Here is a 69,477-nt window from a genome sequence, read left to right as displayed (position 1 = left end):
TGGAGGAGCTGGGGATGGTTAGTGGGAAACAGAGGAGGCTGAGGGGAGACCTCCTGGCTCTCTACAGCTCCCTGCAAGGAGGTTGTGGAGAGGTTGGTGCTGGGCTCTGCTCCCAGGTCAGTAGTGACAGAACAAGAGGGAATGGCCTCAAGCTGCCCCTGGGGAGGTTCAGACTGGACATTAGGAAACCTTTTTTTCAGGCAAGAGTGGTCAGGGCTTGGAATGTGCTGCCCAGGGAGGTGGTGGAGTCCCCAAGCCTGGCTGTGTCTGCAAGTGGTTTGGCTGTGGTGCTTGGGGCTGTGGTTTAGGGGTGAGCCTTGCAGAGTAGGACTCTGCATTGGACTTGGTGGCCCTGAGGGTCTCTTCCAACCCGAATGTTTCTGTGATTCTGTGAAAACAATATTTGGGGGACCACAGCCATAGGTACTCCTTGAGGGCAAGAATTTGGAGCAGATCAGCACTCCCACCCAAATCAGTGTCACCTGAAAACTTAGTGAGGGTGCACTCAACCCCTTCATTCAGATCCCTGATAAAGATATTAAACAAGACTGGACTATCAGTCTAGGCTGGGGACTGAGCTGTTGGAGAGCAGGGAAGGCCAAAAGGACCTGGGGGTCCTGGTGGATGGAAGGTTGACCATGAGCCAGCACTGTGCTCTGGTGGCCAAGAAGGCCAAGGCCATTCTGGGGTGGATTAGAAGTGCTGTGGTTAGTAGGTCCAGAGAGCTTCTCCTGCCCCTCTACTGTGCCCTGATGAGGCCACATCTAGAATATTGTGTCCAGTTCTGGGCCCCTCAGGTCAAGAAGGACCTCAGGCAAATGCTTGAAAGATTCCAGCACAGAGCCACAAAAATGCTGAAGGGAGTGGAAGATCTTCCTCATGAGGAGAGCCTGAGGGAGCTGAGGGCTCTGTAGCTCAGAGAGGAGGAGACTGAGAAGTGACCTCCTTGCTGTTGCTAAAGATGTGCAGGGTGAGTGCCCAGAGGCTGGAGCCAGGCTCTGCTGGGGGATGCCCAATGCCAGCACAAGGGGCAGTGGTGGAAGCTGAGGCAGAGGAAGTGCCATGGAAACAGGAGGGAAAATGTTTAGGCTATCACTTTGCCTTGTGTATCAGAGGCTGGTCTCTGCAGGCACTTCCCAAGTCCAGCCCTATTTCAATTCATTTTAAGTCAATTGCACGTTTTGAGGCTCGTCAGTTGTTTTTACAACCTCAGCCCCAAGGGGTTTTGTCTTTTTCCCTTTAAGTTTACAACCTCCCTTAAGTTTACTTTTTCAGGGATAAATATGCCAAGCTTTAAGCATGTCTTTATGTCCTGTTTGTTGTGATGACACACCGAGTGTGATGACTTGGGAGAAGCAGCCAGTCATGTGAGACTTTACCTCTTTGTAAAGGACTGCTCACTGGGTATTTGAAGCCAAGGAGTGATGCCATGCCTCCTAACTGGCGTGCTCAGACACCAGCACAGAAGGGCAACAAAGCTGGGGAGGGGATTGGAACACAAGCCCTATGAGGAGAGGCTGAGGGAGCTGGGGTTGCTTAGCCTGGAGAAGAGGAGGCTGAGGGGAGACCTTCTTGCTCTCTACAACTACCTGAAGGGAGGTTGTAGCCAGATGGGGGTTGGTCTCTTCTCCCAGGCAACCAGCACCAGAACAAGAAGACACAGTCTCAAGCAGCACCAGGGGAGGTTCAGGCTGGATGTTAGGAAGAAGTTCTTCACAGAGAGCTTGGCCCTTGGGATGTGCTGCCCAGGGAGGTGGCGGAGTCACCATCACTGGAGGGGTTTAAGAAGAGACTCAATGAGGCACTTGGAGCCATGGTTTAGTTGATGAGATGGTGTTGGGTGATAGGTTGGACTTGATGATCTCAAGGTCTTTTCCAACCTGGTTAATTCTATTCTATTCTATTCTATTCTATTCTATTCTATTTCTATTTCTATTTCTAATTCTATTCTATTCTTTTTATTATTATTATTTGTTAGCACAGAGATCTGAGGGTCTCCTTCAAAAGGAGAAGTCATTCATTTGTTTGCTTTTGTTGGTGGGGTTTGTTTGTTTTACTGAGTGTATTGCAGTTCTTAGAATGATTCCTTTGGCAGAGATCAGTAAGCAAAGTTGCAGCAAGCTAAAAAATGAAGTGTGCATATATACAGTGATAGGACTGGGGGGAATGGAGCAAAACTAGAAGTGGGTAGATTCAGGTTGGATGTCAGGAAGAAGTTCTTCCCCATGAGGGTGATGAGAGACTGGCACAGGTTGCCCAGGGAGGTGGTGGAAGCCTCATCCCTGGAGGTTTTGAAGGCCAGGCTGGATGTGGCTGTGAGCAACCTGCTGCAGTGTGAGGTGTCCCTGCCCATGGCAGGGGGTTGGAACTGGCTGAGCCTTGAGGTCCCTTCCAACCCTGACAGTTCTGTGGTTCTGTGATTCTCTATGCACAAAATCCAGAATGCACTGACCTTACCCCAAAAAAAGGCATGTTGGATTCAGCTGGATTCAGTTCCCTGTGCTGTTCAACAAAACTGTTTACCTGAGCCTGTGAAAGGTCAAGGAAGCTTCTGTTACTCTCCCCAGCAATCTGCTTCTAATATACACTGGAAAATTACAACATTTCCATCAGGCTAATCCAGCTCTGCCTCCCTACTGCTAAGGACAATCTGTTCCAAATGAGAGAAAATATCACAGCATTGTACTAAAACTGCAGACTGGAAAACAAGTACAGAATACAGAATTAACCAGGTTGGAAGAGACCTTTGAGATCATCCAGTCCAACCTAGCACCCTACACCATCTCATCAACTAAACCATGGCACCAAGTGCCTCATCCAGGCTCTTTTTAAACACCTCCAGAGATGGTGACTCCACCACCTCCCTGGGCAGCACATCCCAATGGCCAATCTCTCCCTCTGGCAAGAATTTCTTCCTACCATCCAGCCTGAACCTCCCCTGGTTCAGCTTGAGTGCTTTGTTTTGGGTTTTTTTAACAGTGAAAAGTGTTCTATTCTAAACTGTATCACTGAGTATTGGTAGTGTAGTCAGCATTGTGGATTTCAGTATTTGTTCTGTAGGTTTCAATACATATTGCACAGAATCACAGAAAACATCCAGTTGGAAGGGATCTCAAAGTTCATCCATCCAACCTTCAACCCAGTTTGGGGTCAGTCCTGAAGCATGTCCCTAAGCCCCAGCTCCACAGGCTGCTTAAACACCTCCAGGGATGGTGACTCCAGCACTGCCCTGGGCAGAGCAATCCAATGGCTGAGAGCCCTCTCTGGGAAGAAATATTTCCTAGCATCCAGCCTGAACTTCCTCTGGTGCATCTTGAAACCATTTCCTCTGGTCCTGTTGCTTGACACCAAGGAGAAGAGGCTGCCCCCTCCTCGCTCTAACCTCCCTTCAGGGAGCTGTAGCTAGCAGTGAGGTCTCCTCTCAGCCTCCTCTTCTCCAGACTGACCAACCCCAGCTCCCTCAGATGCTGCTTGCAGGCCAGGTGCTCCAGGCCCTTCTCCAGCCTCGTTGCCCTACCCTGGACCTGTACCAGCCCCTCAATGTCCTTCTTGTAGTGAGAGGCCCAGAACTGAACACAGTACTTGAGCTGTGGCCTCAGCAGTGCTGAGCACAGCGGCTGATCACCTCCCAGTTCCTGCTGGCCACCCTGTTTCTCATCCAAGCCAGGATGCCATTGGCTTTCTTGGCCACCTGGGCAAACTGAGTTGTGCCACAGAATTGTTGTGGGTGCAGCACTGAGGCCTTGAGGGTGTAGTTTGCTCTTACTAACATCCAGGGATTAAGACAGTACTCTGCAATTATCTCCTCCCTAGCTCCCTGTGGCATTACATATCAGACTGTATTGGAGTGCAGCACTCAGCATGAACGTGAGCAGCAGAATCTAATACTTAGAGCACAGCCATCCCTGGAACAGCTTGTGCCCAATTTGTTGTTTTGCTATCAGACTGAGAACTGCCATGGTGTACCTCTTGCCATGCACTTCTCTTTCCAGCAAATGAGCTGCTTGAATTCATGGATTTAAAACCTGAGAGCAATGTCTTGGGAGTCTCATACAATCACAGAATGTGAGGGGCTGGAAGGGACCTCCAAAGCTCATCCAATCCAACCCCCTCTCCCAGAGCAGCATCACCTAGAGCAGATCACACAGCAACACATCCAGGCAGGTCTGGAATATCTCCAGAGAGAGAGACTCCACAACCCTCCTGGGCAGCCTGTTCCAACCTAGTCTGACTCACCCATACCACAAGGCACAGAAGCTTGCTCACAACATCCTTTGTCATGGTGCAATTTCTGCCTGAGCTGTGATACCTTCTAGGAATATTGCTAGCCCTGATGTAACATTGATCTGGGTGTAATGGAGAGCACACTGCATCCTGCCTGAGCTGACATTCACAAGGGTGAACTCACCATTGACTAGGGGAATAATCAGGGAGTTGCAGCACCTCTGCTACAAGGACAGGCTGAGGGAGCTGGGGGTGCTCAGCCTGGAGAAGAGGAGGCTCTGGAGAGACCTAATAGCAGCCTGAAGGGGACATCTCAACATCTTCCTTGAATTGAGGAGCCCAGAACTGGACACAGGACTCAAGGTGTGGCCTAACCAGTGCTGAGCACAGGGCACAATGACTTCCCTGCTCCTGCTGGCCACGCTGTTCCTGATGCAGGCCAGGATGCCATTGGCCCTCTGGGCCAAGACTGATCAAGTTTAACAAACCTCCTTTTACCTTATGCACATTTTTATACAAAATACAACTGACTTTGTGTGCATTTAAGGTTTTTTTGCTGCTTCATGTAGCTCTAGCAATGTATGGCCAATACAGCATGGGTAGCAATATGGGCCAATCCTTAGTTATTAGCTAGAGACTAGAAAACAAAATCCTGTCTATTCTCAGTTCCCTTATGGAATTCTCAGTGCTCAACTTGTAATTGATTGCCTGAGCAACTTGTTTTGCATTCCTGTGTGGACTAGCCTGGGTGATGCTGCTCTGGCAGGGGGGTTGGACTGGATGATCTCTGGAGGTCCCTTCCAGCCTCTAACATTCTGTGATGATTGGGGGGCTGCCAGGTTATTTTGTCCTGTTTCAGACCTACTGTCAACAGAACAAAAGAAGCCTTAATACCCATCCTGGTAGGTGACACACACCTGAGCAGAAAAACCTAAGATCCTCTAAACATGAATATTGCTTAAATCCCAGAAAATCCAGAACTTGGACAAAGAAAAATGTGCCATTTCCTGCCATGAATTTTCTGAGGTGGTTTTTAATCAGAGGCTGGGTGGAAGGAGGACAGCAGAGCAGAGCTTGCTTGCCCAGGGAGGGAGAAGTGTTGCTCCAAAAACTAAGCAGCTCCCATGCCAGCCCCAGGCAGCAAGCTGCTCTGGTGCAGGTTTTCTCACTCATATCCCTGGCTCCTCTGCTACCTGACCTTGGACTTGCTTGCAGCAGGTGGAAGCAGGGCTTCACAAGGACAGGGGAACTCTGCAGGAAATTTGACACCTTCCTAGCCCCCCAGCAAGGTCAATTGCCAGGCAGAGAGCAGCTTCAGCCTGCAGCCCCCCAGCAGGTCAGCTGGCCTCGTGTCTCACTAGCAGTGGGATTTCAGAGACTCATAGAATCAGCCAGGCTGGAAAATACCTCAGAGATCATCAAGAACAACCTATGACCTAATCCCTAACACCTCCTGACAACTCAACCATGGCTCCAACTGCCACAGCCAAACCTTTTTTGAACACCTCCAGGGATGGTGACTCCACCACCTCCCTGGGCAGCACATCCCAATGGCCAATTACTCTTCCTGGGAAGAACTTTCTCCTCACCTCCAGCCTAAACCTCCCCTGGCACAGCTTGAGACTGTGTCCTCTTGTTCTGGTGCTGCTTGCCTGGGAGAAGAGACCAACCCCCACCTGGCTACAACCTCCCTTCAGGGAGTTGTAGAGAGCAATAAGGTCTCCCCTGAGCCTCCTCTTCTGCAGGCTAAGCAACCCCAGCTCCCTCAGCCTCTCCTCACAGGGCTGTGCTCCAGACCCCTCCCCAGCTTTGTTGCCCTTCTCTGGACACATTCTCAATGTCCTTCTTAAATTGAGAAGCCCAGAACTGGACACAGGACTCAAGGTTCAGAGCATGATTCTTCTTCTCTTTGCAAGCCTTCATAACCCCAAAGAAAGCCTGAAACACCATCTGGCAGGCAAGTGTTGTGCTGGCAGAAGGCACACTCTCTGCTGAGCTCTGTCTCATGCATGCACTTGCAGCCTCTGTGGCTTGCTTGTTGCTTTGCAGATTTACCAAAGAATGATCAGAATCAGGTCAGGCAAGTGGCCTTACAACATATGTTGTGAGGCTGCTAAGAGCTGTCCTTGCTGAAAGGTGATTGTTTCTTGACTGATATATCCAGTTCCTTCTCCTTCCAAAATGGAGAATGTGAAACTAGAGAGCAGCCTGTACAGTCCCCAGGGTGTGTCTGCAGCCTGCTAGTGGTCACACAGAACACAGGAGTAGCTGTGAGCCAGTGGGATCCTGGGCTGCAGCAAGGAAAGTGTGGCCAGCAGGTCTAGGGAGGTTCTTCTCACCCTCTGCTCTGCCCTGCTGAGACCACAGCTGCAATCCTGTGTCCAGTTTTGGGCTTCCCAGTTCAAGAGAGACAGAGACCTGCTGGATAGTCCAACAGAGAGCCAGGAGGATGCTTAGGGGATTTGAGCATCTCCCCTGTGAAGAGGGACTGAGAGTCCTGGAGCTGTTTAGTCTGGAGAAGAGAAGGCTGAGAGGGGATCTGATCAATGTCTATCAATATCTGAGGGGTGGAGGGCAAGTGGAGGGAGCCAAGATCTCTTCAGTGGTGCACAGGAGTAAGCCAAGGAGCAATGGAGACAAACAGAGAAGGTTTCAGCTCAAGATGAGGAGAAACTTCTTTGCAGTGAGGGTGCCAGAGCCCCGGAGCAGGCTGCCCAGAGAGGTTGTGGAGTCTCCTTCTCTGGGGATATTCATGACCTGCCTGGATGTGTTCCTGTGTGATCTGCTCTAGGTGCTCTGGCAGGGGGAGGTGGACTGGGTGAGCTTTTGAGGTCACTTCCAGCCCCTAACACTCTGTGACTCTGTGATCACACTACAAGATTAAAACACATTCAGAATTTCTCCATCCCAGCAGCACGGCGAGTCCAGAATAAACTGTTTCTTTTTTTGGTGGTGGTGGTGGTTGAACAGGTTTTATGACAAGATATGAAAGAAAACTTTTTGATGACCTTAAGTCTCCCCACCTGAAATACTGGGTTCCATTTGTGTGGTTTGGCAACCTGGCATCAAAGGCACGGAAAGAGGGAAGGATTCGCGACAGCGTCGATCTGCAGACCCTGATGAACGTAAGTAGGAAGCAAAAAATCATCCACAGAAAGCTAAACTGAAATTGCTGCCTGGGAGCCTTGCATTGACAGAATCTGGGCCAGAACAATCCTCACCATCAATAGAGCCTGGGGGTGAGGTGTTAGAAAGCAGCCCTGAGGAAAAGGACCTGGAGGTGCTGATGGGTGAGAAGCTGGGCATGAGCAGGCAGCGTGAGCTTGCAGCACAGAAGGCCAGTGGCAGCCTGGGCTGCATCCAAAGCAGCACTGCCAGCAGAGACAGAGAGGTGATTCTGACACTTTGCTCTGCTCTGGGGAGACCTCACCTGGAGTATTGTGTACTCAATACAGGAAGGACATGGAGCTGATGGAGCAGGTCCAGAGGAGGGCCACAAAAATGATCAGGGGGGTTGAGCCCCTCTGCTACAAGGAGAGGCTGAGGGAGCTGGGGGTGTTCAGCTTGGACAAGAGAAGGCTCTGGGGAGACCTAATAGCAACCTGCCAATACCTGAAGGGGGCTACAAGAAGGATGGAGGGAAACTGTTTGCAAAGGCCTGCAGGGACAGGACCAGGGGCAATGGCTTCAAACTAGAGCAGAGCAGATTGAGATTGGATGTGAGGAACAAGTTCTTTACCATGAGGGTGGTGGAACACTGGAACAGGTTGCCCAGGGAGGCAGTTGAGTCTCATTCCCTGGAGATATTCAAGGTGAGGCTGGACAGGGCTCTGGGCAACCTGATCTAGTGGGGGATGTCCCTGCTGACTGTGGGGAGGTCAGACTGGATGACCTTTGGAGGTCCTTTCTGGCCTGGACCATTCTATGATGCTATGATTTCATGTGCACAGCTCTCCAGGGTCATCCAAACAGTCTTACTCAGGATTTATACCACTTGTCTCTGTGCACCAATATCCACTCAAGCACAGACAGCAGTGTGCTGGGTTTGCATTTATATGACTGAGGAAGGGTTAACTGAAGCAACAGATGGCTGAGTTAAAAAGTTATTGTAACCTCACTGTAAACTCACAGAATCACAGAAATATTCAGGCTGGAAAAGAGCCTCAGGGTTACCAAGGCCAACCCAGAGCCCTACTCTACAAGGCTCAACCCTAAACCATAGCCCCAAGCACCACAGCCAAACCACCTGCAAATACAGCCAGGCTTGGGGACTCCACCACCTCCCTGGGCAGCACATTCCAATGCCTGAATGTCTGTTTCATTGCTGCAGGGGAGAAGATGAGAATTATTTGATGTTTTGAAGAGTTTAATATCAGTTTCAGGGAAAATCATTTTCCTGAATATTTAATTAAGAGGTTAAACTGTTTGTGGCATTTTTCTTCATGATATAATAATCTTTCATGTTCACTAGTCTGCATATAAGGATAATTGGTGAGGAGATACACAGTATACCAAGAACTGGTAGGATGTTAGGAAGAAGTTCTTCACCATGAGGGTGGTGAGGCACTGGAACAAGTTGCCCATGGTGTAAGCCTCATCCCTGGAGGTTTTCAAGGCCAGGCTGGATGTGGCTCTGGGCAGTCTGCTATAGTGTGAGGTATGATAATCCTTGAGGTCCCTTCCAGCCCTAACAATTCTGTGATTCTAAGAATTCCAGTTCTGTGAACCATCTTGATATTCAAATTGTTTAGACTGAGAGGGATCTGATCAATGTCTCTCAATAGCTGAGGGCTGGGGGTCAAGTGGAGGGGGCCAAGCTCTTGTGGGTGGTGCACAGCAATAAGCCAAGGAACAATGGAGACAAACTTGACCAGAGAAGGTTTCAGCTCAACATGAGGAGAAACTTCTCTGCAGTGAGGGTGGCAGAGCCCTGGAGCAGGCTGCCCAGAGAGGTTGTGGAGTCTCCTTCTGTGGAGCCTTTCCAACCCCACCTGGATGCATTCCTGTGTGGACTGCCCTGGGTGATGCTGCTCTGGCAGGGGGTTGGACTGGATGAGCTCTGGAGGTCCCTTCCAACCTCTAATGTTCTGTGATTCTGTGAAATGTGACAGTGGAATGCTTGGTATAGTCATGCTCTCAGTTCCTGTATACTACACTTTCATGTTTCTCTGTGGTTTATATGTGCATAAATGAACTTTAGCAAAATAGTCATGATTTAGAGTTGAACTCCATGCAGGTTTAATTTGTTGGGATTTGGTTTTTGTTTTCTCTTCTTTTTTCTTCTCATTTATCTTTTCTCTTTCTTCTCTCCTCTCCTCTCTGAACCTCTCCTCTCCGAACCTCTCCGAACCTCTCTTCTCCTCTCCTCTCCTCTGCTCTCTGAACCTCTTCTCTCCTCTCTGAACCTCCCCTCTCTGAACCTCCCTTCCCTTCCCTTCCCTTCCCTTCCCTTCCCTTCCCTTCCCTTCCCTTCCCTTCCCTTCCCTTCCCTTCCCTTCCCTTCCCTTCCCTTCCCTTCCCTTCCCTTCCCTTCCCTTCCCTTCCCTTCCCTTCCCTTCCCTTCCCTTCCCTTCCCTTCCCTTCCCTTCCCTTCCCTTCCCTTCCCTTCCCTTCCCTTCCCTTCCCTTCCCTTCCCTTCCCTTCCCTTCCCTTCCCTTCCCTTCCCTTCCCTTCCCTTCCCTTCCCGTCCCTTCCCTTCCCTTCCCTTCCCTTCCCTTCCCTTCCCTTCCCTTCCCTTCCCTCCCCTCTTCTCTTTTCTCCTCTTCTCTCTTCTCTTCTCTTCTCTTCTCTTCTCTTCTCTTCTCTTCTCTTCTCTTCTCTTCTCTTCTCTTCTCTTCTCTTCTCTTCTAGGAGATGAATAAGTACCGGTCATGGTGTAGTCTTCTCTTTGGTTATGACTGGGTTGGAATTCCACTGGTCTATACCCAGGTACTGAGCTTTTATCCTTTACAAAATTCAAAATACAATTGCCATTAAAAGGGAGCTTGGTGTAAAACATCCATAAACTCAACTGGAGTTTCCAGAGGGACTGGACCAGAGTTTCCAACACTTGTTGACTCCCATGGGAGCAGGGAGGTCCTGGTTAACTAAGTCACATTTAATGTGGAGAAGTTTTGAAGGCCTTGCATAAGCTGGGAGAGGAGTGGGAAACACTCAAATGTTTCTCTTTTCCCTGTGTCTTCTTCCTGCCATAATTATTCCTATTTGCAAGATTTCCCTATACATTTGCAAATTACATAGCAAAAGGTGGGCAGCAAGTTCTGCATGGGACAGCAATGTGCCCTGGGGACCACGAAGGCCAAGGGGGTCCTGGGGGGCATGCAGAGGAGTGTGTCCAGCAGATCCAGGAGGTTCTCCTCCCCCTCTACTCTGCCCTAGTCAGGCCCCACCTGGAATATTGCATCCAGTTCTAGGCTCCCCAGTTCAATAGGGACAGGGATCTACTGGAGAGAGTCCAAGGGAGGGCTGCAAGGATGCTGAAGGGACTGCAGCACTGCCTGGTGAGGAGAGGCTGAGAGCCCTGGGGCTGTTTAGTCTGGAGAGGAGAAAACTGAGAGGAGATTTGACCAATGTTTATCAATATCTGAGGGCTGGGGGTCAGGAAGGAAGAGACAGGGACAGGCTCTGCTCACTCATGCCCTGGGATAGGACAAGAGGCAATGGATGGAAAATCCAGCACAGGAGGTTCCACCTCAACATGAGAAGGAACTTCCTTACTGTAAGGGTGACAGAGCACTGGAGCAGGCTGCCCAGAGGGGTTGTGGAGTCTCCTTCTCTGGAGCCTTTCCAGCCCTGTCTGGATGTGTTCCTGTGTGACCTGTGCTGGATTCTATGCTCCTGCTCTGGCAGGGGGCTTGGACTCTGAGATCTTCAGAGGTCCCTTCCAACCCAACATCCTGTGAGCCTGTGAAAGGGCTTTGAGCAAGTGTTCCCTTCTGCATAAGACCATGTTATGGCATGATTTCAACAAAGCTTTGTTCTTTGCAGGTCGTTACTCTTGCAGTCTATACTTTTTTCTTTGCCTGCCTGATCGGGCGCCAGTTCTTGGACACTGACCAAGGGTATCAGGGACATGACTTGGATATTTACATTCCAATCTTCACACTGCTACAGTTCTTCTTCTATGCAGGATGGCTGAAGGTAAGCGAGCTTTCTGGGAAGGTCACAGGGGAATCCTCTCTGGGTGAAGATGTCAGAGCTGAAGTCAAGGTGTCAGATTTGTGGCACATGGTAAAATCACCAAGGTGGGGTACTGGTTGACACAGCTGAGCATGAGCCAGCAGTGTGCCCAGCTGGCCAAGAAGGCTAATGGCATCCTGGCCTGCATCAGGAACAGTGTGGCCAGCAGGAGCAGGGAAGTCATTGTGCCCTGTGCTCAGCACTGAGTCCTGTGTCCAGTTCTGTGCTCCTCAATTTAGGAAGGACATTGAGACACTCAAACATGTCCAGAGAAGGGCAACCAGGCTGGGGAGGGGTCTGGAGCACAGCCCTGTGAGGAGAGGCTGAGGGAGCTGGGGGTGTTTAGCCTGCAGAAGAGGAGGCTCAGGGGAGACCTTGCTCTCTCCAACTCCCTGAAGGGAGGCTGTAGCCAGGTGGGGGTTGGTCTCTTCTCCCAGGCACCCAGCACCAGAACAAGAGGACACAGTCTCAAGCTGTGCAGGGGGAAATTTAGGCTGGAGGTGAGGATAAAGTTCTTCCCAGAAAGAGTAATTGGCCACTGGAATGTGCTGCCCAGGGAGAGGTGGTGGAGTCACCATCCCTGGAGGTGTTCAAGAGGGGATTGGATGTGGCACTTGGAGCCATGATTTAGTTGTCAGGAGGTACTGGTGGATAGTTTGGACTTGATGATCTCTGAGGTCTTTTCCAACCTTATTGATTCTGTGATTCTAATGGAGCTACACCGAAAGTGAAGTCAGCTCCAAGAGTCCTGTGGTTGTAAAGAGGCATCACACAATGCATTTATAATTCCACCTGACAAACCTTACAGTAAGAAATGTCCAGGAACCTGGAAGAGTTTGAGTAGGGCCAGTGCAGCCACAGTTCCCAGAGGGAGCATTGCTCCAGCAAAGTCAGGTACAGGACTTGGGCTATAAAATGATAGATGGAAGATATAAACAAACCCTTTCTCCCACTCAGCTGTGTGATGGGAATATATGGCTGCAGACCTGGCATGGGCTGAAAGACACTGAATCATAGCTTCTTCTTATGATCAAACCCAGCCTTTAGTACTGGCCATTAACTTAATCAGATGTAAGCAATTAAGCCATCTCCAGTTCCAGAGGGCCATCAAAGAGTGACAGCCAGCACTGGCTGCAACCCCAATGCATGAAAATGTTCATTAAAATAAAGAGTTATAGAGGGAATTGGATACTATCCATCAGCCTCCTGGTGCCAGCTAAGGTAACATATCATCATTGATCTCATAGTTGAGTAATTAAGCCACAACCCTCCTGGTAGTTCTCTCCTCTACAGTGATTGTCAAGGCAGATTAACTGGGGGAAAAAAGTTTCAAATAAAAAGGAAATTAGTACATGAGGCTCCACATAGGATCATAGAGTTGTTGGAAGGGACCTCAAGGATCAGCCAGTTCCAACCCCCCTGCCATGGGCAGGGACACCTCACACTACAGCAGGTTGCTCACAGCCACATCCAGCCTGGCTGCAAACACCTCCAGGGATGAGGCTTCCACCACCTCCCTGGGCAACCTGTGCCAGGCTCTCACCACCCTCATGGGGAACAACTTCTTCCTAACATCCAATCTCAATCTACCCATTTCTAGTTTTGCTCCATTCCCCCCAGTCCTATCCCTCCCTGACACCCTCAAAAGTCCCTCCCCAGCTTTCTTGTAGCCTCCTTCAGACACTGGAAGGCCACAATTAGGTCTCCTTGCAGCCTTCTCTTCTCCAGCCTGCACAACCCCAACTCCCTCAGTCTGTCCTCACAGCAGAGCAGCTCCAGCCCTCTGCTCATCCTCATGGTCCTTCTTTGGACACCTTCCAGCACCTCCAGATCCTTCCTGTAATAGAGGCTCCAGAACTGGACACAGTGCTCCAGGTGGGGTCTCACCAGAGTGCAACAGAAGGGGAGAATCACCTCCCACCTGCATTAAGATTTCCTTTGGGGCTTTTTAATCATGGCTGGAAACTTAGAGGTAACTTTTCTCTTAGAACATAAATTGCATGAAACTGGCCAGTTTTAGAGCCTCCTTCCTACAGCCAGCTCCAGAGGGTAGAGTGGGGAAGGCATCACACCAAGGATCACAGGGGAAAGTAAGATGCCTGCAGTCCTGTGTCTTAGGACATTGGCAGATGGGGAGGAGGAAGGGACCAGATTGGAGCAGAAAGGGAGAGAGAAGGGAAGCCAATGTGGTGGAGGGAGCATGCTGCTCCTGCAGAAATAAGAGGCTTTATCTCTAGGCAATGCCTTCCAGGGCAGGTAACAGAAGTGGCAATGAGTGAGGACTGCCTGAAGGAAGCACTTCGCAGACTCACAGGATGTCAGGGGTTGGAAGGGACCCAAAAAGATCATCAAGTCCAAACCCCACTGCCAGAGCAGGTCCATACAATCTAGCTCAGGTCACAGAGGAACACTTCCAGACAGGCCTTGAAAGTCTCCAGAGAAGGAGACTCCACAACCTCTCTGGGTTACGGTTACCAAACCCTGAGCTGCTTCTCTCCACCGCCCAGCTACTGCCCTTGGGCGGGGAGTGGTTTGTCCTTCATCAGCAACCAAGGCTCTTAGTAGCCTCTCTTTCAGGGCCTCCAGCCAACTCCTGGCTGCAGCAGGATGCCATAACAAGTGAAAAATCTTCTGCATAGGGAAATGAAAGGGGAGAAGAAGCGGGTTTTAAAAAGTACATTAAATATCGACAGGGCTCCTTCGGGCTGGAGCTTGGTCTGAACCCACACTGACTGCCCTCAAGTCAGGATATTTCTGTCTTGAAGATTACAGCCAGCTTCCTGCTGAGTGTGTTGGGCTTTGGCTGCCAGGCTTGCAGAAAGGACCTTGAGCTGCTGAATTCCAGTAACTTGGCAACTCTTCAGACATGATGGCTAAGCTGAGCTCATGCCTTGGCCTCGGGCCTGCTTTGTTACACCTACACTCCAGGGGCAAAGTTTCACATCCCATGAGACACTTCTGAATGCTGGCTTTCTTCAGAGGGATAGATAAACCATCCAAATACAGGTTGGAGTTGTTCTGCACTACATTTCATTCTGGAGAATAAAGTTGTGTCTCATGCCAGGACCAGGTCAGGCAAGCGAAAGACCACCACTGATGTTCCATCTGTTGCAGTGTTGGGTGACAGGTTGGACTGGATGATCTTGAAGGTCTTTTCCAACCTGGTTAATTCCATTCCATTCCATTCCATTCCATTCCATTCCATTCCATTCCATTCCATTCCATTCTATTCTATTCTATTCCATTCCATTCCATTCCATTCCATTCCATTCATTCTATTCCATTTTCACCTCATGAGAGAGGTTTTGCAGTGGGGTTTCCAGATGCCAACCCCCAGGTCTACACTGAGCTGATCCTGTGTCTTCCCTGGAGAGCCACAACAGAGTCTGCACTCTGTCTCATTCCCTGTTGCAGCACTTCTGTAGCTCTAGCCAAAATCTGATGCCTCAAAACAGGTCAGCAAGTGAGAGCAGAAGTGTCACAGGATGTTAGGGGATGGAAGGAACCTCTGGAGATCATCAAGTCCAAGCCCCCTGCCAGAGCAAGACCATAGAATCCAGCACAGGTCACACAGGAACACATCCAGACAGGGCTGTCCTTTGTCTCCTTTTTATTCCTCATTTCCATTCCTTCATTTTTGTCAGGTTAGTCTGCTCAGTAGCTCATCTGCTGACTTCCACTGCTGGCCTGGGAAGTGGTGGCTGAGGAGAGCCACCAAAGTGCTTAGCCACTGGCACAGCCTAGAGGCACATAGGATTATATAGTGAGGGAATGACTGCTTCACTACTGTGAGCTACAGAGATCATAGCTGGCTGTCTCTGGGTGGCTTTCCATTTGTTCATTCCTTTGCAGGGGGCAGGACTGGATGAGGTTATGGGCAGCCAAAAAGGTTTCCTTTCCCAGCCTAGTTCCCAGACAACAGTGCCTCTCCACAAATGTGCCTGAGCTCACTGTTAGTTGGCTCCTCCACAGGATGGGCTTTCTGCCTGCAGTTTCAATCACTTCATGTACAGAAATCCAGACCAGCAGGCTGACTGAAACCACAGCCTCAGATGCTGTGCCTTAGCTTTGGCTAGCACGATGCATGGTGCCCACTTGAGCCAAGTCCTTTGATGGGCTGCTTTTCTGAAAGGTTTCAGAGGGATGCCACCAGAATCACCCCCAGTAAAGAAGCAGGGGCTGAGGGCTGTGTTAGACAGATGAGCTGTGCTCCCTCCAGGAGAACCCAGCTGCAGACCTCGGGAATCCTGACCACTGGGGCTGGTGGAGTATCAGAGAACACAGCAACAGAGCCTGTTTTTGCTAGACCATTCACAGGCTCACAGGATCTTAGGGTGGGAAGGGATCTTTGAAGATCTTTGAGTCCAACCCCCCTGCCAGAGCAGGACCATGAAATCCAGCACAGGTCACACAGGAACACATCCACACAGGGCTGGAAAGTCTCCAGGGAAGGAGACTCCACAACCTCTCTGGGCAGCCTGTTCCAGTGCTCTGGCACCCTCACAGTCAAGAAGGTCTTCTTCATGTTGAGGTGGAACCATGGCACCAAATGCCTCAGCCAGGCTCTTTTGAAACACCTCCAGTGATGGTGACTCCACCACCTCCCTGGGCAGCACATCCCAATGGCCAATCTCTCTTGCTGGGAAGAATTTCTTCCTCACCTCCAGCCTACACCTCCCCTGGCACAGCTTGAGACTGTGTCCTCTTGTTCTGGTGCTGCTTGCCTGGGAGAAGAGACCAACCCCCTCCTGGCTACAATCTCCCTTCAGGTAGTTGTAGAGAGCAAGAAGGTCTCCCCTGAGCCTCCTCTTCTCCAGGCTAAGCAACCCCAGCTCCCTCAGCCTCTCCTCCCAGGGCTGTGCTGCAGACCCCTCCCCAGGAGCTCAAGCTATGATTGCAAATGACAGGCAGGGAGAGAAAGATAAAAATGCAATCCTATTTGTCTCTGCAGCAGCAGTCCTGACACAGCATGCCAACCTCTATTCTGCCTCTCGTTTTCCTCTCAGGTGGCTGAACAACTTATTAACCCATTTGGAGAAGACGATGACGATTTTGAAACCAACTGGTGCATCGACAGGAATTTACAGGTTGCTGTTGTGATGTCTACTTCTAGCTTTGCTCTGCTACATTTCTTCCTTATTTCTTGCACTGAGCTACAAATGGTGGGCAATAGATGTCAATGAAACAAATTCTTGCCCTGAAGGAGCACCTATGGCTGTGATCCCCCAAATATTGTTTTCACAGAACCACAGAAACCTTCAGGTTGGAAAAGAGCCTCAGGGTCACCAAGGCCAACCCAGAGCCCTGCTCTGCAAGGCTCACCCCTAAACCACAGCCCCAAGCACCACAGCCAAACCCCCTGCAAACACAGCCAGGCTTGGGGACTCCACCACCTCCCTGCCCAGCACATTCCAAGCCCTCACCACTCTTGCCCTGAAAAAAGCTTTCCTAATGTCCAGTCTGAACCTCCCCAGGGGCAGCTTGAGGCCATTCCCTCTTGTTCCGTCACTAATGACCTGGGAGCAGAGCCCAGCACCAACCTCTCCACAACCTCCTTGCAGGGAGCTGTAGAGAGCCAGGAGGTCTCCCCTCAGCCTCCTCTCTTTCCCACTAACCATCCCCAGCTCCTTCAGTTGCTCTTCATCAGATTTCTTCTCCAGGCCCTTCCCAGCTTCCTTGCCCTCCTCTGCCCTGGCTCCAGCACCTCCACATCTCTCTTGTCCTGAGGTGCCCAAAACTGGACCCAGCACTGGAGGTGTGGCCTGCCCAGAGCTGAGTGCCAGGGGACAATCCCCTCCCTGCTCCTGCTGGACACAGCATTGCTGATCCCAGTCAGGATGCCTTTGGCTTTCTTGGCCCCCTGGGCACACTGCTGGCTCCTATTCCATTGCTAATGCATATTGATTTTGGTATTTATGATGCCTGGCTAAACATGCAAACAGCTGACCTCAACCCACTGCCTGAAGGGGGCCGGCAGGAAAGCTGGTGAGAGGATTTTGGGTTTGTCAGGGAGTGATGGGACTGGGGGGGATGGATCTAAGCTAGAGGAAGGGAGATTTAGATTAGATGTTAGGAAGAAGTTGTTCCCCATGAGGGTGGTGAGAGCCTGGCACAGGCTGCCCAGGGAGGTGGTGGAAGCCTCCTGCCTGGAGGTGTTTGCAGCCAGGCTGGATGTGGCTGTGAGCAACCTGCTGTAGTGTGAGGTGTCCCTGCCCATGGCAGGGGGGGTTGGAACTGGCTGATCCTTGAGGTCCCTTCCAACCCTGAGAATTCCATGACTCTATGATCTAATACACTGCCCTATGTTTAAAGTGGCATGCTTTATACCCCATAACACCTAAGGTCTCGCTCCTGGCGGTGGATGACATGCACATGAACTTGCCCAGGATGGAGAAGGATATTTACTGGAACGACTCCGCCGCCCGGCCGCCCTACACGAAAGCAGCTGCTGATTACTGCATTCCTTCATTCCTTGGATCAACTATTGAAATGGGGTGAGTGGCAGCAAGGCTCCTTAATGCCATCAGGAAGGTCCCCACCGCTACAGGCCACGTTTACTGATGGGCAGTCAGCTCAGAGCTGTGGGCTGTGACAGTCCTGTGAGTGGGGAAGCTGCCGATGGGGAATTACGACAGCAGGGAATGTGTACATCATGGGCTTTGTACTGCTGCCCTAGGGGAGGTTTAGGTTGCTGCCCAGGGAGGTGGTGCAGTCCCTGTCCCTGGAGGTGTTCAGAAAAGGATTGGATATGGCACTTGGAGCCATGGTTTAGTTGCCAGGAGGTATTAGGTAATTGGTTGGACCTGATGATCTCTGAGGTCTTTTCCAACCTTATTGGTTCTATGACATGAGAAAAACCTTTGAAGCCAAAAGGGTTGTCAAGGCCTGACCCAGGCTGCCCAGGGAGGTGGCTGAATCCCCACCCTGGGTGTATTTAAAAGCCCATCTAGACAGGGTGTAGTAGTGGCCCTGGTAGAGTTAGATAATGGTTAGATTTCATGGGACAAGGAACCATGGATACAAACTTCAACAGAGAAAGTTTCACCTCAACATGAGGAGAAACTTCTTCACTGTGAGGGTGACAGAGCCCTGGAGCAGGCTGCCCAGAGAGGTTGTGGAGTCTCCTTCTCTGGAGCCTTTGCAGCCCTGTCTGGATGTGTTCCTGTGTGGACTACCTGGGAGATCCTGCTTTAGCAGGGGGCCTGGACTCAGTGATCTCTTGAGGTCCTTTCTAGCCTCTAATATATGCAATACTGTGATCTCGAAGGTCTTTTCCAACCACTGTGACTCTGTGGTTCTGTTGTATGTGGTTATGAGTAGCACTTCCATTTAAACTTTCCAATCCTTCCCAGTCCTTTGTGTGAGCAGTTTTCTTTTACCCCTTTTGGAAGAGGTAGAAGAGCAACCTGTCTTGCTCTAAACCAAGCCTGGAGAAGAGGAGGCTCAGGGGAGACCTTATTGCTGTCCACAACTACATGAAGGGAGAGTGTAGCCAGGTGGGGGTTGGTCTCTTCTCCCAGACAAGCAGCACCAGAACAAGAGGACACAGTCTCAAGCTGTGCCATGGGAGGTTTAGGCTGGAGGTGAGAAGAAAGTTCTTCCTAGCAAGAGAGATTGGCCATTGGAATGTGCTGCCCAGGGAGGTGGTGGAGTCACTGTCCCTGGAGGTGTTTAAAAAGGGATTGGATGTGGCACTTGAAACCATGGTTTAGTTAGTCAGGAGGTGTTGGGTGACAGGTTGGACTTGATGATCTCTGAGGTCTTCTCCAACCTTTTTGATCCTTTGATTCTAAGGCAGTCTTCCCGCTGAGCCGGGGACTGACGTGCGTGCAGACAGGTCAGCGACACCGACTCACCCGGCTTTGTTTGGCAGGCTGGCTGACACCGCCTTCCTCTACGGGGAAGAGTGGCCCTGGGGAGAGGACAAGCACCGAAGACAACTTTCCGTGCTGAGGAGAGTGAAGCGGTTTCTGAGCGTCCACGAGGGCCCTCCGTCGCCGGCCCGCCCGCGCTACAGCCGGCAGACCAGCGAGAACTCCGTGTTCTTCCCGGCGGACGAGAAGGGCCACATCAGGCGGCTGCAGGAGATGCACACCAGAGGCAGACACTCCTCCTCCAGCTTCAAGAGGAAACACGAAGGAGCGGACAGAAGCAAGAGGCTGCACAGCAGCAGAGATCTGGGACCCATCACGGAGGCCTCGCGGAGCGAGGCGCAGCTCAGCGACAGCGACGTCTCGTCCGAGACCAGCAAGCCGGTTCCGGAGGTCATCGTCTCCGAGGCTGAGGAGGAGGCCTCTGACCTGCTGGGCAAACCCGAGCTGCAAACGGAACGCAGCGCCAGCATGCCGGAGGAGGCGCTGCAGCGGAGCCTGGCGGAGGCAAACGTGGCTCTCCTGGACCATCCTCTTTTCACCCCAGAACTCATCACCTACTTCCCCGATCCTGAGGTGCATCAGTCGCTGCCCTCTGTGATAGGGGAGCCCAGGCACGAGCCCCACGGCGGCAACATCGCCGGCTTCGTGACGGATCACGAGAGAAACCTCCAGCGATGGAGCCTGCCAAGCTTCCACAGCCACAGCACAGGCCCGAACACCGCCCCTCCCTCAGCAGACCCTGGCACACCTGCGCGACAACAGGACTTGAGAGATGGAAAGGATGTTGCTTCTGGTGATGCTCCAGAGACCTTTGAGCTGCAGCACCTCTGGGAAACGCTGGGGAGCAGGGAAACAGCCATAGTAGAATTTTCTAATGAGAAAAAAGAAAGGAAACTTTGACTGTGCTTCCCCTGTGCTTGACTGAGCTCCTTGGAAGTGCTTCTCACCCAGAGCTGCTGGAAGGGCAGAAGGGCAGATGTGATGCTCAGGCACGTCCTGAGCAAGATCCAGCAGAGGAATCTGAGCACTTCAGTAGGAGGCATTGTGGTGACATGCTTTAAGCCAGTCACTGGCTTGAAACCTGTGACCCTGTGGGGGAAAACTAAGAGCCTCACGAGTAGATGCAAACAGCCCTGGTACACAGCAGTGAGCTAAGTAGGCTCACCTAGAGGAAACACTAAGGTAATCAGAAGAGCAGAGGTGGCTCTGTCCACTTTGGATCTACCCTAAACACTGCTACCTTTGGCCACTCCTTCAGGTTAAGATCCATGATACCCTTGTAAGGCCCACCAATAGCTTTGATGCCTACTCAAGTGGCCAGAAGGCTCAAATCCTTCCCTCAGCCTGGAGAGGTTCAGCCCACCACCACTCCCTGCCTGGAGGAGCACTTGAAAAGGAAGGCTTCTTGCTTGTGTATGGCAAGAGCCTGCCCCACTGGTGCTGAGCCTATGCCACTACAAAGTGCAAGAATAAAAGGGTTAAATGTTTAACTTCATGAACCAAAAATGGAAGAGTCAAAACTGATGATGAGCTGGGCATGGGAGTGTTCAGCCTTGGTCTCTGCTCCTTGGAGCATGTACATGGTTTACCTAGGGACACCTCACACTAGATAAGATTTCTAACTCTGCAAGCTCATGTTTGAGGAAGTTTCACATAAATATGAGGAAAAGTTTTTTTCACTGTGAGGGTCCCAATTAGGTCTCCTTGGAGCCTTCTCCAGACTGCACAACCCCAACTCCCTCAGGCTGTCCTCAGAGCAGAGCAGCTCCAGCCCTCTGCTCATCCTCGTGGCCCTTCTCTGGACACCTTCCAGCACCTCCAGACCCTTCCTGTAATAGAGGCTCCAGAACTGGACACAGTGCTCCAGGTGGGGTCTCAGCAGAGTGGAGCAGAGGGGAAGAATCACCTCCCTCACCCTGCTGGCCACACTTCTCTTGCTGCAGGCTCTGCTTGGCTCTCTGGGCTGCAAGTGCTCACTGCTGGCTCCTGTTGAGCTTCTCCTGCCCCAGCACCCCAAGTCCTTTTCCTCCTGGCTGCTCTCAAGCCAGTCCCTGCCCAGCCTATGTCAGTACCTGGGACTGCCCTGACCCAGCTGCAGGACCTTGCACTTGGTCTTGTTGAATGTTTGTTCATCTTGGTTTACAACCAAACAAATTACAATGTTTAGACAGATAGGTGCCTTGCTTTGAGCTGAAACAGCTCTGGACTGGGGACAGAATGAATTTACTCCCCAGGAGTAAATAAACCTTCACAGAACTGGAGGTTACACAGAAATACTATTTACAAAAGTAAACCAAACACAAAATGGACCAAGGCAAAAGGATATCCACACACACTCAGAATCAGCCCTGGCTTAGCCCCCACCCTGGCTAAGCCCCAAACTAGGCCTCAGCTAAGCCTCTGCTAGTCCTCAATGCTTCCAACCAGCTCATCATCTTTCCCCAGGTGGAGTTCCACTGATTCCAGCTGGTCACTGATGTAGAGAGCAACACTTCCTCCCCTCCTGTCCTTCCTAAAGTGCTTGTACCCATCCATCCCTACATTCCAGTCATGGGAATCATCCCACCAAGTGTCAGTGATAGCCACTGTGTCATAGCATCCTAGCAGCACAGTGCCCTTCATTCACCCTGTTTGTTGCCCAAGCTGCATGCATTTGCACAGAGGCACTTCAGCTGGGCTGGCCATGCCACCCTCTTAGGTGAATCCCCCTGGATTGCCTTGAGGTGCCCCAGGGCTTTGTCCTTGGCTTGCCTCAGGGCAACAAGTGGAGAGCCCTTGCCTAGCATCCATCCCTCTGCCTCTGGTGAGCTGCCCTGGTGTTTGTCACAGGCAGGCATGAAATGAACAGAAGGTCTGCTCCTTACATAGGGAGATGTAGGATATGGAAGGGAATAACAAATTCCAATATCCTGTGTCCTCCCCTTGGGATCCTCTAGTGCCCTGGAGGAATTTCTCTCTGTGGCAGGACAGTTAATCCCTACCCTGCAAGCTTAGGCTAGCTCAGTCACTCTGTTCTTCAAGAGTGATATGGACAAAGGGGGAAGACTGAGGGGGGATTTGATAAATGTTTATAAATATCTGGGGGCTGCATGTCAGGAGGGGACAGGCTCTGCTCAGTTGCACCCTGGGATAGGACAAGGGGCAGGGGATGGAAACTACAGCACAGGAGGACACTGCAGTGCAGTCAAAATTCAGTGGAGGCGAGCTGGGGGCTCTAGAGGCAGTCAAAGCAATTCCCATGAAATACCTCAAGGGAATCAAGGGGAGCTCTGCTAAGAGAGTGCTGCAGCAAACAGAGCCCAGCTGAAGCCTCTGCATGAATGCATGCAGCAGGGGCAACAAACAGGAGCAGCTGGAAGCTCCTGTGCAGCTATGACCTGATAGCCATCAGTGACACATGGTGAGACGAATCCTGTGACTGCAGTGTGGCTGTTGGTGGCTACAGGCTGCTCAGAAGGGACAGGTGAGAAAGGAGGGGTGGAGGCATTGCCCTCTATGTCAGGAAATGGGTAGAGTGTGGAGAACTGTCCCAGAAGAATTGCCATGAACAGGTCTAAAGCTTATGGGTAAGAATTAGAGGGCAAAGGCAACAAAGGCAACTTGTGGCTGCTGTCCTACAGGCTACCTGATCAAGGGAAGCCTACTGATGAAGTCTTCTTACAGGAGGCTTCACACTTGCAGGGTCTTGTCCTGCTGGGGAGCTTCAACTACCTTGACATCTACTGGAAAAGTAGCCCAGCAAACTGGAAGCAATCAAGGAGACTCCTGCAGTGCCCTAGTGATAACTTCTTGAGCCAGGAAATAGCCCTGCCCAAGGCAATGCAGTACTGGGCCTGATGGCCACAAATGCAAGTGAAGTCATCAGTGATGTCCAGACAGGGGGCAGCCTGGGCTGCAGTGGTCATGCACTGGTGGAGTTTGTATCCTAAGGGATATGGGACAGGCAAGGAGCAGACTCAGGACTCTACATTTTAAGAAGGCAAAATTCTAGTTCCTTAAGGAGTTCATCAGTAGGACCCCATGGGAAAGGATCCCTGGGGACAGGGGAGCAGAGCCAGAGCTGGCAGATTGGTTATCAGTTGGACTTGGTGTTCAAGGGGAGATTGGACGTGGCACTTGGTGCCATGGTCTAGTTGTGAGGTCTGTTGGGACAGGTTGGACTTGATGATCCTTGGGGTCTCTTCCAAGCTTGGTTATACTGTGAGACTGTGATCCTGAGGGTCTTTTCCAACCTGAGTGGTTCTGTGATCTTTAAGGACATTTTCCTTAGAGCACAAGAGCTCTTGACCCCCCACGTGGAAGAAATCAGACAAGGAAGGGAAGAGTCTTGCATGGCTGAGCAGAGAGCTGCTGGTCAAGATAAAGAGCAAGAGGGAAATGCAGGGAGTGGAAGCAGGGACAGGTAACCTGGGAGGAGTATAGCAACATCACCCAGTTGCACAGGGATGAGGTCAGGAAGGCCAAGGCACAGCTAGAGCTGAAACTGGCAAGGGTCACAAACAATAACAAAAAGGACTTCTACAGGTACACCAACCAGCAAAGACAGGTTAAAGAAATCATTTCCCCTCTGAGGAGTGAGAATGGAGAGCTGCTGTCAACAGATGAGGAGTTACTGAGGTACTCAGTAACTTTTTTTGCCACTAGGTGTGGGCCAGGGGGGGCAAAGTCTCTCCCAGTGTAAGGGAAGATCATGTTCAGAACCACATGAGGAACTTCAACATAGAGAAATCTATGGGACCTGATGAGATGCATCCCAGAGTTCTGAAGGAATTGGTTGAGGTAGTTGCAAAGCCACTCTCCATAACAGCTGAAAGGTCCTGGCAGCCAGGTGAAGTCCCTGGAGACTGGAAGAAGGAAAACACTGCACCCATGTTTACAAAGGGTAAGAATGAGGACCCTGGAAACCTGACGGCCTCACCTCTGTGCCTGGGAAGAGCATGGAACAGATCCCCCTAGAATCTATGCTAAAGCACATGGAGGAGAGGGAGATGATTCAAGACAGCCAGTGAGAGTGGTGGAAATTATGTGAACAGGTTGCCCAGGGATGTGGCTGAGGCCCTGTCCCTGGAGACATTCAAGATCAGACTGATGTGGCCTGGGCAGTCTGATCTAGTTGGGGTTGTCCCTGCTCACTGCTGGGGTGTTGTAGAAGATGAAACTGAAACAGAGCTAAGTCCAAAGTGGATTTTGCTTGGTTAACTTTTATTCACATGTCCAGAGGCAGTGACAGCTTCAGCAGCACAAACCAGTACTCCAGTGGGTATAATTTGGGTGAATCTTCTTTTGCCAGATCAGCACAGCTACCTGGGACTGTTTCACAGCTCTGCCAGCACTGAAGCTGCTGCCACTGATGCCAAGGAGTGGCTGAGCAAAGGGCAGGAGATGGTTAGTGCTGGTGTGTTGGTCTCATAACTCACCTGAGGTGGAGGGGTGCTGCAGTAACCCTTTTGCAGCTCCCTTTGCAAGGATTGTGGGCTGGGTTTGGTAAGGCAAAGAGATGCTGCTCTCAGCTGCCCACACCGCTAAAGGACAGAGGAGTCAGATGCTAAAAGCAGCACCTGACCTAAGACATGGGCAGTAAACAGCAAGACCCAAGAGGAAAAAGAGTGTCAGGCAAGATGAACCCAAGGGGAAAAGCAGGTTTGAGAGATGGCCTAAGGAGGAGGAGGAAGTTGTGTGCCAGGAACAGTAGTGGCAAAGCATCCCACAGGCATTGGTTGAACTCTGTACGTAAAGTGACCAAGGCAAGTCTGTAGGAAGGGAACTTATGCTGCACTAAGGAAACAAGGTGGGACAGAACCCCCAGCCATGGCAAATAATGAAGTCAGCAGGAAATGAGGTGGAAAACAGCATGCAAGAAGGAAAAAACATTTAAAAGAAGCCTGTGTGGAGCAGATGAGATGGGGATTGGTGTCCCCCACTCATAACTGCTGTCTCCTCAGCCTGGCACTACCCAACAGTTCTCTTTCCCCTGCTCTCTTGCAAATCTGAGAGCTGGGCTGTTTCCACTTCACCCTGAGAGCTGTGGTGTTCAGAAAAAAAGACACACAAAAACTGTTTCTCAGCTGCAAACATAGAGCAAGTGAACCAACCTGCATGACCTGGGGAAAGGCTCACCCCAAAGCCACTAAAACCGAGAGAGAGAGAGACCACACAACTGCATTTAGGCCCTGAGCTTCAGCTAAAGCCCTTCTGACACTCGTGCTGAAGATCACTGCACTGACACTCAGGTACAGGCAGCATACATCCTGTGAGCACTCAGTAGTGGTCCTCCCTGTGAGCAGCTTTTGCAAACCCCACTCTGTCGTTCCCACGGTCAAAAATGCAGTAAAATGCAGACATGAAGACATCTCCCAGGATCCAGAGCGGGCCGGAGCGGGTGGGGATGTCCAGAGACTGAAAGCCACTCACACAGAAGGTTTGGTCCTCAATAGACTCCTGGAAGAGAAAGCACAAGTCCTTGAGACCACCTGCTCCAGCCCCAGCTCAGGCAGTGAGGAGCAAGGAACCACAGAATCATAGAATGGTCCAGGCCAGAAGGGACCTCCAAAGGGCATCCAGTCTGACCTCCCCACAGTCAGCAGGGACATCCCCCACTAGATCAGGTTGCCCAGAGCCCTGTCCAGCCTCACCTTGAATATCTCCAGAGATGAGGCCCCAACCACCTCCCTGGGCAACCTGTTCCAGTGTTCCACCACCCTCATGGTAAAGAACTTGTTCCTAACATCCAATCTCAATCTGCTCTGCTCTAGTTTGAAGCCATTGCCCCTGGTCCTGTCCCTGCAGGCCTTTGCAAACAGTCTCTCTCCATCCTTCTTGTACCTTCGGGTACTGGAAGGATGCTCTTAGGTCTCCCTGGAGCCTTCTTTTCTCCAGGCTGAACACCCCCAGCTCCCTCAGCCTGTCCTTCCAACCCCCTGAGCATTTTCATGGCCCTCCTCTGGACCCTCTCCATCAGCTCCATGTCCTTCCTGTATTGAGGACTCCAGAGCTGGCTGCAGTACTCCAGGTGAGGTCTCAGCAGAGCAGAGCACAGTGTCAGAATCACCTCTCTGGCTCTGCTGGCCACATATCTTTGGATGGCAGCCCAGGCTGCCACTGGCCTTCTGTGCTGCAAGCTCACACTGCCTGCTCACGTGCAGCTTCTCATCCATCAGCACCCCCAGGTCCTTTTCCTCAGGGCTGCTTTCTAACACCTCCTCCCCCAGCCTGTCTCGGCAGTGAGGATGGTTCCAGCCCAGGTGCAGAGCGTGGGGAGCAGGGAGTGGGGAGCAGGGAGGCCACAGGTACACACCTTCATGATGTATTGCTCTGCTGTCAGCTTGTACTCGTGGTGCCCGATCGTGAAGCTTATGTGGGGCAAGCTGGAAAGTCTTCTGCAGTCTACAAGAAACTGTGTGCAAGGCACTAAGTGAGACAGCAGCAGTCTGCCCTTTCTTTTTCTTTAATTATTGCCCTTTGAATTCAAGACTTTTGCAGGAGGCAGTAGTGAATTTACTGCACAGGAACAGCATCAGACTGACTCATGGCCCAACACTGCCCTCCAGCTTTGCAGCTCCTGCACTGGGTCAAGCCAGCCTCGCAGATCAGAGCACTGCACCAAGCCCTAGGGACTCAGGGATGATGAACACCCGAAAGCCCTAGAGGAACGAGGTGCAGGGGGGACTCTGCCATCCACCCTGCACACCTCTGAAACAAAACTGAGATTTTGAGACCCAGTAAACCCACGTGAGCAATGTCTCTTGAGTAAAAGCCCTCTGATGCTCTGGCATGGACTGGGTGGAAGGACCTGCCTCCAGCCCAGGCCCAATTTGCTGTAACAGCTCACCCCACTCCCTCCTGGTTAACATCACAGAATGACTGAATTGTCAGGGCTGGAAGGGACCTCAAGCATCACCTTGCTCCAAGCCCCCTGCCATGGGCAGGTCCCCCTCACACTAGATCATCATTTTAAGGGGGAAAATAAATAGATAAGTAAAGCCAGTGAGGAATACAGCACTTTATAGTCAGCCTCTGCTCTGGGGTGGGATTTAAAGCACCAAAGGACCAAACTCTGGCATGGCCATTCATTTCTATAAATAATACATTCACTTACAGTAACTCAGAAGATCATTTCCTGGCCTTTCTAGTTATTTCATGAATAAATTGGCCTGTTAAAATGGTGCTGCAGGATGCTTCAAGCCCCAGAGGGATCTCTGCTGTAAACTGTAGTGTTTGAAGTCATTTTTTTTGGAGGCTTCCTAGAAGGAAGACTCTGCCTCTTTGCTGTGCTTAAATCTGCTGTATGAAAACACAGGCCTGAATCTTGGCTGAATTTATCAGGTGTCTTACTCCTAGGAAAATAAACCATGGGACACAGAGAACAAGGGTCTGCAAAAAGGCAGTCTGATAGGTTTGTAGGATATGAGGAGCAGGACATCATTTATTTCGCTAGCCACTGTGTCCATAAGGAATTGATCCTTGCTGGAAAGAGATAAATGTTCTGGTAAAAATCACTGCTGAATGCAGCCACTTTTCCCAGGATACATCTGAGCCAATACACTCAAGTCTCTGTGTGGCTTCTACAAAAACACTCCCAGAGAGGCTTATTTTTAGGATGAAGTTTGGTTTGGGGTTGAGGTTTTTTTTTGGCAGAATCTGAAAAGCTGCCTGAGTGCTCTTGTGTCAGCCCTGGAGTATAAAAACACAGCATGAGCACAGGATGTCAGGGGTTGGAAGGAACCCAAAGAGATCATCAGTCCAACCCCCCTGCCAGAGCAGGACCATACAATCTAGCTCAGGTCACAGAGGGGCCTTGAATGTCTCCACAACCCCTCTGGGCAGCCTGTTCCAGTGCTCTGTGACCCTTACAGTAAAGCAGTTCCCCCTTGTGTTGAGGTGGAACCTCCTGTGCTGCAGCTTACATCCATTGCCCCTTGTCCTATCCCAGGGAGCAAGTGAGCAGAGCCTGTCCCTGTCCCCTCCCTCCTGACCCCCAGCCCTCAGATATTGATAAACATTTATTAAATCCCCTCTAAGTCTTTTCCAGACTTCCAGCCCCAGGTCCCTCAGCCTCTCCTCCCCAGGCAGTGCTGCAGTCCCCTAATCATCCTGGTAGCCCTCTGATGGACCCTCTCCAGCAGATCCCTGTCCCTCTTGAACTGGGGAGCCCAGAACTGAGCACAGTACTCAAGATGAGGTCTCAGCAGGGCAGAGTAGAGGGGGAGGAGAACCTCCCTGGCTCTGCTGGACACACTCTTCTTAATACACCCCAGGATCCCCTTGGCCAACACATACTGCCATGGCCTGATTGCTCTAATATGCACTCACTAAGGCACTAATATAAGTGCACTGGAAATGTGTATTTTATTTATACCCACTAATATGTGTGGCAGTTTGAGGCTGGTTGCCTTCAAGTGCAGACCTCCAGAAGCTAGAGGGGTCCAGGAGGTGTACTGGAAAGTGTAATCTTTGTATTTCATACCCATAACTCCTGCTTCCTTATAAAATTGGCTGTGAGATTAATTTCTTCCCTTTTTCCTCCCTTTCTCCCCCTGGGAAGGACAAGCAGGGTCTTACCTCCCTGGTGGAGGAGTGAGGCCCAGGGTCAGCCTTGGCAATGCTGCCAATGAGGCTTGGAGCTGCCTACTTGGGGCTTGGAGTTGCCTACTTGGGGCTTGGAGTTGCCAAGCTGAATTTGTGCTGTGTCACACAGGATCACACAGAAACATTCAGGTTGGAAAAGAGCCTCAGGATCACCAAGGCCAACCCAGAGCCCTACTCTGCAAGGCTCACCCCTAAACCACAGCCCCAAGCACCACAGCCAAACCCCCTGCAAACACAGCCAGGCTTGGGGACTCCACCACCTCCCTGGGCAGCACATTCCAAGCCCTGACCACTCTTGCCCTGAAAAAAGGTTTCTAATGTCCAGTCTGAACCTCCCCAGGGGCAGCTTGAGGCCATTCCCTCTTCTTCTGTCACTAATCACCTGGGAGCAAAGACCAGCACCAAGCTCTCTACAACCTCCTTGCAGGGAGCTGTAGAGAGCCAGGAGGTCTCCCCTCAGCCTCCTCTCTTTCCCACTAACCATCCCCAGCTCCTTCAGTTGCTCTTCATCAAATTTCTTCTCCAGGCCCTTCCCAGCTTCCTTGCCCTCCTCTGCCCTGGCTCCAGCACCTCCACATCTCTCTTGGATTGAGGTGCCCAAAACTAAACACAATACTCCAGGACCTTCCCCAGCTTCCTTGCCCTCATCAGGGAAGAGAGCCAAACCAGTAAGGAGACAAAAGAATAAGGAGCAGGAGGGAGAATAAAAGAGAGCAAGGTCTGTCCCCAACCCTGTGGTTCATCTTCCAGGAGTCAGCTGTGCACCCTTCTCAGGAGCTCCAGCATGACCTTGCCTGCTCTACTCCAAACTGACAGTGAAAGGTCTCTGCCAGTGGAGCCATTGTCAGGCTGTAATTACATTCCCTTTCCCTTCCCATTTGGTGCTGACAAGGCTGGCCAGCAGCACCTAACCCTTCCTGGCTTAGGCAAGCTGATGGCTCTAGCCAGAAACCTTGAAAGGAAACCTTCCTTTGCTTATCCAAAAGAAAATCACCTCTGATGAAGAGTAGGGACCAGAATCACAGAATCACCAAGGTTGGAAGAGACCTCAAAGATCATCCAGTCCAACCTGTCACCACAGACCTCATGACTAGACCCTGGCACCAAGTGCCACGTCCCGTCCCCTCTTGAACACCTCCAGGGACGGTGACTCCACCACCTCCCTGGGCAGCAGTTCCTCACACTGACACTCCCACTTATGCACTCAGGAGTACAGATGAGGAGGTTGACATCTGAGAAGAGGTCTGGGGCAGGAGGACCATGGGTCACACCCAGCATGGCTCTGAGTTCTGTGCTGTCCTGGAACCAAGGCTTTCTCTGGGACCTTCCTGAACTGTGGTGGTTGGGGTTTTTTTTCCTGATATTTCCCCATCCTGTAACAAGCTCTTTGCACCAAAGAGCAGCTTCTCTTCCTCTCTAGGCTGTATAGCATTTACCTCTCCAATATGTGATGGACTTGCCCCAATGTACTCCTGCAGTCGTCTGACCTGTGAAGAGGGCCCAGTGATGAGGGAAGTGCCGGAGTCGACGATGGCCTCGCAGCCGTGGGAGCACAGTGCCACCCGGCCCTGGATCTTTATGCTGCAAGTGAAAACCAAAGCCCCTTTAAACAAGAGGTCTATACACCATAGAGTCATAGAATTGTTAAGGTTGGAAGGGACCTCAAGGATCACGTAGTTCCAGCCCCCCTGCCACAGGCAGGGACAACTCACACTGAAGCAACACATTCAGAGTCATAGAATGGTCTGGGTTGGAAGGGGTCTCCAAAGCTCATCCAGCCCTCTGCAGTCAGCAGGGACATCCTCAACTAGATCAGGTTGCCCAGAGCCCTGTTGAGGCTCACCTTGAATATCTCCAGAGATGAGGCCCCAACCACCTCCCTGGGCAAACCTGTTCCAGTGTTCCACCACCCTCATGGTGCAGAACTTGTTGCTCACATCCAATCTAAATCTGCTCTGCTCTAGTTTGAAGCCACTGCCCCTGGTCCTGTCCCTGCAGGCTTTTGCAAACAGTCTCTCTGCAGCCTTCTTGTAGCCCCCTTCAGGTAGTGGCAGGCTGCTATTAGGTCTCCCTGGCACCTTCTCTTCTCCAGGCTGAGCACCCCCACGTGCCTCAGCCTGTCCTCATAGTAGAGGTGGTCCAACCCCCTGATCATTTTCCTGGCCCTCCTCTGGACCCTCTCCAGGGTACCACTAGCTGCAGTATCAGTACATTGTGAAGCTAAAATCAGCTGCCAGGATTTTCCACTCTTAGAAGACAAGAACTGCTTTAAAAGACAAGGCAACAAAAGGAAACTGCATGAGGAAGGCTTCTGTTTGCAGACTCACTTTGTTCTCTCAGGACTCCTGCAACCCTAATCATTTGCCTCCTCCTGATGCATTTGTCCTCACTCACAGGTATGTCTCCTCCCCAATTTGTGTAGCAGAAGGAGGAATGATGTGACACCAACTACTCTGACCAAGGTTAAAAGGAAAGATGAGAGAAGGACACAAAGCTGGATTCAGCTCCTGGGTGCCTTAAGCACTTAACTGAACAGCCCACAAGGAGTCAGCTTGGCCATTGGTGTATTATCCTAAAACACATTAACATTCTCTTCCAGAAACCAGCTGCCCATGTCACAGCAGATTTCAAGAGCTAATAAACCTCAGTCCCATTCTGGCAGACCTCCTCCTCCTTGCGAGGCACAAGGGTTAAACACTGCAGCTGAGTCCTGCTTTGCTAGGGCTTTCTGGCTCTGCAGGTTTCACCTGGGGACAATCCCACCAGGAATTCCATGCATACATACTTGTTCATGTGGATTTGCCAGTAGCCTTTCTCAGTGACTGGGACCCAGTGAATTGAGCCTTTGTAGAGGGAATGGTCTATCCCTCCCAGGAGTAACTCGCCACCGCTCTCGTTGTCTTCTCCTCTGCAAGCGGAAGACAGGTTAAGGCAGACGTGGAAGTGTCCCAGCAGACCCTGATGAGATCACACTCCAAAAGCAAAAGACCAAGCACAGCCCTTTCTAAATTCAGATATGGGTGGCCAAAAGGGATTATTTCCAAACTAGAACAGCATATGTCTCACAGAATCACACAGAAACATTCAGGTTGGAAAAGAGCCTCAGGATCACCAAGGCCAACCCAGACACCCCTAAACCACAGCCCCAAGCACCACAGCCAAACCACCTGCAAGCACAGCCAGGCTTGGGGACTCCACCACCTCCCTGCCCAGCACATTCCAATGCCTGACCACTCTTGCCCTGAAAAAAGCTTTCCTAATGTCCAGACTAAACCTCCCCAGTGGCAGCTTGAGGCCATTCCCTCTTGTTCTGTCACTACTGACCTGGGAGCAGAGCCCAGCACCAAGCTCTCTACAACCTCCTTGCAGGGAGCTGTAGAGAGCCAGGAGGTCTCCCCTCAGCCTCCTCTCTTTCCCACTAACCATCCCCAGCTCCTTCAGTTGCTCCTCATCAGATTTCTTCTCCAGGCCCTTCCCAGCTTCCTTGCCCTCCTCTGCCCTGGCTCCAGCACCTCCACATCTCTCCTGTATTGAGGTGCCCAAAACTAAACACATTACTCCAGGACCTTCCCCAGCTTCCCTGCCCTCCTCTGTACTCCTCCTTTGCTGGTCTCAATGCAGACCATCCAAACAACCTCTGAGAAGACTTACTGCAGGCTGCCAAATGGCCAAGACAGGCATGAGGGGCAGGCTCCAAATCAACATTAGACAAACTGGTGGAGCTACAGCCAGGCCCAGATGAAGTAACAACAATTTCTGTTCTGAAATGTGGCTGCTTGGGTGGAGCATCCCATTGCTGTTCACCTCCACTGTGGAGCTGAGCTGGGAGCTTTCCTTTTGTTTATGAGCAGCTCCAACAAGAAGAACTGCCTGGCCCAAAGGTCCATGCTCCACTTTCCCTTTGCACTCCATATTTCTTTTTTTATTTAGTGTCAAATTGGAAAGAAAACAAAACTAAGAGAGGGGTGTGAGGGGTGGGGAAATTCCTTCCTGGAATCGAAGATTTATACAGCTGCACACCTCTCAACAGTTAAAAGTGATTTGCTGCTTTTTAGTGCTGGCAGTGCCACTTGAAAGACTGACCTTTTCAGGTAGAAAGAGAAGATTGGCTCCTCTACCAGATGCTGCATCATGATTCTGTCAAAGACAGGCAGGGCATTGCCCACTGCTAACGAGGGGTAGCCCAAGCCCAGGATGCCGTCAAAGTGGGCAAGGGTGAAGGTTAGTCCTGGCTCAAACACCGACTCGCCAAAGTCCTGCCCCTTGATGGAAATGTTACTGATCTGTGTGGGACAAGTAGAGAGTCCATCAATTACAGGGAATTAGCCATGTTTCAGGTCTCCATCAACAGAATCATTCAGTTTATGAAGCCTGAACATCCCTGTGGGACTTGCAGCAACCTAACAGGCTCCCGTTTGGCAGGGAGGCTGTGCCAGTTCCTTTTGATACCTCAATTCACAGCACCACAGTACATCAGAGGTTGGAAGGGACCTCCAGAAACCACCCAGTCCAACCCCCCTGCCAAGGCAGCATCACCCAGGGTAGACCACACAGGAATGCATCCAGCTGGGGTTGGAAAGGCTCCAGAGAAGGAGACTCCACAACCTCTCTGGGCAGCCTGCTCCAGGGCTCTGGCACCCTCACTGCAAAGAAGTTTCTCCTCATGTAGAGCTGAAACCTTCTCTGTTCAAGCTTGTACCTACTGTTTCTGTGAATGTTTCTCTGTAAATCCAACAGAGGACCCAAAGGGAGAAGCCAAACTGCAGACTAAAATAAAATCTTAGGGATTTGCTTGGGTAGGCCAAAGCCTGAGCAGCACCCACACCCCTTGGTTCATCCTGCCCCTTCCTAAAGCAGGCAGGTTTTCCCAGGCAAGGCAAGTATCTGAGCTGCCCTGAAAAGCTGGCTGAGCCCCAGGCTGAGCCCCATTTTGGTGGACACTCACCTGCAGTGTGTCTTTGCCAGCAACACCCAGCAGCTGTCCTGTGCCATATGCCAAGGAGAAGGCTTCCCCTCCGTGCTCATAGGAGTCCGACAGAAAGGACTTGAATTTCTGGTGCAACCCTACACAGAATCATCAGAGTTACTGGGGCTGGAACAGGCTGAGCTCACCAAGCCCAGCCTGTGACCTAACACCACCACACCATGGCACCGAGTGCCACATCCAGCATCGCCTTCAACACCTCCAGGGTGAGAGCTGTGCACCAGGGGGAGGTCTCAGCAGTGCAGCCTCCCCTCCATGCACAAGTGGCCAAAACACAGGTGAGAGAGTTTCCAGCTTACGGGGCAAGGGAGGTACTTGCTCCCTGGCTGCCTTCCCAGCTTTTCTTTACCTTGGAGGTTATTTTGGGGTTTTTAATTGAATTAAGCCCCAAAGAAAAGGGCATTTCCACTGCTGTTTGTAGCTTGCCCAAGTTTATTTTCATGCTGTTTCCATCTGGCACCTTGTGGTGTGAAGGGACACGGGACAGCCTGCAGCTGGTTGCTGGTTGCAGAGTGCATAGGAGGAGAGCGATGAGGGAGTAAGAGATGGGGTTGAGAGAGGCTCTCAAGGATGCTCTAAATCCCAAATCTTTGCTGCAGGTGAGCTCCCTGGGAAAGGAGGACTGGCCAAGCTACCCAGGACACAAGGAGCATAAGGGAGGATAACATTCCTTACTGCATGCCTCGCTGATGCAGTAAGCAGAAGGGACCCAAAAGTTGGAGGATCCTGTGTCAAACACGACGGTGAAGCGCTGGGGCGGCGTCCCGACGCTCACGACTCCGTAGTACTGCGCCTGGGGGCGGCACAACCCAGTCAGAATCACAGAAGCAACCAGGATGGAAGAGGCCTTCGAGATCACCAAGTCCAACCTAGCACCCAACTCAAACTAATCGACCAGACCATGGCACCAAGTGCCTCATCCAGGCTCTTCTTAAACACCTCCGGGATGTCAACCCCACCCCCTCCCTGGGCAGCACATCCCAAGGGCCAATCTCTCTTTCCATGAAGAATTTCTTCCTAACATCCAGCATAAACCTCCCCTGGCACAGCTTGAGACTGTGTCCTCTTGTTCTGGTGCTGGGTGCCTGGGAGAAGAGACCAACCCCCACCTGGCTACAACCTCCCTTCAAGGAGTTGTGGACAGCAAGAAGGTCTCCCCTGAGCCTCCTCTTCTGCAGGCTAAGCAACCCCAGCTCCCTCAGCCTCTCCTCCCAGGGCTGTGCTCCAGACCCCTCCCCAGCTTTGTTGCCCTTCTCTGGACACCTTCCAGCATCTCAACATCTTTCTTGAATTGAGGAGCCCAGAGCTGGACACAGGACTCAAGGTGTGGCCTAAGCAGTGCTGAGCACAGGGCACAATGACCTCCCTGCTCCTGCTGGCCACACTGTTCCTGATGCAGGCCAGGATGCCTTTGGCCTTCTTGGCCACCTGGGCACACTGCAGGCTCATGCTCAGCCTACCATCAACCAGTACCCCCAGGTCCCTGACTGCTCTCAGCCACTCTGTCCCCAGCCTGTAGCACTGCATGGGGTTGCTGTGGCCAATGTGTAGAACCTGGCACTCAAATGTGTTAATTTTCAGCCCCAAGACAAAGCTCTCTCATGACCACAAAGGCTTTGAGGCAGCTTCCTACTGATGTCAGTAAGCAACCAGTGATGCAAGGACAGCACAACCCATCTCCACCGGTGCCAGAGGGCTCCAGCCAGCGGCACAAACACCATCACACATGGCTGGGCTTTTTAGTTCATCATTAGCAGCTATTAGCAAGTCAATAGATGAATCCTATTGCACAGACTGTATCTGCACAGGACAAAGTTCATCTGGTGGATTAAGAAACCCCTGACCATCCCTGGAGACTAATTGAAGCTAGAGATAATCTGTGAACACAGGAATGCTGGAGTGAAGAGCTTATCCACATCCCACATTCAAGTGCCTAAGTGCAGCCTATCTACCCCTGAAAGAGTACTTCATTAAGAGACCTATTTTTAGGAAGAGGCATTTCTGGAATTCAAAAGCAGATAGCAAAGCAGTAGCCACAGCCAAGGCTTTTGTAGCAATACAAATATTTGCAAAGGTCTCTTCAAGTGCATGGCTGTTAACTGCTGCACTGACCCTGCAGTTCACAGCCTGAGTGAGCTCATCAGGGCAAGGCAAGCAAGCCCAGCAGGGCACAGCACACCTACTCACACAGCAGGGTTTGGTTTCTTCTCCTGCTCAGCAAACCTGTGTTGATTACACAGAATTGTTAGGGTTGGAAGAGACCTCAAGGAGCAGCCAGTTCCAACCCCCCTGCCATGGGCAGGGACAGCTCACACTGCAGCAGGTTGCTCACAGCCACATCCAGCCTGGCTGCAAACACCTCCAGGCATGAGGCTGCCACCACCTCCCTGGGCAGCCTGTGCCAGGCTCTCACCACCCTCATGGGGAACAACTTCTTCCTAACATCCAATCTCAATCTACCCATTTCTAGTTTTGCTCCATTCCCCCCAGTCCTATCCCTCCCTGACACCCTCAAAAGTCCCTCCCCAGCTTTCTTGTAGCCCCCTTCAGATACTGGAAGGCCACAATTAGGTCTCCTCAGAGCCTTCTCCTCTCCAGACTGAACAACCCCAACTCCCTCAGTCTGTCCTCATAGCAGAGCAGCTCCAGCCCTCTGCTCATCCTCATGGCCCTTCTCTGGACATCTTCCAGCACCTTCTAGATCCTTCCTGGAACAGAAGCTCCAGAACTGGCCCCAGAGCTCCAGCTGTGGTCTCAGCAGAGTGGAGCAGAGGGGGAGAATCCCCTCCCTGGCCCTGCTGGCCACACTTCTCTTGCTGCAGCCCAGGCTCTGCTTGGCTCTCTGGGCTGCCAGTGCTCACTGGAAATATAAAAGTGCACATCTGGAGAGTGAGGCAGCTCTGAAACGTGTTCATTAAAAAGGAAGAAGAAGAAGAAGAAGCAGCAAACCCCAAAGCAAAACCAGAGGCACTGATTTGTTTCTGACCCAACACTGAACCGCCTCAAGCCTTCTGATTTCCTTTTGAGAGACCAGATTTGAAAGCTGCCGTCCCACAAGCAAGTCCTTAGGGCTGCAGTAACGAAGCTGTACTTACATTCATGTAATCATAGAGCTTTTCTGAAGCAGCTCCTACAGACAAAGCCATATCTGCAGGGAAGCAAGGCAGGTACCTTCGAGCAAAAACGTCAGGCTGGTGATCCCTCCAAAACTCCTCTAATTCTCCCTTGTCCTTCAGCTGCCTCTTGATAGATTTGAATCGAATGAGGGGGACTCTACATGAAGAAACACACCCAAGAAAATGAACTGCTGCTCCTTCCCAGAGCTCCCCCACACTCTTGCATTTAGAATCACAGAACTGTTAGGGTTGGAAGGGACCTCAAAGATCATTATTTTAAGAAATGTGTTTCTTCTTTAAGACCTCAGGTAGCAGCCAACAGAACACAGAATTCACCAGGCTGGAAAAGACCGCAGAGATCTTCCAGTCCAACCTAGCACCCAACACCATCTCAGCAACTAAACCATGGCACCAAGTGCCTCAGCCAGGCTCTTCTGAAACACTTCCAGTGACTCCACCACCTCCCTGGGCAGCACATTGCAATGGACAGTCTCTCTACCTGGGAAGAATTTCTTCCTAACATCCAGCCCAAACCTCCCCTGGCACAGCTTGAGACTGTGTCCTCTTCTTCTGGTGCTGCTTGCCTGGGAGAAGAAACCAACCCCCACCTGCCTACAACCTCCCTTCAGGGAGTTGAAGAGAGCAAGAAGGTCTCCCCTGAGCCTCCTCTTCTGCAGGCTAAGCAACCCCAGCTCCCTCAGCCTCTCCTCACAGGGCTGTGCTCCAGACCCCTCCCCAGCTTTCTTGCCCTTCAAGATCAACTAAGCCAGCTGAGACATGTGCCAGAGAGCTCTCCAGGTGTGCCAGAGAGGCTTTCTTACCGTTCCAAAGCCACGGTGAAGGGGATGGAAACCACAGCCCACAGGATCACCCTCATGGCCCCAGGTGGTGGTGGCTGTGGTGGTTCAGAGCCTAAGGACACTCTCATTTACTCAGGACTCCTGGTTTTATACCCCATCGTCAGCACAGGGCCCCCTGCCAGGTCAACCCATGGCAGGAGGTCAGTGCTTTGGCAGAGAGCAGATTGATTTGCTCTCAAAGTAACCACTGGATTGTGCAAACAGTGGTGTCCAGTGATGCTGCTAAGGCACAGATAACCAGGGCAGAGTCATAATACCATAGAATCATAGAATGGCCTGGCTTGGAAGGCACCTCCAAAGGGCATCCAGTCCAACCCCCTCTGCAGTCGGCAGGGGCATCCTCAGCTAGATCAGGTTGCCCAGAGCCCTGTCCAGCCTCACCTTGAATATCTCCAGAGATGAGACCCCAACCACCTCCCTGGGCAACCTGTTCCAGTGTTCCACCACCCTCATGGTGCAGAACCTGTTCCTAACATCCAATCTCAATCTGCTCTGCTCTAGTTTGAAGCCATTGCCCTGGTCCTGTCCCTGCAGGCCTTTGCAAACAGTCTCTCTCCATCCTTCCTGTTGCCCCTTTCAGAGTCTGGACCAAACATTTTACTAACAATCCTTAATGTCTTCTACCTAAATATAGCACATGGAGTGAGCTTGGCTTCCATCAGCGTGGGACAGAGGAGGCAGCCCCAGGACTTGCCTGGCTGCCTCCAGTTAAGCCACTTCTCAACCTCACCTTAGTGACAAGTGGCTCAAAAGTGTCTGAGAAAGAGGGCAGAGTGCATGACCACGCACCTTCCACATGGGAACATGACAGCAGGGCTGGGCAGATGGAAGGGGCTGGGATGCATCATCCCTGCAGTGTAATTAGTCCCTCTGTATGGGAGAGCTCCAAGCTAAACACAAATGGGATTGCCACCTCCCACTAGAATAAAATGAAATATAAAATGAAATGAAATGAAATGAAACTAAATATAAAAGAAAAGAAAAAATAAAGGAAAACATAAAAAAATAACAAAATTATAAAATTAAATAGAATACACAATAAAATAAATAAAATAAAATAAATAAAATTAAATAAAATAAATAAAATTAAATAAATAAAATGAAATAAAATTTTTAAATTAAAAATAAAACAAAAAAAATTAAAGTAAAAAAAGAATAAAATAGAAAAGAAAAGAAAAATAAAGTAAAAAATAAAATAAAAGGAAAGAAAATAAAAGAAAACATAAACTATAAATTATAAAATAAAATAGACTATAAAATTAAATGAAATGAAATAAAATTTAAAGGAAAAAATAAGATAGAGCATTAAAAAGAAATAGAAATAGAAATAGAAAATATAGAATAAAATAAAAATAAAAGAAATATAAAATGAAAGCAATATAAAATAAAATATAAAATGAAATAAAGTAAAATATTGAATGAAAAATAAAAAAAATTCAAAATAAAATAAATATAAATATTAAAAAGTTAAATTCATTAAAATAAAATAAAATAAATAAATAAAAATTAAAATTTAAAAAATAAAATAGAAAAGAAAAGAAAAAATAAAATAAAAAGTAAAATAAAAGGAAAGAAAATAAAAGGAAAAATAAAATATAAATTATAAAATAAAATAGAATATAAAATGAAATGAAATGAAATAAAATTTAAAGGAAAAAATAAGAGAAAGTGTTAAAAAGAAATAGAAATAGAAAATATAATAAAATAATAAATAATAAATAAATAATAATAATAAAATAATAAAATAAAAAATAAAAGAAATATAAAATGAAATATAAAATAAAATATAAAATGAAATAAAGTAAAATATTGAATAAAAATAAAATCATTTCAAAATAAAATAAACATAAATATTAAAAAGTTAAATTCATAAAAATAAAATAAAATAAATAATAAAATAAGTAATAAAATAAATAATAAAATAAATAAAATAAAATAAATAAAATTCATAAAAATAAAATAAAATAAAGAAAAATAAAATAAAATAAAATAAAATAAAAGTAAAATATAAAATAGAAAAGAAAAGAAAAAATAAAGTAAAAGATAAAATAAAAGGAAAGAAAATAAAAGAAAAATATAATATAAATTATAAAGTAAAATAGAATATAAAATGAAATGAAATAAAATTTAAAGGAAAAAATAAGAGAAAGCGTTAAAAAGAAATAGAAATAGAAATAGAAAATATAGAATAAAATAAAAAATAAAAGAAATAGAAAATGAAAGAAATAAAAAAATAAAATATAAAATGAAATTAAGTAAAATATTGAATAAAAAATAAAATAATTTTAAAATGAAATAAATATAAACTTTTAAAATTAAATTAATTAAAATAAAAACTGAAATAAAATAAAATAAAATAAAATAAAATAAAATAAAATAAAATAAAATAAAATAAAATAAAATAAAATAAAATAAGAATAAATTAAATTAAAATAACTAAAATTAACTTAAATCAAGCAAACCATGGCAGGCTGCAGCATGCAGCACTGAACAGCCAGCGCCTCACACACTTCAGCAAGACCTTCGGTAGGGCTTGCTTGGACTTCTTTTGCTGTGAGCTCCCTAAGGTTGGCAGTTCCCAGCCCTGCCTCAGATTCAGGCTGAGCTGAAGCTGGCAGCAAAAGAATGGTGTGGAGGAGAGGCTCTAACCCGACAGAGAGCAGCCCTGAACCCATCAGCTGCCTGGGAGGGAGCTCAGCTCTGAGCCTGCAATTTGCCTGGGAAACTTTTTGCATCTTTCCTCTGCACGAGGAGTTTGTGGCCAGCATACATTGCAGCTACAGCTGAATGATTGGCCCTTTCAATTTTTGTGCTTAAAAGCCTCTGCTAGGATGCTGGGGAAAAGGAAATGACTTTTCCCCCCACCACCACCCTGTAATGCACCACTTAATCATGATAAACTGCTCACCACGTGAACCAGGTGACCTGAGGAGTGACACAACCCCCCCAAAAGAGAGCAGATGTGTGCCAGTGTGCAGCAAAGAGGGAATGGCAAGGACAAGAAGGCAGCAGGGGTCATCAGCTCCTCTAGCAACAGTGCTCCAGTCAAGGAAAAAGCAGCAGGAAAACCAGACAGACAGACAGCATTTGGGAGTGGGGAAGGGGGTCTGCATGCCTGTCACAGACTTTACAGGAGCACAGGATGGTAGGGGCAGGCAGGGACCTCTGTCAAGTCCAACCCCCCTGCCAAAGCAGGACCACATAACCATATAATGTGGTGCAGGTCACACAGGAATGCATCCAGAGGAGTCTTGAAAGTCTCCAAAGACACTCCACAACCTCTGGGCAGCCTGTTCCAGTGCTCTGGGACCCCTACAGTGAAGAAGTTCTTCCTCACGTTGAGGTGGAACCTCCTGTGCTGGAGTTTGTATCCATTGCTCCTTGTCACTTTAAGCAAATGCAAAAGGATGAGGGGATTGAGAGTGCCCTCAGCAAGTTCACTGATGATACAAAACTGGGGGGTGGCTGACACCTGTCAGGCTGTGCTGCCATCCAACAAGATTGGGACAGGCTGAGAGCTGGCTGCAGGCAAACCTCATGAAGTTCGATAGGGACCAGTGCAGGATCCTGCATCTGGGGAGGAGTAACAGCAGGCACCAGGACAGGTTTGGGGCTGCCCTGCTGGTAAGCAGCTCCATGGAGAAAGACCTTGGAGTGCTGCTGGACAGCAAGTTCTGCAGGGGACAGCAGTGTGTCCTTGTGGCTAAGAGGGCAAACGGTAGCCTGGGATGCATCAAGATGTGTGTGTGTGGCCAGCAGGGCTAGGGAGGTTCTGCTCCCCCTCTGCTCTGCCCTGCTGAGACCACTCCTGCAATCCTGTGTCCAGTTTTGGTCTCCCCAGTTCAAGAGAGACAGAGACCTGCTGGGGAGAGGCCAAGGGAGAGCCAGGAGGATGCTGAGGGGACTTGAGCATCTCCCCTGTGAAGAGAGACTGAGAGCCCTGGGACTGCTTAGTCTGGAGAAGTGAAGGCTGAGAGGGATCTGATCAATGCCTATCAATAGCTGAGGGCTGGGGGTCAAGTGGAGGGGGCCAAGCTCTTGTGGGTGGTGCACAGCAATGAGCCAAGGAACAATGGAAGGAGCAGAGAAGGTTTCAGCTCACCATGAGAAACTTGTTTGCAGTGAGGGTGGCAGAGCCCTGGAGCAGGCTGCCCAGAGAGGTTGTGGAGTCTCCTTCTGTGGAGCCTTTCCAACCCCACCTGGCTGCATTCCTGTGTGGACTCCCCTGGGTGCTGCTGCTCTGGCAGGGGGTTGGACTGGATGACCTCTGGAGGTCCCTCCCAACCTCTAACATTCTGTGACGCTGTGATTATCAGCACAGACTGCAGACATCCTTCAATATTGTTCCTGCAAGCCTCTTCCTTTGCTATGCCAGCTGATTAAGGAGGGTCTAAGAGCTCTAAAATGAACACATTTAGAGCTCTCTTCATGAGTCCATGCTTTGCTTTTTCAAACCTACCTCCAAAACTGTGAGGGCTACAGCAAGACAGCAAAGGCTGAGCCTGGGGTCATCTCACAGCTGCGTGCAAAGCTTTGGACCCCAAAAGCCACCAGCACCTCTAGTGTAATATTTGCTTTCCAAAAGCAATAAACAAAATAAATAAACTTTAAAAATCTAAACCTGTGTCTTTTATATTGTTTTCCATGCTGGAAGGTGTCCAGAGAAGGGCAGCGAGGCTGGGGAGGGGTCTGGAGCACAGCCCTGTGAGGAGAGGCTGAGGGAGCTGGGGTTGCTTAGCCTGCAGAAGAGGAGGCTCAGGGGAGACCTTCTTGCTCTCTACAGCTACCTGAAGGGAGGTTGTAGCCAGGTGGGGGTTGGTCTCTTCTCCCAGGCAAGCAGCACTAGAACAAGAGGACACAGTCTCAAGCTGTGCCAGGGGAGGTTTGGGCTGGATGTTAGGAAGAAATTCTTCCCAGGAAGAGAGATTGGCCATTGGAATGTGCTGCCCAGGGAGGTGGTGGAGTCACCATCACTGGAGGTGTTTCAAAAGAGCCTGGATGTGGCACTTGGTGCCATGGTTTAGTTGCTGAGATGGTGCTGGGTGCTAGGTTGGACTGGATGATCTCTGAGGTCTTTTCCAACCTGGTTGATTCTGTGTTCTGTTTCTTCAGGACTCAGAATTCTTCCACAGGTTCTCAGCCAGCAGCCACACTTTCCATCCTGCAGCTGTCCCTGAGTCACTGAGCTACAGGAGCCAGGGGCTGGCAATGAGAATGGTGAGCAACATGAAGTGGCCACTTGTGAACTTCCAGAAAGCAAAGGCATTGCTCAAGGAGCCTACAGGCGCTCCCTGACGCAGAGCAGAGCAGATGTCAGGTCCCCTGCTATGGCAGCGCTGCTTTGACAGGAGCAAGACACTGTCTGTGCCGAGCGCCTTTGTGCTTTGAACTCTTCCTCAAATGCCATAAACACTTCTGGGAAGTCTGGAGGGCATGAGGATGACTTGAAAGACCTGAAGTGCCTTTCAAATGGCTGCCTTGGGTCTGCTGAGGGAACTGCCTTTACTTTAGAGCTTCCAATGAGTTGCTGACTCTCAGATCACAGGGTCAGAGGATGTCAGGGGTTGGAAGGGACCTTCAAAGACCTTCAAGACCAAGCCCCCTGCCAGAGCAGGACCACAGAATCCAGCACAGGTCACACAGGAACACATCCAGACAGGGCTGGAAAGGCTCCAGAGAAGGAGACTCCACAACCTCTCTGGGCAGCCTGCTCCAGGGCTCTGGGACCCTCACCATGAAGAAGTTCCTCCTCATGTTGAGGTGGAACCTTCTGTGCTGGAGTTTATATCCATTGTCCCTTGCCTGTCACAGGGTGCAAATGAGCAGAGCTTGTCCCCTCCCTCTTGACACCCAGCCCTCAGCTATTGACAGACATTGATTAGATCCCCTCTGTCTTCTCTTATCCAGACGAAAAAGCCTCAGAGTTCTCAGTCTCTGCTCCCCAGGCAGTGCTGCAGTCCCTTCAGCATCCTTGTAGCCCTCCCTTGGACTCTCTCCAGCAGATCCCTGTCCCTCCTGAACTGAGGAGCCCAGAACTGGATTCAATATTCCAGGTGTGGTCTCACCAGAGCAGAGGGGGAGGAGAACCTCCCTGGCTCTGCTGGCCACACTCCTCTGAATGCACCCCAGGAGCCCATTGGCCTTCTTGGCCCCCAGGGCACATTGCTGTCCCATGCAGAACTTGTTGTCCCCCAGCACTCCCAGGTCCTTCTCCTTGGGGCTGCTCTCCAGCAGATCCCCTCCCAGCCTGTCCTGCTGCAGTTCATTCTTCCTGCCCAGCTGCAGGACTCTGCACTTATCCTGGTTGAGATTCTCCTCATCACAGATGCAGCCTTTCCCCCCACCCCCTGTCAAAGGTTATTTTCCCCAAACGCTCTGAGCTCACAGTGTGCTCCCAGCAGACATTCATTTAGCCAGCAGAGGTACAAAATGCAGCAGCAGAAGGTCATCATGACTTTTGTTGATAAGCTGGAATAATGATTAAACCACCATGCCCAGGCTCTCTACGGATTACCGAGGCACAGAAGCACAGAAACATTCAGCTTGGAAAAGAGCCTCAGGATCACCAAGGCCAACCCAGAGCCCTGCTCTGCAAGGCTCACCCCTAAACCACAGCCCCAAGCACCACAGCCAAACCCCCTGCAAACACAGCCAGGCTTGGGGACTCCACCACCTCCCTGGGCAGCACATTCCAGTGCCTGACCACTCTTGCCCTGAGCAATTTCCTTTTAAAAGTCAGACCACACTGCAGAGGATAACTGCTTGGGAAAGGATGCCCTGGGAAATCCAGGAATGCCACCTTCCCCTTGGTGGGCCTCTGGCAGGGCACAAAGCATTAAAGCAGAGAAGTAGCTGCTCTGATATCCTCACTCTGTGCCAACCAGCTCTTGCTGCTGGGGCTCTGTGCTCAGCAAGTGCTGCCTTCTGTCAGGAGCGAATTTTCAGCACCTCTGTTGCACAGCACGGCAGCAGATGACTGTGCTGTACCTTTGTTCTCCAGGCTTGACACTCTGCCCAGTCTCTCCATCCAAAAGCTGTTTTCTGGCACTCAGGTCACTTGCTGTTCACTGTTCTGCTGCAATACCGCTTCCCAGATGCCCTCTCTGTTGCTCCTTTCCGCTGTGAACCATAGAATGGTCCAGGCCAGAAGGGACCTCCAAAGGTCATCCAGTCCAAGCCCCTCTGCAGTCAGCAGGGACATCCCCAACTAGATCAGGTTCCCAGAGCCCTGTCCAGCCTCACCTTGAGTATCTCCAGGGATGGAGCCTCAACCACCCCCCTGGGCAACCTGTTCCAGTGTTCCACCACCCTCAGAGTAAAGATAGACAAATGCAAATTGCTAACTAAGGAGGAACTTCTTCACTGTGAGGCTCCCAGAGCACTGGAGCAGGCTGCCCAGAGAGGTTGTGGAGTCTCCTTCTCTGGAGCCTTTCCAGCCCTGCCTGGATGTGTTCCTGTGTGACCTGTGCTGGATTCTATGCTCCTGCTCTGGCACAGGGGGTGGACTCAAAGATCTTTGAAGGTCCCTTCCAGCCCCTAGCATCCAGTGATGCTGTGAGAACAGTTTATGCTGTCACATCTTCATGGCCATAAACATTCTATTTATCTCACCATAACAAGTGAGGAACTTGATGGAATTAAATTCATGGCAGTTTCTGGACAGGTTTGGGTTAGGACACAGGTACTGTGGTAGCACGGACAGAAGGCAGCCAGAGAGCAGCCTCAGCAGGTTGTGGCAGTGAACCTCTTAAACGGAGCTTCAGGCAAGAAGCAAACCACAATGCAATGAAATACATCATGAAATACAGCCAAGGGTGCCAGAGGCTACAGCAAGCACCATTAAATTAGGAACATAAATAGCAGAACAGCTCAAGATAGCAGTTTGCCAAGTCTCTGTGTTAAAGCTTTAAGATAAGCACCGGGTGGCAACTTACCCTGAAATGATGTATTTGGAACCTTGCAAAGTAAATCCCTAACCCTGCCACTTGCCTGCAAAGGCTGCAGCCCAGAAAGCCAACCAGAGCCTGGTGCAGCAAGAGACGCAGAGCCAGCAGGGCCAGGGAGGTGATTCTGTCCCTCTGCACCGCTCAGGTAAGACCCCACCTGGAGCACTGTATTACAGGAAGGATCTGGAGGTGCTGGAAGGTGTCCAGAGAAGGGCCATGAGGATGAGCAGAGGGCTGGAGCTGCTCTGCTGTGAGGACAGACTGAGGGAGTTGGGGTTGTGCAGGCTGGAGAAGAGAAGGCTCTGAGGAGACCTAATTGTGGCCTTCCAGGATCTGAAGGGGGCTACAAGAAAGCTGGGGAGGGACTTCTGAGGGTGTCAGGGAGGGATAGGACTGGGGGGAATGGAGCAAAACTAGAAATGGGGAGATTGAGATTGGATGTTAGGAAGAAGTTGTTCCCCATGAGGGTGGTGAGAGCCTGGCACAGGTTGCCCAGGGAGGTGGTGGAAGCCTCATCCCTGGAGGTTTTGAAGGCCAGGCTGGATGTGGCTGTGAGCAACCTGCTGCAGTGTGAGGTGTCCCTGCCCATGGCAGGGGGGTTGGGACTGGATGCTCCTTAAGGTCCCTTCTAACCCTGACAATTATTCTATGAATCTATGAAAGTCAGTCAAGCCTGCAGAGGTGCTTCAAACAACAACTAAATTGCATCCAACATTTCCACTGAGAGCTTCACAAAAGCTAAATGTTTTAAGATTGGGTCTGCTGTGGCGTTTGTTTTCCTGAGCTGATCCTCCCCCCACCCCAGCCAGCACCAGCTGCAGAGAGAGCGCAGCCTGAGCAAGAGGTGAGGGGTTCTGGGGTGTCAGGGGAACAGTTCAAGGCAAAACTGGAGAACATTCACAGTGTGCAGGAAGAGGCAAGAGCGAAGGTTTTTCAGGGAGGGGTGAGCAGGAGCGTGGGCAAGAGAGGGAGACCTGCTCTCTGAGTTGTGCTGTCTGTAATCCCCATCACCAAACACTCAGTTGGTTATCAGAAACATTTCAGAGCCCTTGAGATTAGTGGCTGGTGTCCTGTAAACAGAGCCTTATATATTGGGAAGGCTGAGTTACTGTCAGGCCAGTACTGGCACAGCAGGAGAAGACCAAGGTGAGTCCCTGCCCCTTGCAGTCCCTACAGTCCACAAAGAAAGAACGTCCCGGGATGGGCAACAGCCTGAAAGCCGTGGCTGGTTTTGTGCCTTCCAGCAAGTGCCAGAAGTACCTGCTGGAAGACCTAGAAGAGATGCCAGTGGATAAAATGGTGGATCTGAGCGGCAGCCAGCTGAGGCGGCTGCCCCTGCATATTTGCTCTTTCAAGGAACTGGTCAAGCTCTACCTGAGCGACAACAACCTGAACCACCTGCCTCCCGAGCTGGAGCAGCTGCAGAACCTGCAGATCCTGGCGCTGGACTTCAACAACTTCAAAGCGCTGCCGCTGGCGGTGTGCACGCTGAAGCAGCTCTGCATCCTCTACCTGGGCAACAACAAGCTCTGCAGCCTGCCCCTCGAGCTGCGGCTCCTGCAGAACCTCAAGACCCTCTGGATCGAGTCCAACTGCCTGCAGTGCCTGCCGGAGGTGGTGTGCGAGCTGCGCCTGCTCAAGACGCTGCACGCCGGCTCCAACGCGCTGCGCACCCTCCCCGGCCGGCTGCGGCGCCTGCAGGAGCTGCGCAGCATCTGGCTGTCGGGCAACCTGCTGGCCGAGTTCCCCGCCGTGCTCCTGGACATGCCTCTGCTGGAGGTGATCGACGTGGACCGCAACTCCATCCGGTTCTTCCCCAGCCTGGCTCACCTCCCCGGCCTAAAGCTGGTGATCTACGACCACAACCCCTGCAGGAACGCGCCCAAGGTGGCCAAAGGAGTGCGGAGGGTGGGGAGGTGGTCAGAGGAGAGCCCTGAGCCCCGGAAGCGGTCTGGGGCAGTGGTAGAAATCACGCTCCACGAGAGGCCATCACCACCTCCTGCCGCCAAGCCCGAGCCAGAAGCTGAGACCTGCTGATGCTCAGCTGCCCACTCTGGCAAGGGTGGCAGCACACTCACACCACCACCCAGCTTCTACTTCTCTCCGGCTTGCTGGGGTCCAGGGAGCGCCAGGCCACCTGGCTGCTCTTCAGGAGCACCTGGCTTAGAGCTAGGTGACAGGAAAGCTCTTGTGCAGACACCTCTTGCTGTGCAGCACTTTCTGGAGACTTCTCCATTCCCCCCTCCTCCTATGTGGGCACCACTCATGAGTTCACAGTCAAGATGAGGACACAGGTCAGCTCTTTTCCATGGCTGGATCATCCAGACTGCAATCCTGCTGCTTTTCACCCACAGGAAGCCCACAGACCGGCTCTTCTTCCTTCCCCCTTGCTGAGGTGTCGGAACTCCGCTGGAAATCGCTGTTCAAGATGACCACTGTGGAGTCAGAGCTCTAAGCTGGCTCACATTTGTCTCAAATTACTCCATCTGAAACACAGCAACAACAGCTTGCAGGTATCCCTGCCTGCTGCCTGGGAAGGGGTAGCGAAGCCCTGGCCGTGCTAACCAGGGGAACCAGCCAGCTCTGCTCTTACTGCTGCCACCCTCCTCCTGCACAATCTGTGACCACTCTTTCGTTACTGCCAAGAGATCTTCCTCACAGTGGTGAGGGTGATCCAGCACTGGCTGCCCAGAGAGGTTGTGGAGTCTCCTTCTCAGAATCACAGAAACAACCAGGCTGGAAGAGACCTCCAAGATCACCAAGTCCAACCGATCACCCAACCCAACCCTAACTGACTAAACCATGGCACTAAGAGCCTCATCCAGGCTTTTAACACCTCCAGGGACAGTCAACCCCCACCACCTCCCTGGGTGGCTCATTCCAGTGGCCAATCTCACTTTCTGGGAAGAACTTGTAAGTTCAGGCCTAAACTTCCCCTGGCACAGCTTGAGACTGTGTCCTCTTGTTCTGGTGCTGCTTGCCTGGGAGAAGAGACCAACCCCCACCTGGCTACAACCTCCTTTTGGGTAGTTGTAGACAGCAATAAGGTCACCCCTGAGCCTCCTCTTCTCCAGGCTAAGCAACCCCAGCTCCCTCAGCCTCTCCTCACAGGGCTGTGCTCCAGATCTCTCCCCAGCTTTGTTGCCCTTCTCTGGACACCTTCAAGCAATTCAACATCATTTGTGAAGTGAGGGGCCCAGACACATTCAAAACCTGCTTGGATGCATTGCTGTGTGGACTGCCCTAAGTGATCCTGCTTTGGCAAGGGGTTTGGACTTATCTCTGGAGGTCCCTTCCAAGCTCTAATGTACTGTGGTGCTGTGAGAGCCAGAGGCCTTGCTGCCAGCTTTCACGTACTGGACAATGCTGCCTGTAAGGGCAGCTGCAGGAGCCAAGCTTTCATGCAGTAGCAAAGAGGAAAACCAAAGCCTGACTAAAATGGGTGACCCACAGGAGCTGCAAAGGTAAACTTGCATGAGTAGAAACCCAGGGCTGGGAGCCAGCTGCTACAGGCTTGCATGGAGTTTGAAACCCAGTCTAAGTTTACTCAGGGGACTTCAGATGGGCGTTTCTCCACCTTGCAGGCCAGGCCGGGTTCAGATCACCTTCAAAATGCACTTAACTCTCTTTTCTAAGGCATGTTGTACTTTGAGCTGATGTTCTAATTTAACACAGAAATCTGGCTCCAAATGACACTGTTGGGCTTTGAGTCCACAGCACAAATCACTTAGTTTGGTACCAGACAGCTTTTATTAACCACCCTGGGGAGCCCTTGGTGGCACAGAGCAGCCACTGCCCTCTGTGCCTTACCCACCCCTCCAGTGAAGCTGCCTGACCAGCACTGCCTGCAGAAGTGGCAGTTCACTTCCCAGAACAGGTTGGATTCAATGCCAGTTCCTGCCTGCTTGATGTCATTTACATGCTTGAAAGATTGTCTGGGAATAGAGAGACTGAGCTAGCACTACTGCCTTGTTAACTGGAGTCTGAATGTGGCTCTGCCTGGCAGCAGCGTGCTTACCAGCCATCAAACAAAGGACACCATCACCTGGCCGAGCTAAACCCTCCTGCTTTGGAGCTAACTGCACTCCAGCTCTCTGAAGTCTTTATCTAACCTTGTTCCTACAAACTATTCCTTCCTGTAAAATCCTCAGCAGGGCAACAGCTTGGGGGCTTGCTTAGCATCCAAGTTTCAGTGCTTTATTTCCAATGGAGCTGGCCTGATACTGTCTGAGGCGGTGGGAGAGCTGCTTTCACTTGCTGTCAGCAGTTGGCATTTCACACAGCACTCTCCCTCCCCTACTGTCACTTTGGAGGAGCTGAGGAGATTTTGTTTCAAGAGGCTGGAGGCACATTCTGTAAGCAGGTTCTCATTCCAGAGAACTCAAATAGGAGAAAACTGTCTGCACAGATATTTTCTGTATGCCCAGTTAATCTTCCTGTTTCGGCAGCCCTCCCCTGGTGTTTGCCAAGGAGCTGTGTTACACTTGCAAGAGACAGGAGGGTCATGGCATCCAGCTGGCACCTCTCTGGGCTCCCACACAGGCAGTCCCTCCACTTGTCTCTGCCTACAATCATCAAGTACCCAATGAAGACTGCTGCAGGCACCACCCGAGAGTGAGAGGATCTGCTTAAGACATATGCTGCCCTTGCAGCAACTGCTGGAATAGGAAAGGGAGTATTAAGAAAGGTTGAACAAAGATGGGAGGCAGGGAAAAAAGGCAAGAAAGGAAGATGATGCAGCCTGGCACACTTTCCACTGACTGCCCTCTACTGTGTGTGCCAAGCTGGCTGAGTCCAGTTTGCCTTTCCAGCCAAACACTGAGAATGTTTGATCCAAGATGTTGTTACCTTTCCCAAGCTGCAGTTCTGGGTGTTGAGTAAGTTTCCTCTTCAGCTTTTTCTCTTTCTTTCACCACAAAAAACAGAAGAGTACCACTCCAGGATCACTACAAAAGGATAACATTTAACTTCAGGGCCTCCTTCTAGGATGCCAGCTCAGCCTACACAGCCAAGACTGGGATAAAACACCCACACCAAACACCAGCTCAGCAGGCTACAAAGGCTTGAGGTGATCCTGCCAGGCCACCACCTGAAGCATCTGAGGACAGAGGGTGAGCAGCACAGCTGCTGTAGGGAAGGAGCCCTTCTTCATTCTACAGAGACAACTACAGCTTGAATGAATCTGAATTTATTCTTTTTCTCCTGTGTGTTTTTAAGTGGAACCTGGAGAGGAACAGAAGAAAGAGGCTCGTACAAAACCCCTGCTTTGCTTAAACAAGAGTTTTTCCCCATGACACACAGAAAGTGTAATAAGTTAAACCCAATTGAAGACAGTGACTTGATGGAGATCTGCTCATCTCAAGCTTCTGTTCCATAATCTCACAAAAACTGGATAGATAGAAAAAGAGACTCCCAGGCGAGATCTGGTCCGCAGCTCCGCAGGCAGTGAAGAGAGCTCAGCAGGGGCGATGGTCTGGGACACGCTTCCTGGGGAGGGCAAGAAAAACCACACTTGGAGCCATGCTGACAAGCAGGAGGTTCCCCACCAACCCTGCCTGTTCATTCTCAGATGGCATTTTGTGTCCAGCTCTAGCTTTATTCCCACAGCACAAAAGGCAGTGTCTTAGAATCATAGAATCAGTAAGGTTGGAAAAGACCTCAGAGATCATCAAGTCCAACCTGTCACCCAACACCTCCTGACTAACTAAACCATGGCTCCAAGTGCCACATCCAAGCCTTTTTTGAACACCTCCAGGGATGGGGACTCCACCACCTCCCTGCCCAGCACATTCCAAGCCCTGACCACTCTTGCCCTGAAAAAAGCTTTCCTAATGTCCAGTCTGAACCTCCCCAGTGGCAGCTTCAGGCCATTCCCTCTTGTTCTGTCACTAATGACCTGGGAGCAGAGCCCAGCACCAACCTCTCCACAACCTCCTTGCAGGGAGCTGTAGAGAGCCAGGAGGTCTCCCCTCAGCCTCCTCTCTTTCCCACTAACCATCCCCAGCTCCTTCAGTTGCTCTGCATCAGATTTCTTCTCCAGGCCCTTCCCAGCTTCCTTGCCCTCCTCTGCCCTGGCTCCAGCACCTCCACATCTCTCTTGGATTGAGGTGCCCCAAACTGGACCCAGCACTGGAGGTGTGGCCTGCCCACAGCTGAGTGCCAGGGGACAATCCCCTCGCAGCTCCTGCTGGACATAGCATTGCTGACCCCAGCCAGGATGCCATTGGCTTCCTTGGCCAATGACCTAGGCATTGCTCAGGCATGCTCATTTAAGTGCACTGATGGCTCTCATACTGCTAATGCAGAAGACCTCATGTAAGACCAATGTTAGCATGTTGGATGTCAGTCTTCAAGAGATTTTCAGAACAAGGCTTTTCTGCACAGCTACTCTTCCACAGCAGGAAGTTATTCAGTCTCACTGCACCTGACCATGGAGATCCTCAGACCATACCTTGGTGCTGCTTTGATAATGTCATCTACACGAAGAATCATTTCTGCTGCTTCAGCTGCACTCAGCAGAACTTGTCTCTTGACTTGAAAGCTTTCTGTCACTCCCAAGAGTGACATGTCTCCAATGGTGCCCTCCTTCATATCTGGAAGCAGAGACACATTATGGATGGGATTTTTTTTGTCCTCTTTGTTGTGTTGGTTTGGGGTTTTTAGCTTGTGTGGCTTTCAAAGGAAGCAGTAAGAAGCTGACAGTATGGTGACTTACCTGCTCAAAAGATCCATGCTGATAGTAAGGGAAGTATTAAATAAAGTCTTTCACTTCTAGGCTTCTGATTTAAGCCTAACATGTTGCAATTACAGAAAAACAAATGAATGATCAAAACTTTACAGCCTGAGGAGAGGTGACAGGATCCAAGCAGGACTCTCAGCACCATTTTCCTTAGGCACTTCAACTTCAGAGTCCTTCACAACTTTTTCCAGGGGAGAAGGGATGTTTGGTTGGGCTGAGTTTTCATTTGGGTTTAAATCATTGTCTTTCTTTTCAGGCTCAATGTAAGCAGACTCAATGTAAGTAAGGAACAGGTGGAAACCATCCCCTGCAGGGTGCAGGAACAAATCTTCTCTCTCTTATTACCAGGCTTGCAGAATGCCAAAGGAACCTAATGCTGTTTGCCTACATCCTATGCAAAGCTAATGGAAATCAGCATGTGTGACCAAGTGTTGATAAGCCTAAGGACCCCCCAGACAGCAATCCAGTAACACAAGTCCCCTTACCAAGTCCATAAGTTGTCTTTCCCTCACTGTGAGCAGCTCTGAGCTGAGCAACCAGATCTGCACTGTCATAGCCAGCGTTGTCAGCTATTATTGTGGGGATCTAAGGGGACAAAGACAGGTTGTTGTTAATTAATGCAGGGACTGATCCCCCCTCAACATAAACCACACTTTGGTATTAGTTACCATTCCAGTTCAAGAGAGGAAGTTTCAGAAACATGGCAGATGATCTGTTACAGTGGTCAGAAGATATGGAAAAAGGGGGAAAAAAACCCAAAACCACCAACAAAAATCCAAACTAACTTTGGAATAGAATAAACCAGGTTGGAAGAGACCTTCAAGATCATGAAGTCCAACCTATCATCCAACACCATCTCATCAACTAAACCATGGCACCAAGCACCTTATCAAGTCTCCTACCAAGTCTCCTCCTGAACACCTCCAATGATGGTGACTCCACCACCTCCCTGGGCAGCACATCCCAATGGCCAACCTCTCTCTCTGTGAAGAATTTCTTTCTCACCTCCAGCCTAAACCTCCCCTGGCACAGCTTGAGACTGTGTCCTCTTGTTCTGGTGCTGGTTGCCTGGGAGTAGAGACCAACCCCCACCTGGCTACAACCTCCCTTCAGGTAGTTGTAGAGAGCAAGAAGGTCTCCCCTGAGCCTCCTCTTCTCCAGGCTAAGCAACCCCAGCTCCCTCAGCCTCTCCTCACAGGGCTGTGCTCCAGACCCCTCACCAACTTCGTTGCCCTTCTCTGGACACCTTCCAGCAAGTCAACCTCCTTCCTAAACTGAGGAGCCCAGAACTGGACACAGGACTCAAGGTGTGGCCTAACCAGTGCAGTGTACAGGGCAGAATGACCTGAACTTTCTAGGTTTAAGACTCTTAATAAGACAGTAGCATAGCAGCAGATTTGTCAGCTCATTTTACATGAAGAGGAAGAATTTCATTCATTCTGAGAACAGAAGCTCACTGGTAGGCATTAACCAGCAGATCATTCTGTTCACTGTTTAACCAACACCAGTGCAAACTGCTTGTGCTGACTGAACAGCTACTGCCAAGTCTCACCATGCTCCTGTCAGCTGACTTTCTCAGGAGAGCCATTTTCCTGTGACCTTTTATTTCCTGTGAAAGGTTTTCACTAATGTGAATTACAGAAAAGCATTTTTCCCCCAAAATCAACAGTCTGTTAGCACAGTTATGTCCTATGAACATTTCCTGTGATACTCTTATTTCCTACTAAGATGGAACCTCCAGTGCAAGTCTAGAAACTTCTGGAAGTACTACAGCATGAATGCTACCAAATGGCACTAGGGTAACAACTGAATACAAGGGCTGTTCTTTTCTACATCAGTGGTCAATTTAAAAGGACAATTTTATCATGAGCTATTTCTGCTGCACTTTTAACCTCACAGGGAAGAGAAGCAAGAACCAATGGAGGGCTAGCAAGTGAACAGACTCTTTAACATCACTAAAATACATCAACACTTTTTTTCCTAGGAGAGAAAACAGTAACATTTCCCCCTCTGTTCAACTGAGATATGTTGCTAAATGGCACTTTTTTCACTGTTAAAAGACTGTCCTGCTTTGAAGCCAGGCAGATCCTCTCTTGCCCCTGAGAGGGGCAAAAGAATGACACTCATCACACAAATGGATGGCAAAAGTGATGGAAAATTTAAATGGAGAAAGCAATTAGTGTTTTTCAGAAGCTACAAAGCATAGTGACAAAAGAATCCCAAAGCACACAAGAGTCCCTTACAGCACACCCAAAAGCCTCCCAGCACTTCCCTTCTGCCCACCTGAGGGTGCACCCAAACCCCCCAGGGCTCTTTCTTCCCCCCCACACTGCTAGGCTGGTCTCAGGCTGGCCAGGGCTGAGACTGCCCCAACCCCTTCTCCTCCTGGCATTAGGCCCAGACAGACCTAAGAGGCCTTGAGATACTCCCCCAGCATTCCCCAATAGGGAGCATCTCCCATGGGAGCAGGGGGAAGAAAGAGGCAAAGAATGACTCTGCAGATGGATTTATAGGGCACAGGATATTATGGGTATGAAACAGGCTGTTGCCTGTGTCCACCTACTGGGTTGGACCCCCTGGACACCGGAGATGTAACTTATGTGGCAGGTACAGGAAGCACCCAGCCTGAACTGCCACAAAGACCAAAACTTTGAAGAAGAGAAGCAATTATCTGATGTCAGCAGGCAGTGAACTGAGTGAAACTACATCTATCAACCCAGCAATGTGATTAAACAAGCTTACCATTCGTAAAGCCTTAGCAAAGGACTCCATTGCAACAGACTCTTTGCCAGGAGTTCGGATGGCAAGCTCTGCAACAGCATTGGCCATCAGCATCTCTGAACACCCTACTCAGTGAAGACAAAGAGATGTTTTAGACCCAACTTGAACAGTGATACAAAAGGCTTATCATGTACACAGAATCCAATACTCACCTCCACCATACACAGTTCTAGTGTCCTTCACTGTCTGGGCAAGAACACAGAGAGCATCATGCAAAGACCTCTCTGCTTCATCTAGAATCTGCTGCGTTGCTCCACGCAGAACTATGGTGCAAGCCTCACCTAAAAAGGGCAAATGCAAAAAGATTAAGAAGGAGGCAAAGAACCTAAGATATAAAACATTCCTAATGGTTTTGCTATCACCACAGTCAAGCACAGGTCACAGGATGTTAGGGGTTGGAAGGGACCTCTGGAGATCATCGAGTCTAACCCCAACTGGCAAGTCCAACCCCACCTGGTCAATTGGCAGCAGAAAGAATGATGACATCTCCCAGGCAGAATGGTATGTTGTACACTATGCTATTGCTTCATCAGCTGCTCCATAACATCTTATTTAAGAGAACTAGTGTTATCTCAAACAGCCCCTCAGAGAAGTTACAGTGCTGGCATAAATGCAGATAAGTATCTGAGGGCTGGTGTCAGGAAGGAAGGAACAGTCTCGTCTCACATGCACCCTGGGATAGGACAAGGGGCAATGGATGGCAACTCCAGCACAGGAGGTTCCAGCTCAACATGAGGAGGAACTTCTTCACTGTGAGGGTGCCAGAGCCCTGGAGCAGGCTGCCCAGAGAGATTGTGGAGTCTCCTTGTCTGGAGCCTTTCCAGCCCTGTCTGAATGTGTTCCTGTGTGACCTGTGCTGGATTCTATACTCCTGCTCTGGCAGGGACTGGAAGATCTCCAGAGGTCCCTTCCAACCCCTAACATCCTGGGATCGACTCTCAAGCTCTCAAGCACGACATGCTGCTACTTTTCCTGTCAATTTAATCTCCCAAAGCAGAAATTTCAGTTCCTATCCTTACAAATGTTGAGGTTCATTTGCATTCAACATCTGCAACTTAACCACAAACACAACTTTGCAGGAGTTTCACCAAAGAGTAAAGCTTTGATTAAACATGGCTATAAAATTCCTGTGCCACCCTGGTAACTGAACAGCATTAGCAGAGCTTAATGCCAATGTTAAAACATGCCAGCAGTGACCAAACACTTACCCATTGCCACTCCAGAGAAATGAATGAGTTTATCTTCTCCAATCATGACTTCTTCAATAAGCTTGCAGCTTCCCAGTTTGACTAGCTCAGGGTGATCAAAGGTTGATGCAATTTCACCACCTGGAAAGGTGACATCATACAGAAATCAGAGAGCTCACAATGGAAGCATCCATTCAGGATCTAACTGGGAAAGGGGGAAGAATGACCAAAACACCCCTGTATAACCAATCATCTGCCTACCTGCCCCAGCATAATTTTAAACTAACAATGCTGATAGGACAGTTTTCCCCAGTGCCAGCATATGGGATGAGAAAGCTCCCACTGGTGTTACCAAGCCCTTCAAACACCAACATTTCACTTCACAACTACAACAGTGCAAGAACTACACTGAGGTCTGTCTGGGTAAGAGACTGTTGATCTTTGCCAGTAGTAAAATGTCACTCTGTTTCAAGTTTTAATAGTACTCACTGATGAACTGTGTACAAAATACTAAAGCAAGTTTGTCATGTTTTCAAACTTAAGCTCATCCTGCCTGCCTGATGATGGTTGAACCATTCCCCTCAATCTGTGCCACATCACAGCAGCAGTATCATGCACTTATGTGAACTCCCATCTCTTAAACAACACAGGTATCACAAAGACCAAAATAAGTCTGAGTGGAGTATTGTCCTAGTACTTTGTTCTTCCCATTAGAAAACCTTTGAGATGGATCCAGTCCCAAAGTATGCTCCATTATTCAGCATTAGCTTGCAGCACTGCTGTAGTTGTAGCAGCACAAGGAGAGACAAGATTTATAGTGAAGTTTGTGCTTACTATTTCAGCTACACTGTTTGATCCAGTGTGGTCTGACATGGCCCACTTCCTCTGTCTACAAAAGCTGCTTTGAATTTGAGGATTCCATGATCCAGAACACAAGCAGTATTTTTCTCAGTCAAGCCTTTACCTGTGTCAATGTGCCCACAAACAGCCACACACAATTCCTGCTGCAGTTTTGCTAAGCTGAACAATTCACCTCCATCTGTAGCATTCCCTTCTTCATCTATAGCATTCCAGGTATTTATTTTCATTGGTTACTGAAGTCACATTTACACTGATCACTACTGAAACTAACCAGGCTTATCACATTGTTTCAGGTCCAGCTCAAGTTGATGACTCAGGCCCAAAACTTTAACACCAGGTGGCTCTTTAGTCTTCTCTATTATTACACTCAAACAACAGCCCTTTTATAGCTACATTTGTAACTCAGTTTTATCATCTTACTCTTTCAATTGCTAAGTTCCATCTTTTCCCTAGAATCCAAGTTTATCAAGCAGGGTCTTGACAGAAAACACTCTACAGCATGAAAGAAAATTACCACATGGCACTAACTGGGTAAATGATATTCCACAGACACATGATTCTTTATTCACGTGTGCTAGAGAAGAAAAAATGTCTGTTAAATCATTATGCAGGGAGGATTCAGAATCAGACCTTCTATATGCAAAGTGTAACATGCTTAAGATGAAAGCTGGGATGCTTGCTTCTGAAGAAACACTGACAGTTACATAGCACTTGATAAAGCACCACATTCTTATGGCCAATTTCATTGGGTCCTCCATATCTGTTTCTGCTCCAGTGTGAAGCAGAGGTTATTTTGAGAACTTTTCACCCTTACAGACCTGCTCAATAGTAAAAAGTACAAACTAGGTGATCAAGCATTAATATTTACTGCACATGAAATAGTGCAAGTTTAGACTGGTCATCAGGAAACACATTTTCACACAAAGAGTGGTCAGGCATTGGAATGTGCTGCCCAGGGAGGTGGTGGAGTCCCCAAGCCTGGCTGTGTTTGAAGGTGGTTTGGACGTGGTGCTTGGGGCTATGGTTTGGAGATGAACTTTGTAAGAGTAGGGTTGTTGGTTGGACTTGGTGATTCTGAGGGCCTTTTCCAACCTGAGTGTTTCTGTGATCCCAAGTTTCATACAAGAAGGCACTCTGTGTACCTGTAACCAGAGCCAGACGTTCCACACCCGCAAAGTCTGCGTGTTCAATAGCCATGACACCAGCAGCTCCAAAGAGTTGTTCAGGGTAGTTGTAAATCAGCTGTCTACAATTAAAACACAGGCACATCAGAGGCCAATGCAGGGACAGGGAAGCATGCAAAGGAAAGGAAAAAATGAGAAACCCAAGGTGTTTGAAATACCCTTCCCCTAAAGACAGGCTGAGCACAGAGAATTGTATGCTTTAATGTCCGAGTCCTTTCATCCTAAGTGCCTGCTGGGCACTCAACTGCCTACTCCAGCAGAGTGCACTAGAACCACATGTGAAGCAAGGTCTTTGTAATTCCTTCACCAGTATAAAACCCAACCAGTAAACAACTCTCTTGGAATAATAAGTGGCCAGCCTTGCAATGCACACAAAGGAGCAGACCACAGAGGGTGTGCTGCCTTAGCAGGAGGTTCCCACTCGCTCTACAACAAAGTAGTCACCTAAAGCTCAGTGGTCAATGACCACTCTCAAGTGGCATGCCCAATTAGTCTTCCTTTCCAAATTAAGAGACTGAACGTGGTAGAGCTTGAGCAGGAGTGCCCAGATGCCATCTCTTCCAAAACAAGAGGTTTCTAATCTACCTTCAAAAGAGACAGCTGGTGCTGCTGGGTATGTGCAGAGGAGATTCTTCCTACTCTGGATCTGTATAGCCTTGATCCCATCAAGCCTCTCCTCAGTGAGAGTTTACTGGTAAGCTCTTACAGTATCAGATGTGAAGAGGATCTACAGCCTGCCTATAAGCAGAAGTCAGTTTTTATCAGGGAGTTAATTCTGGAAGTCCAGAGTCAATCTAACTGGAGTACCACTGGCCTGGCTGCAGTGACTGACTGCTACCAGAGATTCCTTAGGAGCTAAGGAGTCTATATTTTTTTGCATACTTCAAGGAATTCTTCCACCAATTTGCCAACAGGACCCTTGACTCTGGGAGGAGACTGGACACAACAGGACTGTGTATCTATACCATGTTCACTAAGAGAGTGCTAATTCTGCTGATGCATGACCATAACATATGTGAAACACGACAGAGATGGCAGGCGTGTGAGATTCATCAGTCAGTGGTTCCTACAGGTGTTTAACACAGACTTTGAAGGTGAGTTGTTGATAGTGTTGGGTGATAGGTTGGACATGATGATCTCAAAGGTCTCTTCCAACCTGGTTAATTCTATTCTATTCCCCTGTAACTATTGTACACTTTGTACATCTTCATTGCATTTCATTGTAGATTGTGGTTCTGCTTGTAAATACAGCTTTCATTTGCTTCCAACTGAGCTGGTCTGGCAAATTTAATGTTGGGAGGGAAATTTCAACCCACCACATCTTATAACTCCTATTCTTTGATGTAGTACTAGATAAGCAGCTTCCCAGGAAGCAGGAAAAAGGATAGCTTCAGTCTCAGCTTCAGTCTCAACTAAGTGCAAGCAGCAGTACAGACTCTCAACACCAAAGGGGGATAGGGACAGTACCACTGACATTCATAAACGGTTGTATGAAAGCAGAGTGCTTCAACTGGACTGAAACACAAATTCCTGGTTAAGGAACATCACTTCTCAAAGGTGTGGGGGAGGGAGGGGAGAAATGGTGCACTAGAGAAAGCAGAGAAAAAAAACCCCTAGCCAATAAATCAAACGTTAGGTATGATCACCTAGTTTGACAGATACAAGAGTAAGTCATGTTCTCCACACTCACAGTACTTTTATTGTGCTGCTTTCCAACTGCATTATAAAACCACTACTTTCCCCCCCCAGGAGATACCTACCTGTTAATAAAGCAGTTTATTCCATGCTTCAGGATACGGTCTACCTTCTCCTTCATTTTTTCCTTCTCTGCCTGTTCTATTTCTGCCACCTTGGCTGTAGAATCCACTCTGACTCGAGAGCCAAAAATCTAAACCAAAACCAAAGAGGTCAGTCTACAAAAAGAATTCCACTTACCAAACCATGACTTCACAACAGCACTTCTGCCACATACCTTAATCTTGTCTGTATCCATACCAGTGTTTGCAATAAGGATCTTGGCATTTTCAATTCTTTTTGGCTGATTCACACCAATCTTCTTGTCCAGTAAAAACCCTGTGGTTAACAGCAAGATGTCGTAAGACTTCAGCACCAGAACAAGAGGACACAGTCTCAAACTGCACCAGGAGAAGTTTAGGCTGGATGTTAGGAAGAAGTTCTTGACAGAAAGAGAGATTGGCCATTGGAATGTGCTGCCCAGGGAGGTGGTGGAGTCTCCATCCCTGGAGGTGTTTAAAAAGAGACTGGATGGGGTGCTTGTTGCCCTGGTTTAGTTGATGAGATGGTGTTGAGTGATAGGTTGGACTCAATGATCTCAAAGTCTTTTCCAACCTGGTTAATTCTGTTCTATTCACATTAAAAAACCCCCATAACATTAGTACAACCTCATATTTGTTGTTTAATAACAGAGAAAAGTTTCCCAGGAAAAAAATTTGTATAGAGATGTGTAACTCTTAACAGCTCCATTTCTAAAGCACACTTACAGCCAACACACAAATCCAAAGGCTTACCTTCATCTAAGTAGGAATCAGCCAAACTTCCACCAAGTTTCTTAATGACATGGATAGCCTCCAAGTTACCAGAACCTTTCAACCTAAGAACAGCTTCCACAGCTAGTTTGACAAAGTGATCCTTATGATGAGTAAGTAATTTTGATGACAGAGTTGTTCCTGCAATGTTCATCAGGTCTTCACGGAACTTGACTTCATCATCACTAAAAATACAGTCCACACAGTTAAAAGTGAAAGGCCTAAAACCCTTCGCTGTCATTAACCTACCACGGAGTCCCTCCCTTCTTCTAGCCTGCCTCTATGTGTACCATGTTCCATGCTGAGGAATGCTGCACAGAATGCCTCCAGTGTCCCAGAACACAACCTTCTACCTTTGCAATTCACCTGTAGAAAGCCTGTGCTCTCCAACTACCAGGTAAAAATCCAACAGTATGAGATCAAACACATCCAAGTGCCATGTTCTGCACATTGGCCACAGCAAGCCCAGGCAGTGCTACAGGCTGGGGTCAGAGTGGCTGAGAGCAGCCAGGCAGAAAGGGACCTGGGGGTGCTGGTTGATAGTAGGCTGAACATGAGCCTGCAGTGTGCCCAGGCAGCCAAGAGGCCCAATGGCATCCTGGCCTGCATCAGGAATACTGTGGCCAGCAGGAGCAGGGAGGTCATTCTGCCCTGTGCTCAGCACTGGTTAGGCCACAGCTTGAGTCTTGTGTCCAGTTCTGGGCTCCTCAGTTTAAGAAGGCTGTTGAGATGTTGGAAGGTGTCCAGAGAAGGGCAACAAAGCTGGGGAGGGGTCTGGAGCACAGCCCTGTGAGGAGAGGCTGAGGGAGCTGGGGTTGCTTAGCCTGCAGAAGAGGAGGCTCAGGGGAGACCTTCTTGCTCTCTACAACTCCCTGAAGGGAGGTTGTAGCCAGGCAAGGGTTGGTCTCTTCTCCCAGGCAAGCAGCACCAGAACAAGAGGACACAGTCTCAAGCTGTGCCAGGGGAGGTTCAGACTGGATGTTAGGAAGAATTTCTACACAGAGAGAGTGACTGCCCATTGGAATGCACTGCATGGGGAGGTGGTGGAGCCACAATCATTGGAGGTGTTCAGGAGACTTGATAGGGTGCTTGGTGCCATGGTTAGGTGGTGCTGGATGATAGGTTGGATGTGATGATCTTGAAGGTCCCTTCCAACCTGGTTTATTCTGTTCTAAGTAGTCACATGTAAAATCAGAGTATGAAATCTGAAATAACAGCTCAGATATTCGATTTAGGGAGCAAATTATTGCTTAGTTGTCCCTGCACATTTTAAGTTACTTCAAATAATTATAAGGCTTCTAGAGTTTATCTAAAGCAAACACAACCTTTTCTCTCTTAACTGTTGAAACTCCTAAACTCAGCCTCTACTTTAGTTACAACAGAACAAGTGAGTGAACAGTTTCCCAGTGGTCTACAGTTCTCACTGATGTTTTAATCTTGGCTGGTTTATAAAGAATTACAAGCAAATATGCATTACTAACCCATGATCCACAGCTGCTTTCAAAAGGGCCTCTCTTGAAGCTTTTGTGGCTGCTCTCCAGCCTGAAATGATGGTCTGAGGATGAATCTTCCTTGCAATTAATAATTCTGCTTCCTATTTAAATGAAATGAATAATCAGCTCTTATCCTCCAAGGTACATTTGCACTGATTGCTCCAAGTGTCTGTTACAGCCAGAGAGCTGTAACAGTGAAATTAAAATCACACTACTGGCAGGCTCCTCTTCCAGTCTAGGCAAATATCAGCTGCCCATGGATTATCATCAAGAAATATTGATTATAAAACCTAATCCTAACTCAGAGAGGAACAGCCACCAAACATATACTTCCAATAGCAATCCTCCACTTCACGGTTGAGACCAGTTTCTTGTTTACTTAAAAGTGTAGCTGAAACAAACAAAAATAAACCCCACCACTCCAAACTTCCTTTTTGCATGGAACTTGGCAAGCTCACAAATAATTTCCCAGCTGCTCTTAATCTGAGATGATTAGATTTACTGGCACAGCACGGCCAACACGAGCTCCTCACTTCTGAAGTGAGCCTGGCAGTGCAAACTCTGCAGGAATTCAGGGCTCATGCACATCACAACAAAATTTGATAGTTTTTTTTTTCCTCATTAATGTTATGGAAAAGGATTTCAGAGGACTGAATCTCTCCAGGCTATTGTGTGCAGCATCTAGGAAATGGCCTGGGACAGTGATACTTCTCTGTTGCACTTGCACAATGAAATACAATAAAACAACTTTTTACAATACACCAAATTAGAATTCTTAGGAATTTAGAGCAGAATAGAGTATAAAGCTTTGCAAAATATTAATGAGGCCATGCCTAAGGAGTTTTCCCTGTCCATTCCAATGGCAATAGAGCATTCTGAAGCTCTCTTCATAAACCCCTAATGACACACCCCTTACTGATATCACAGGAGTCATACTGCCAAACAGAAACACATCTTAAGAACTGTAATACATTACCCTCAGTAATTCAGCTGCCAGCACTGTGACAGATGTAGTCCCATCACCGACTTCATCATCCTGAACCTTTGACATATCTGAAGAAAGAAGTTTCTGCATTAATGTTTTGGCTCAACATGCCAGGCTTACCTGTACCAGCTTCACATACCAACACTCTGATCTCAGATTAGTTTCAAGAACAAAAAAGAATCTTACTCCTCAATAGTTTAAAGAAGTCACTCTAAGCCATGCAAAAACCTGCCACACAAATCAAACTCAGCAACCTTGCTCTTCCATTTTTAACCTAGAGATTGGTTCCAGTTTGGCAATGGTCAAGTGCTACTTCTCTCTCTCCCCGTTCCTAGAGATGGTCAACAAAAGGAAGCAAGGCCAGAGGGCAGCCTGAGGTACACATATGGGATCACAGAATGTAATTACCAAGGAAGCCACGTGAACTGCTGTTAAATAAGGACCCAGCAACAGGAAATCATCAAGAAACTTGAAAATGAATTGTTCAGGGGTCTGCTTGTCACTAAAGCTGCATGATCTGCACACTAAGACAGCTGATCACAAAGTTAAAACTCTGTCCAAAGTAGAACACTGATGAAGTGATAGAAGAGATTCAAGTCAGGGAGAAGCAGAGAGAATCTGTGTACCCCAGTAAAGTTCTGGTTTCAGTCTTCCTGGGGACATGAAAAGATGAGTGTCTTTTGTCCCTTCTGGCTCCTGGGACAAACTGAGGTTTAGGGAGAGCAAGGAGACACCAGAGCAGTTCTGCAAGGGCAGCATATGCCTCAGTTTTACTCTTGCACCACCTTGGCCTCTTTACCTGAGGAATTCTGCTCCCTCTCCCTTCGACTTTTCACATCATCTGATTATTTTTCTAACAGCAAATAAAAACTACACAGACTACAGTCACAAATGAAGAAATGCCAAGTACTTGAATGACAAGCTGTTAAAAACTCACCAACCAAGACCTTGGCAGCTGGGTTGTCAACTCCAATAGCTTTCAGGATGGTGGCACCATCATTGGTAACCGTTACAGTGCTATCTCTCCCGGTACTTAAAAGAATCTTGTCCTACAAGATAAAGAAAATGGCTGAAAACATGCTTTGGCTATTCAAACTAAATTGACAGGTATGACCACAGAGAACTTGCAGCTGCCTTACCATGCCTTTGGGACCCAGAGTGCTCTTCACCAGGTCACCAATAGCAATGGCACCAACAAAGGATGACTGAAATGAAAGCAAATGCACCTTAGAAAAGCATTCATTTCTACTTTAATGTAAGAAGTAGATGCTGGCCCATAACTTCTCAGGGTACATGTTAACACAACCTTTTGACACCCACACTCCTTTCAGCACAGTGAGGGTCCAAGTTTCTTAACTGCTGCATTTGGACAACCACATCAACTGTGGGACCAAGCTTCTTAACTGCTACATTTTGACAACCATATCAAATCATAGTATCATAGTATCATAGTATCAGTCAGGGTTGGAAGGGACCACAAGGATCATCTAGTTCCAACCCCCCTGCCATGGGCAGGGACACCCCACACTAGATCAGGCTGGCCACAGCCTCATCCAGCCTGGGCTTACACACCTCCAGGGACGGTGCCCCAACCACCTCCCTGGACAACCCATTCCAGGGCTTCACCATTCTCATGGGGAAGAACTTCCTCCTCACCTCCAGCCTGAATCTCCCCACCTCCACCTTCATTCCATTCCCCCTAGTCCTATCACTGCCTGAGATCCTGAGAAGTCCCTCCCCAGCCTTCTTGTAGGCCCCCTTCAGATACTGGAAGGCCACAATCAGGTCACCTCGGAGCCTTCTCTTCACTTACGATGGGCAGTTCTTCCTCCCCGTCCCTGGCATTGTCTTCCATAACATCAGGAGTGTGGCTGGAGGCCCTTGCAGTGAAGACTGAGGTACAGAACTTATTGAGTACCTCAGCCTTTTCCTCATCACTTGTGACCATTTCACCAGTTTCCTTTCTGAGGGGGCCCACACCTGCCCTAGTCATCTTCTTGCCATTAATATAGCTGTAGAAGTTGTTAGTGTTCCCTGTAACCTCCCTGAGAAAGCATAAAAGCCTGTCTCACAGCCAAAAGCAAAGCCTCCCAGTGAACACCAGCCTTCAGCCACAGAGGTTTTTTGAACACTTTTGAGGGGTTTCTCTAATTGCTAGGACAAACAACCCTCCTCCCACCTTCGGTTCACAGGCATGCACCAAGAAACAAACAAAGCAGCAGATGAAGATCCACATTACCATACAACACATTTCAAACAGGAAAGACAAAGCTTAACTGCCAGTTTCTCAGAGAATGACACTTACCAGCCGAGCTGTTTCTGCCTTTTCTTCGTCTGCACCTGCCTTGAAAATGTTCACAGGAGCAAGGGAAAGGGATGCCTAAAACAGAGTTAACATAGGCAGATTCAGAATGCAGAACTAACCAGGTTAGAAAAGACCTTGGAGCTCATCCAGTCCAACCTATCACCCAACACCATCTAAGCAACTGGACCATGGTACTAAGTGCCTCATCCAGGCTCTTCCTAAACACCTCCAGAGGTGGTGACTCCACCACCTCCATGAGCAGCACATTCCAATGACCAAGCTCTCTTGCTGGGAAGAATTTCTTCCTCACATCCAGTCTAAACTTCCCCTGGCACAGCTTGAGACTGTGTCCTCTTGTTCTGGTGTGGTTGCCTGGGAGAAGAGACCAACCCCCCACCTGGCTACAACCTCCCTTCAGGTAGCTGTAGACAGCAAGAAGGTCTCCTTCACTGTAATGAAACAATGAATCTTAAAAGCCAAACCCCTGACACTAACAACCTGAACAACGTTTTAGTATTTATTTCTCCATCCCATGTGGCTTGGTTACAAATTCATCTTGATGCTTTCTTTTCAAATCTATCTGGCAAGCTCCTCACCAGGTGAAAAGGTTACCAGACAGACTCCAATCTGTTCCTAAAGACAGCATATTCTCTGATAAGATCTGTAAACCTGAAAGGCTGTTACCAGTGCATGGCAACATTTATGTTGCTGGTCTGTGTGGCTAACCATCAGATCCAGACAGCTCCAGGACAGGTACAACCATCAGAACTTAAGCATGCTGCACATTCAGTATTTTGATATTAATGTTGAACCTTATCTTTTTCTTTTTAATTTCTTAAAATGCATTTCCATGCAAATTGTTAAAGCCTAATACTCACAAAGAACTCAAAGACTTGAGAGGACACGAGGAAATCATAGAATTGTCAGGGTTGGAAGGGACCTCAAGGCTCAGCCAGGTCCAACCCCCCTGCCATGGGCAGGGACACCTCACACTACAGCAGGTTGCTCACAGCCACATCCAGCCTGGCTGCAAACACCTCCAGGCAGGAGGCTTCCACCACCTCCCTGGGCAACCTGTGCCAGGCTCTCACCACCCTCATGAGGAAGAACTTCTTCCTAACATCCAATCTCAATCTACCCACTTCTAGTTTTGCTCCATTCCCCCCAGTCCTATCACTCCCTGACACCCTCAGAAGTCCCTCCCCAGCTTTCTTGTAGCTCCCTTCAGATACTGGAAGGCCACAATTAAGTCTCCTCAGAGCCTTCTCTTCTCCAGACTGAACAGCCCCAACTCCCTCAGTCTGTCCTCATAGCAGAGCAGCTCCAGCCCTCTGCTCAACCTCACAGCTCTTCTCTGGACACCTTCCAGCACCTCCAGATCCTTCCTGTAATAGAGGCTCAAGTTAGAATGGACATGTGGTGAAAATTCTTCACCAAAAGGGTTGTCAAGCATTGGAGCAGACTGCCCTGAAAAGTGGTTGAGTCATCATCCCTGGAGTTATTTCAAAGGAGTGGTGCTTCGGGACATAGTTTAAGGGCGCAGTTGGCAGCACCAGGATAACGGCTGGAGCTCGCCTAAATGATTCTGACCGTGACTTAAACGAATTAGGATCAAATCTCAGGAGAACAAATGCATCAACCCTCTTAAGGAAGTTCCATGACTTCTGACTTCGCCGGATGATCAGCGCAGCGCTTTTTCTGCCGGCTTTGTACCCATTCCACCACGATTTAGACTAAGAAAAATCCCAAGGGCGCAGCAGGCGCCACACGGCACGGGAGAGGCTCCGGGCAGCTCACCGAGAGCGGCCTCTCACGCTCCGTGCCGCGGCGCTGCCTCTCCAGGACTTCTTGGGAGTCGGGGGGAAAGCGCCTTCCCGCCCCTCTCCATCATGTCAGCCATGACCAAGGCCCCGAGCACGGGCGGGCCGAAACACCTTCTCCTGCAGGCGGGGAGGCGAGGCGGAGAAGCCCGGCCCGGGATCCGCGCTGCGCCTGCCGGCGATAGGAGCGGCGGCTCGCACACGGCGCGGCTCGCACACGGCGCTGCCCGCCGGGCCGCGTCCCGCCGGCCGCTCTAGAACCTTCCAGGCCTAACACGCCGCCGCCGCCCGTCCCCGCGCGCGGGAGAGGGCCCGAGGCCGCCCCACCCGCGAGCGCTACAACCGCCGCCGGACAAAGCGCGGAGGAGGGGCGCGAGCACCAGGCCCTGGCACGCGGGACTACGGAAAGCGCGGCCGCCGCCGCCCCGCCCCGCTACGCCCTCCCTGCCCCGCGCCGAACCACCGCAGAGCGCCGCGGCCGCCGCCAACACCACTGCCCGCCAACACCACTGCCCTCCACCCCTCACCATGATGCTGCCGCCGCTGCCTCCACCGGGGTCCCACGAACCGTCTCACGCCGCCGGACAACCAGCACGCGAACCCGCAACCCCGCGAGCTCGAGCGGAAGTGGCGTCAGAGGCAGAGCCGCTTCCGGCGGCGCGGGGCACTCTGGGAGCCGCAGTCCGCCTGAGAGGGGCTGGGGGTGGCCCGCGCCGGAGCAGGGGGAGCTGTGCGCTGTCGCTGCAGAGCCTGGGCCCGGCTGCCTTACCGGCTGTACGGGGCAGGCACAGCTTTGGTACGGGAACTTGCCTTTTATGTTAACGAGTTACGCTACCTGGAAACGTGCTGCCTCTCCCCCCGTGCCGCGTAGCGCCGGCCTGCTCTGCGGCGGCGCCCCAGCCTTTCTCCGAAGAGCTGCCGCCTGGGCACGCACTGTCTGCTGAACTTCCGTCCTTCTGCCTCGGCAAAGGAGCTTGCAGTTGCCCCAGTTTAATTTCATCGTATTCCTGGAGGTCAGTTCTCAAAAGCAGTCAAAACGCATTTTGAGCTGCAGCTCCTGGTTCCCGGTACCCGTGCCAGGCTGTCCGGGGTACCTGCTGTTGTACCATTCGCATTGCAAGTTAAAAGCAGCGAGCAGGAGATGCCGCAGCACGGTCGCCCTCAGTGCACTCTTCATTCCACATTAAAACAAAAATTGGTGACTGTCAGCAGTTGTGTGGATGTGCAAGACTGCGCCAGGGGAAGGTTTACACTGGATGTTAGGAAGAAATTCTTCACAGAGAGAGTGATTGCCCATTGGAATGGGCTGCCCGGGGAGGTGGTGGAGTCGCCATCACTGGAGGTGTTCAGGAGACTTGATAGGGTGCTTGGTGCCATGGTTTAGTTGATTAGATGGTGTTGGATGATGGGTTGGACCTGATGATCTCGAGGGCCTCTTCCAACCTGGTTTATTCTATTCTACCACTGCTTTTCCTCTGTGAAAAGTTCATAGGACTTGCTCCTCAAGGATTAATTCCATGTGTTTGTTCTGGATTCAAACTGGCCAAGACAGGAATCAACCTTCATGGAGATGGCAATAAAGAGTATGACTAAAACTCCACCCAAACCTTCACATCTGCTTCTGATTTCACATATGTCAGTACCTGGTTAGTATTTGTCTTGAATCCCTGGGGCTTTTTGCTTTGTTTTCTTCAGAGTTAGGTGTGTTTCCCTATAATTTTGTTCTGAAAACTAGAATACAAACTGAATTTTAGCATCTTTAGTTTTTCATGTAGGAGAGTATCTGAAGTTTTGGCTAGACCTAATAA

The 69,477-nt window shown here is 49.6% G+C and overlaps 4 protein-coding genes across 4 annotated transcripts in view; 2 read left to right on the top strand and 2 right to left on the bottom strand.

Annotated features, from left to right (window-relative positions):
- The window catches only part of BEST3 (bestrophin 3), a 26,736-nt gene extending 6,482 nt beyond the window's left edge, over positions 1-20,254 (top strand). The window contains exons 4-9 of the mRNA XM_054178956.1: positions 7,195-7,349; positions 10,075-10,152; positions 11,212-11,364; positions 16,410-16,490; positions 17,746-17,897; positions 19,277-20,254. Of these exons, the coding sequence (XP_054034931.1) occupies positions 7,195-7,349; positions 10,075-10,152; positions 11,212-11,364; positions 16,410-16,490; positions 17,746-17,897; positions 19,277-20,177 (1,520 nt within the window). The 3' untranslated portion in view covers positions 20,178-20,254. The remainder of the gene's footprint in view (positions 1-7,194; positions 7,350-10,074; positions 10,153-11,211; positions 11,365-16,409; positions 16,491-17,745; positions 17,898-19,276) is intronic.
- Positions 20,255-25,535: 5,281 nt separating this feature from the next.
- On the bottom strand, positions 25,536-37,847 carry LOC104305539 (cathepsin E-A). The gene is made up of 9 exons (XM_054178957.1): positions 37,784-37,847; positions 36,942-37,119; positions 34,522-34,639; positions 33,808-33,926; positions 32,946-33,145; positions 31,648-31,770; positions 30,299-30,443; positions 26,572-26,670; positions 25,536-25,715 (listed from the first exon to the last, which is right to left on the bottom strand). Exons 1-9 carry the CDS (start codon positions 37,837-37,839, stop codon positions 25,536-25,538), a joined length of 1,218 nt encoding a protein of 405 aa, XP_054034932.1. The 5' UTR covers positions 37,840-37,847.
- A 9,121-nt stretch (positions 37,848-46,968) lies between these two features.
- Positions 46,969-47,805, top strand: LRRC10 (leucine rich repeat containing 10). The gene has a single exon (XM_009906406.1). The coding sequence runs from the start codon at positions 46,969-46,971 to the stop codon at positions 47,803-47,805; it is 837 nt and encodes a 278-aa protein (XP_009904708.1).
- Positions 47,806-50,931: 3,126 nt separating this feature from the next.
- Positions 50,932-68,275, bottom strand: CCT2 (chaperonin containing TCP1 subunit 2). The gene is made up of 16 exons (XM_054178952.1): positions 68,197-68,275; positions 65,850-65,924; positions 64,684-64,749; positions 64,482-64,593; positions 63,536-63,612; positions 62,548-62,660; positions 61,049-61,251; positions 60,493-60,593; positions 60,281-60,408; positions 58,479-58,582; positions 56,497-56,616; positions 55,441-55,569; positions 55,250-55,353; positions 52,993-53,092; positions 52,220-52,361; positions 50,932-51,255 (listed from the first exon to the last, which is right to left on the bottom strand). The coding sequence occupies exons 1-16, from the start codon at positions 68,197-68,199 to the stop codon at positions 51,225-51,227; spliced, it is 1,608 nt and encodes a 535-aa protein (XP_054034927.1). The 5' UTR covers positions 68,200-68,275; the 3' UTR covers positions 50,932-51,224.
- Positions 68,276-69,477: the final 1,202 nt, after the last annotated feature.

The sequence above is a fragment of the Dryobates pubescens genome, chromosome Z (genome assembly GCF_014839835.1).
Source record: "Dryobates pubescens isolate bDryPub1 chromosome Z, bDryPub1.pri, whole genome shotgun sequence".
Taxonomy (NCBI): domain Eukaryota; kingdom Metazoa; phylum Chordata; class Aves; order Piciformes; family Picidae; genus Dryobates; species Dryobates pubescens.
This window is presented reverse-complemented; position numbering and strand designations above follow the sequence as displayed.

Excerpts from the sequence above, each read along its gene's own strand:
- LRRC10 (XM_009906406.1), top strand. The coding sequence starts at position 46,969 with ATGGGCAACAGCCTGAAAGCCGTGGCTGGTTTTGTGCCTTCCAGCAAG.
- LOC104305539 (XM_054178957.1), bottom strand. The coding sequence starts at position 37,839 with ATGAGGGTGATCCTGTGGGCTGTGGTTTCCATCCCCTTCACCGTGGCT. Across the intron at positions 34,640-36,941 it reads AGCTCTATGATTACATGAAT|GCGCAGTACTACGGAGTCGT; the intron begins GTAAGTACAGCT and ends TGCCGCCCCCAG. Across the intron at positions 25,716-26,571 it reads CAGAGCAATACATCATGAAG|GAGTCTATTGAGGACCAAAC; the intron begins GTGTGTACCTGT and ends TTTCTCTTCCAG.
- CCT2 (XM_054178952.1), bottom strand. Across the intron at positions 60,594-61,048 it reads TGATTCCTACTTAGATGAAG|GGTTTTTACTGGACAAGAAG; the intron begins GTAAGCCTTTGG and ends TGTTAACCACAG. Across the intron at positions 53,093-55,249 it reads TTGCTAAGGCTTTACGAATG|ATCCCCACAATAATAGCTGA; the intron begins GTAAGCTTGTTT and ends TTGTCCCCTTAG.